Here is a 72,089-nt window from a genome sequence, read left to right as displayed (position 1 = left end):
GAAGTCTACTGTAATTCTTATTCTTGTTTCTCTATAGGTTAAATGATTTTTCTTCTGGTTTCTTCAAGATTTTCTTCTTGTTTTCGGTTTTGCTGCTTCATTATTATATGCCTTTCTTTGTCATTGTGGTGATTATTGTTTTAAAATATTTATTTTGCTGATGTTTCCTGAGCTTACTGGATATATGGATTGATGTCTCTCATCAGCTTTGGAAATATATCAGCAATTATTACTACAAATATTTTTCTGCTCTTTCCTCATTTCATTTTCCAGGTAATCCAATTACACCTATGTTACACCTTTTGAAATTATCCCACATTCTAAAGTGTTCTTTCCCCCACCCCTTTTCTTTCTTTGCATTTTAGTTTAGGACATGTATATTGATCTATTTTCAGGACCACTGATTCTTTCCATGGCTGTGTCTACTCATCAGTCTACTGATGAGCTCAAGAAAGATAAACTTAATTTTCATTACAACTTTATTGATATCTAGCATTTCCTTTTGATTCTATCTTTACGTTTCCATGCCTTTGCTTACATAACTCATACGTGTAACACACGTATCTACTTTTTCCATTAAAGTCCTTAACATATTAATCATCTTTACTTTAAATTCTACTTATGATCATTTCTGTATCTGTGTTATATCTGAGCTTGGTTCTGATGATTATTTTGTTTCTCAAGACAGCATTTTCTTGCTTTTTTATTTATCTTTCCCCGCCCCCCCCCCCCCCCCCCCCCAGTAGTAAGAAGAGTCTATGGCTCCAGGAACTTCTTTCCATTTAGGTAGATATCGGCTGTGAGTCTACGTACACACCTACCTCTTCAGGTTTCAGTTGACAAATTGACCTACTACTTCATTCTCTGATAGATCCAAGAAAAGCCACTGATTTTTAGTTTATTCTGCTTTCTCTTGTTTTGAGGACAGGATAGACAACTTCCATACTCTTTACACAATAGACCTGAAACTGGAAATCTCCTCAAATCCTTTTTAAATACAAATCTCATTAATATGTTTATAATACAAAACAATGTAAGTTCAATATAAACAATTTTGAGACTTCCTGAACAAAGATAAAACAAATAAAAATAACTATGACCCATCACATAAATCCAATCAATTTTACTATTTTCTATGTTTCATGTGCATTTTTACATCTTTCTTATTGTCCAGCATGTATTTTAGGTAGCCATTTCTATGTTGGCCATTTACGTTGGTTTTTAATATTTCACAGTATAAACAATGTGGTGAATGTTTTACACTGAATTGTGGATTTTTAGTCCGTACTTTCTGAAGTGAAATTACCTAGCCAGAACAACTTTTGATACATATTTCTTTTTTCTAGTCTTCATTTTCTTCTTTTTCTCTTCATTATCAAAGTTCTATGTTTTTCTCTTCTTATAGTATTTTTCTGTTTGTTTTCTCATTTTCATTTACACAGCAATCATCTTATTCAGACAATCATACCTCAAATTTGCGATAGTTCCATGACTAGTTTCTCTTTCTCTATGCTTCAATTAATCATAGAAAGTGATCCTAGATTAAATATCAGCATTCGAATAGTGTGACTTCACTGATTACATTTTCAAAGAATTTTTCTTGTTTGCTAAATAAAAATATCACTTGGACTTTTTTTTGTCTAATCCCAAATTTGCTTTTCACTTTATTTTCTTCCATAAGCTTTTATTATCTCATATTAGAACCAAATTAGACATATACCATTCACAGAGAACAATCTGTATTTTCTCTATTATATGGTTTGTACCATTCTCTTCATCTAGAATACCCTGTCTTAAATATGTATTTGCTTAATTTCCATCCATCCTTTAAAGCCGAGCTCAAATGTTATCTTATTTAAAATAGTATGCCCCCATCTTCTTAGCTGGCGCTCATATATCTGTATTCTGAATTTTTACAGTTTTATATATATATATATATTTTTTTTTCACTAAAAGTCAATTTTATTCTCAAGAAATAATTTTAATTTCTCAATTATAAGTATTTACTTGTAACTCGAGAAAACAATTATTGGGAGAAACAACATGAAGTGGTGAATGAATATACACAATATTGGAGAATATAATCTTGATACATTGCTTTCTGTTCCTCTGACAATCAGTGGCAAAATTGGATGGCATAAAATATATATTTAACATGTATATTACATAATCTTCCTCGAATATTAAAAGTAGTTAGTGAGTACTTGACAGGGCCCATATAGAATTTCATTCTTAACTAAAATGAAAAGCATCTATAATTTAGATTCTTATTTTATTATTAAGTTCTTATTTTCCCTCTATACCAATTCCTGGCCTGTGTTGTGATAGATTGTAGGTTTGGGAAAGTTCCACTTTTGCTATAATATTGTTATTTACTTATGGTCATTTTTAAGGTACCCTGGATAAAATTAATTATTTAACTGAATTTATGGATTTTCTGAAACAAAACATGAACCCTATATGTTTAAAATGTTTTATTTAATTTTCTTTAACCTGAAAAATACTGCTTTATCAACCAGAATCCTTGCTTTAACATCAATGAGTATAGACAACAGTTACCATGGGCTTATTGACATATTCTGAAAAATGCATTTAAAATGAACATTATTTAGAGAAAATGCTGAGAAAAGAAAAAAGTTAACTGCCCACATAGTGAAAAGTAGCTGATATGATACTCTACAAAACATACCTATGAGTTATTTTCCTCATAGAAAGGAAAACTAAACTATGTCTGAGTACTAATCTTACATTTTTTTTTTTTTGAGACAGGGTCTTGCTATGTTGCCCAGGCTGGTCTCAAACTCCTGGGCTCAAAGAGTCTTCTCATCTCGGCCTCTCCAGTAGCTGAGCTTACAGGCTTGCACCACTGCACATGGCTTAATTTTGTTTTTGATAGTATTTTATTTTTATAATATTCCTGAGGCTATTTTTCCTTGCCAAAAGAACATATATATTGAATATATATAGCAAAAATAATATATATAGAATATATATATTGAATATATATATTCAAGAACATATGTGTGTATATATATGTTCTTGCCTTCAGCAAATGCAGAACAAATGCAGGGACACTTCAAACATAGAGTGAAAACAGGTGTTAATACCTTCACAATGGTTCATCAACCTTCTGGAACCCTGAAAGATTTATTTCTCTAGATACTTCATTGATTAAACTGATTAAACCTTTTTAAATCTGTTAAATTTAATTGTCGCTTGAGTGCCTTTGTAAGATGTTTGAAATATTCTTTTTTTATTATTTTTATTTTTGAGATGGAGTCTCACTCTGTTGCCCAGACTGGAGTGCAATGGCACGATCTCAGATCACCGCAACTTCCGCCTCCCAGGTTCAAGCGATTCTCCTGCCTCAGCTGCCCGACTAGCTGGGATTACAGGCACTTGCCACCACGCCCTGTTAATTTTTGTATTTTTAGTAGACACAGGGTTTCATCATGCTGGCCAGGCTGGTTTCGAACTCCTGACCTTAGGCAATCCATCTGCCTCGGCCTCCCAAAGTGCTGGGATTACAGGCGTGAGCCACTGCGCCTGGCCAGATGCTTGAAATATTATTTGATTGCATTTTAAAACTGTATTTGAAGAATAAAGAAAAACAAGCTAGTAAAGAATGAAAATGAATCATCCTGCTTTGAGGACAAGTTAAAAACTAGAGCAGCATGATAACAACAAAACTCCATTGACTGAAAGGATTAAAAGCACAATTGCAGGTCAGGAAATAATTATTTTGTTATTGCAATGGTTTAAGGGTCTTCAATGATTACTAGCAAAGTAAAAAACATATCAACAAATCAAACAATGCAATATAAAAAGGTTCAATAACCCATTAGTGAAAGATTTATGTATGCACACACACACACACACACATACCTTTGCACACAGACACATGCACAATGGGTCAGAAATTATGACCAGTTCAGAGTCTAATGAGAACAATATCTGTTGAGAAAGTATCCTTAATTCTTTGGAATTCATTCAGAAAAAATCTTAGGTGTGCAAAACAGCAATATTTATTGGACTGAATTTTATCTTCAGCGTGAAGCAGGTGTTTTAAGTTGATTATTGTCTGCTTTTTTGTGTGTGTGAGACAGACAAATGAATGAAAATAGCTCTTCAGGGAAATCCATTTCCAAACTGCATTCATTAGGACTTTACTGAAGTGCAAGGAAAGAAGATGAAATGACAAGTCAACTTGAGTATAATATGCGTTTAAAAATTTTTTTCCACCTTGAGTAATTATTAGCTCAATTTACCAATGCTCAATCCATTATTATGCCTAGAAAACTCCTGATTACATATTAAAATAAAATGAGAATATTTTTAGAAGCAAAAATTTTGAAGTCTCTATTTTGAATTGAAGAACTTAAGAATATTCACGCTCAAAACGAAACTCTGCTATATGTCAAGAAAAAGAGAAAAGGAAAGAACATATTTACTCATCACTGTAATCAAGCAAAAAAATGTGCTTCAAACTCTGTCTTTATAAAAAATCAGTTAAGTTGTATTTGGAAATTTGTTTAACCTTATCAACCTTTTATCCAAATACGTAAAAATGGATTATTAATGCTTAATTTGTAGAGTTGATGTGATAACTAAATTAAATAAGTGCAGAGCAGTAGCACTTACCTAAAAATAGATTCTCATTAAATGCCATTACTATTCTTACTCCTTTTGAGAACCTATAAACTTAATTACAGGATTTCTTCTGCTTCTACTACTCACTAATAAAAACATACCCTATTTTCAAACAAATAATCTGTTATCAAACAAAATACCTCAACCAGTATAATTCTCAAAAATAGTAACTTCCCTTTCCAAGCACAAAAGTTTGTCCTTTCTCTCTGTGTCTTTTATAACCATTGAAATTGTCCTTTGGGTTATGGTTTATTAAAATCATACTCTGCAAAATACTATCAGACTTCAAACAGTAAGTCTCAAGAATTGGAAAAAATATGAAAAGGAAGAATAACACAACTCAGTGCTTCAATTAAACATAAGCACACATAAACACAACTTTGCACAAACACACAGGCACAATGGGTCAAAAATTATGACCAGTTTAGAGTCTAATGAGAAAAATATCCGTTGAGAAAGTGTCCTTAATTTGGATACTTAATTTGGATATTTTTTAAAAATCCCAAATGTGCAAAATTAAATATGTTATAAGGAGAATATAATATAAAAATATGGGTGTCTATCTATCTCCTCAATTTATCTATTTCCTCAATTTTCAACCCACCAAAATGGCTAGTAATGTACATACAATGAAATCCAATCAATTTTCTAGCACCAAAAATGATTCATGTTCAGCCTTCCAGAACACTCATTCTTCAATCTCATTGAAATATGTACTTTTTCTACCTCTCTTTATTTTTCTACTTACATATCTCACCCCCAATTATTTTATTCCTTTTGGACATTCACTTTATAGAAACTTGAATTAGAAACTTTAACCTTCTTGTCCTTCTGGGTGAGCCTTGTAGTTCATGATGGTTAATATTTATACCATGCTCCAATGGGTCTAATTTACTTTCCAGGCATTATATGGTCATTTAAAGAATACTTATTTAAAGTTTATAATAAACAAAACATTTCAGGTGGTAAAGTTATACAGTTAAACAATGCAGGATATTTTACTACTTACCTTGAACTTATTACTTAACCTGACTAAAATTCATTTTGTCAATTTGAAAATGGAACTAACAATACTTATATTGCTTAGTTTTCATGAAGATAAAAGAGACTATGTATGTGAAAAACATCTGACATATAAGATGTGATATTTTAATTATTTCTGCTATTATTAATATTAATCTAGGTATTTGAATCATAGGGGCAGCAAATTCATGCTGAAATATACGTACTATGCAGTAAACAAAATAATGTCATATTTCCTCTTTATTTTTAATGTTTTTTTAACAGCTCACTCACTTTGTTTCTCATCTGTGAATAAGTCATTACAGTTATATCTATGTGTAGTCTAATCACATAATACTATTTTACCTTTTCCAGAAGAATAATTTATAGGAAGAGAACGTAAACTTTCAGGAATACTAATGTTCTTGGGGATTGGCATTACTCCCAGAAGTGCTACAAACAAACACCTGAACACTGTCTCTTTCAAAACCAGTAGGTTTAAATAGAATTCTGTTTAGGTTTTTGGATTGTGACATATGTTAATCCCATTAAGAGTCTCTGTATGAAAGTGATGTTAGCAGAATTTTAGCATGGTATTATCAGGTAACTTGCCACTTTGCAATAAATATTCTGTAAATATTCTAACCCTGGGGAGTTTAAAACCAATAGGAAACTATTAAACAAACTATAGTTTGACTATTTGACTTCAACCAGTATGCATTATGGAAACAGTAACACCTAACCTGTGTCCACAATTTATAGTCACATGTAATACAATATTATATATAGTATTATTGATATAATGTTTTATTGATATAATGTTTTATATTAAAATATTTACCATTCTTTTTATCTGCAAGTTGATCAAACAATAAAATTTATTTGCAAATAAATGTGGTTTAAAATACATTTAAAATTTTAACTAATAATAAATTTTTCTGTATTCTTGTCAATTGTTTATAATTGGTTTTGATGTTTGTTAAAATACATTTTTAAAATAGAGTGATATCGAGATTTTTCTATAAAAGTTCATGTCTTAAAGCTTTAATGTTCAGTAATCATACCCATAACTTCAATATACAGGACCATAATCAACAAGAAAGACTAAAACTTTGTCCATGCCTCAATGCATAGGACAAAGGTGGCTTAGGCTCACTGATCCATGCTCATACTAAGGTACCTATTTCATAAAAAAGAAGGAAAATATAGTAAGTAAAGAGAAATACTGAGGAAGGAGGGAAGGAAGGAAGGGATTGAGGGAAGTGGAAAAAGGAGAAGAGGAAAACAAAATTTGGGGGAAAAAAACCTAGTCAATTCCCCAGAGTACATTTTCTTTTCCTAGCCATATTTTCAAGGAAGCAGCCACAGTTACAAATACTGATTCTACAAAGGCAAATGATTACCTTTCATGCTCAAGACACTGTGTTTGGTAATTGGTAATAGTAACATTCTTTCTTTCTTAGTGGGAGAGCTCCTGATTTGTGCTATGATGGAGGAAAATCTGCTAAAGGGTATGTATGGTGCCTTTTCCCTCTCCGTGCATCTATGAGAGACATTCCATATCCCATTGCTTTATGGGATGGTTCCAGCCAGCCTACTATAGTGTTAATTTAAATGACTTCCTGATATTCCTTCAAAATAACTATTGGAACACATCTAAACTCAAAAAATACAAAAATAATAATTGTTTAATTTGTGTGGATTCCATGTTGTTGGGGGGAAAGGGAGATTAACACACAGTAGAGAAACATTGATGTGTGTCAATTTGAACAAATATAATTACAAGTTTTAACTGATTCCTCTTTGCAAAGCAAATTACCTTCAAGGAAAGTGCTTGCAAGTCAGGCACCACTGGTGACAGCAACATGGGTAGCATATAACTTATTCTTGAGCTTACGATATTCCTCAATGAAAATATGTTTCAAATCAAGTAAAACAGAAAGGAACAAGGTTTTCACTGGGTGAGGTGGCTCGCACTTGTAATATCAGCACTCTGGGAGGCTGAGGCGAGCAGACCACTTGAAGTCAGGAGTTCAAAATCAGCCTGGCCAACATGATGAAATTCGACAGCTACTCAAAAAAAAAAAAAAAAAAAAAAAAAAAGTACAAAATAGTGATGCGTGCCTAAAATCCCAGGTACTTAGAATGCTGAAGCAGGAGAATCACTTGAGCCTGGGAGGCAGATGTGGTGGTGAGCTGACATCGCGCCACTGTACTCCAGTCTGGAAGACAAAGTAAGATAGGGTAAAAACAAAACAAAACCAAAAAACATACAATGAACAAACAAACAAAAAGAAACAAGATTTCCATGAAGTGGGAGTGACAGAAGACACTGTTCCAAAATGTGATGTCCTTTAGCCTCACAACAAAGCTAGGAATTACATACAAATATTTCCTCCACTACTTTTGTAGCAATCAACACACAGGTAAATATGTCTATAAGGGAAATTAAACTTGCCTGCTGAAATTATAAAAATTCCTCTAATTAGGGCCGGGCGCGGTGGCTCAAGCCTGTAATCCCAGCACTTTGGGAGGCCGAGATGGGCGGATCACGAGGTCAGAAGATCGAGACCATTCTGGCTAACACGGTGAAACACCGTCTCTGCTAAAAAAAATACAAAAAACTAGCCGGGCGAGGTGGCGGGCGCCTGTAGTCCCAGCTACTCCGGAGGCTGAGGCAGGAGAATGGCGTAAACCCGGGAGGCGGAGCTTGCAGTGAGCTGAGATCGCGCCACTGCACTCCATCCTGGGCGACAGAGCGAGACTCCGTCTCAAAAAAAATAAAAAAATAAAATAAAATAAATAAAAAAAATTCCTCCAATAGAATAGACTCACTGACTTTGAGTTAAGATGTAGAAAACACAAGATTTCTCTAAACCTGAGTCATGCACAATACAAGGTAAAGTATGAACACCCATCTATATATATTTATGACATATATCCACACATATGTTTACATGTGTTTTTCAAATATCCCCAAAGTATCTCACATTTAAAGTACCGCTATTTATTTTAGTATCTAAATAGTAAAGTATCTGAGCCAAACCCCATTCTACCTAATTCAGCAGGGGTGAACATACTCATGGTACACTTTTTTCAACTCCAGCCTTTGCACCACCATTATCAGGGTGTATGGGGCATCACAGATTTCTGTGTTCTTCCAGAAAGAAGCAGCTTCCCCCTTTCCTTCAACCTGGCCCTGAGAAGATTGAATGAAAAATCACTAGATAGGCTACCACTTTACACTCCAACTTTCTGCTTGGCTACACCACTGTATTTTTTTTCTTTTTATAAAACATTTATTTCTCTGTAAATACAAATTCCAAACTCCTTTAGAATATATGTATGCATATATTACCATTGTATTTTTTAAAACTGTTGACTCAGAAGCAATTTACTATTAAACAAAGAGTATAAATAGCAAAAAAGCAAAAACAAAGTAAAACATGTTAATTATTTTTTTATAAGAGCAATTTTTTTCTTATTTATTTTTATTTCCTTGACTAACTGTTCTCCTTACGCTTTAGAACTTAGGTTTCTTTTTCAGTATGCTACCCACAAATGGTGGACTGGAGGTCATCTTCTAAATATTAAATCCAACCTTTCTCCAGATCTCTTAATCTTTCTGAAATTTTTGACCTTACAACTATACCTCTGAAATTTTCTCCTCTCTGGACATCTATTGCACAGGATTATCCTATTTCTAATGAATTGTCCCTTTTTATCCTCTCACTTAGGGCTCTGATTGATTTTATTGATTTTACCAAATCTCTGTCCATACTAATTCATTCAATACAATTACATCCAGCCCTGAACTCTTTCTGAAAGGTCAGTCACAAGCTGAACATTCCAACTGGCTTCTGGAGTCAATATGCAAATATGGTAGAGTAATTTCACTCTACTATTAACACAATTTTTTAAAGTCATTTTATGGAATGTGTGTGTGTGTGTGTGTGCAGGGGTATAAAAAACTGGTGAATTTGGGCAAAGGGTATATTGGAGTTCCTTGTACTATTGAAACTTTTGTATGAGTTTGAAATTATATCAATCTAAAAATTTACTGAAGCAAAGAGATATCAATGGAATTTGCCCTCATTTCTCTCATGTATCTTTACATTGTTTACTATCCTTCTCAAAATCTGGATTTGAGATTATGCTTGTTAAAAATCAAGGGTCTAACATTACATTTTTGGTTTCAGACCTGGTTGTTTCATTACAGGGAGTATGACCTTTGCTTATATATGAAATCTCTCAAATTATATTCTTTCTTGGAAATAGGCACAATCATAGTACTTGTTTTACAGTGTTGTAAAGATTAAGGGAGATAGCCCTCATAAAATGGTTAGCATAGTGCCTAGTTTATAGTAAAAAATGAGGATCAGAGTATAGAATTATTGACATTGTTGTTATTTCTCCTGTACCATCACATCTAATCAATTGCCAAGTTTATAAATCTCAACTATGTAATGCCTTTATTCTTTCCCTGGTATATTCACATTATATGGCTCTACTCTGTGGGTGTTATTCCAAAGATTTTGTTACTCCCTGCTTCCAAACCATATTTTTCATAGCTGTTAAATTAATGGGCTTATACTACAATTCAAATTGTGTATTTCTTTGCTTGTGAGCTTATTTCCTTTTATTATGTTCAAAATTAAGTCAAAGGCTTCAGCTTATCCTTGAAGTCTTCCAAAATATGACCCCAATATACTTGAAACTATTACTATCTTTCATTATTCACTACAGCTGTCTAATAGTACAGTCAGACTACCTGGAACTCTAAACATATGTCTTTGGCTTTGTTGCTGTTGCTTCTTTCTCATGCTGTACTACATACCATTTAGTTCTAATTCCCTTCCCCACTAAGGTTTTCTTCTGTCCAAGTCCCCTCTGCAGCTATTACATAAGATCACATTAAGGTAAATATTGTGCAAGATAAATTCCTGACATTTCACTGGCTTAGCACAGCAGTTCACTTATTGCTCATGGGATGCCTCAAACAGGTATCCCTGCATGGTAAGGCAACTCTCCTATACAAGGCAATTCAAGGACCCAGTCTCCTTCAATCATGTGGTTCTGCCATTTTCAATTCATGACTTACAAGATTACCAAGCTCATCTGCATCAGGTCAGTTAAGAGAAAATAAACATGGGGCGGTGGGGGCGGGAGGTTATGTCCTCGCCCTGGTACTGCTGCACATATCATTTTTGCTCTCATTCCATTGCTTAAAACTGAGTCACGTATTTACAGTTGACTTCAATGGAGTCTAACAATATAAACTGGCTCTGTGTCCAAGGAGAAGAAGAAACATATCTCTTAAATACTCTCTGCCACACCACATTTCTTTTCCATGAAACCCTTCATTTGCCTTCCAGACAAATGTCATATATGATATGCAATAAGTAGATGGAAGCACAAAAACAAATTTGCATTTCTAAATTTGCAGTTAGTTATTATAAGATGTTACTATGAAAATTTTGTGTTAAGAATGTTATTAAAGTAGATTGTAAAATGAGATTATGTGTTCTCTTTATGGAAAGAGGGTGAATTCTCGTCTGTATAGAACAGCGTATGTATTCATACCAGATGGCAAAAGGATGAGTTAATTAATCTCTCAAGGTCCCTTATGACTTTCTAATTCTAATGATTTAAATGCTTTCGAAAAGGTATCTCTATTTTATTTTCTATTGTAACAATGCACAAAACTTGAGTTGGGTTCTTAAGATTTCTGAATGTCAATGCAAATGGTATTTTCATAGAGTAGATTTGTAAAAACTACTATTTAAATTATTTTACAGAATTAAAGAGAGCTAAATAAAATTACAGAGGATACTCTCCCTGCATCTTATTATGGAGAAGTTAAATCCTATTGAAATTTAATAATTAAAGTTTTGTTGCCTAGATTTTGAAATTATGCTATGAAAACAGGCTGCATTGCAAACCTATCCAGAAAATATAAAATATAATGGGCCCTTAACAGACAATGCTGTACTTGGCGTTTTCACTAGCTGCATAGATAGCTTTCTCCAGATGTTGCCAGGCAACAACAGCTCATATGAAGAGATTTTTTGTTCATAAACTAAACCTTGCTGGTAATACAATGAAGCTTAAGATTTTTACCACCTGTTCAGGTAGAATTAAAAGCAAAATAACTATAGTCATAATAATAAATAAAAAATCAGTTTGTATGTTTTTAATTAAAAAAAATGACAGTGACCTTGTAGAGAGATCTATAGTTGGAATAATAGGTCTCGAACTAGTCGTATGAGTGTTTTCTACAATTTTTAACAATTTACCGTGAATATTGTGTACTTGTATCTTCAAAATTGTCTGGCTTGCTTAAGCACTTTACAGATATATTATTCAGATGTCAGCTTGTTTTTATCTTGGATTTTATCTTTTCATGTGTGCATAATTTTAAGTGAAATCATCTTCACCCCATGTTTACCTATAAACTTATTATTCTCTGTTACAAGCAGTTCTCTGTTATCTGGATTGGCTGGGACCATTATGTTCTCATTATTCAAATATTCTAGTTCTAATATACATCATATATGGATTACTAATGTCAAAGTACAGTTCTATGAAAATTACCCTAGTGTTGACATTACAATGGCTGAAATTGCTACTTTTATATGTATACAGCATTACGGTTTCACTTATTTTAATCATCATTTATACAAAAACTTAGAATATACATGGCAATAATTTAGTGTGTTTCAAATAACTATCTTTTTCCTCAGGAAGCATATAATGTTTGGTTTTACATAATATGATTCAAAACAGAGTGAAAACTGAGAAGATAATATGTATATACAATGTAGAAAAATATTCATTCTCCAAAGAGATGTATCACAATGACATCCTTTACATTATTGTAGAGTCAAATCATGTTATCAGTTTTTGATGTATAAAGATCTATTATATTTTATGACATTCTTTGTGTTGTATAGTTTTTTCTCAGTTTTGTTTCCACCACCTTACAAATAATTTTTTTACATCAACGACTAGGTAGAAATTTTTCATTTTGCTGAGGAACGTGCTTTAATTTCTCAAACTCTGAGATAGGAGAGTCACTTTCCCGGTGAATGCAACCGTAAAATGAATGTCTCAACATTTATATCTCTATAATATATGGCACTTATAGTTTCATACTTGTCATGGCTAATTGTAGGTGTCAACTTGCCTGGATTAAAGAACATCTAGAGAAGTGATAAAGTATTATTTGTGGGTATGCCTGTGATGGTGTTTCTGGAGGAGATTGGCATGTGAGTCCAAGTGAACTAAGTCTGGAAGATCTACCATCGTTATAGGCAAACAACATCTAATTGGCTGGGTGTCAAGATAGAGCAAAAACAGAGCAAAAGGGAACTGGTCTCTCTCCCTCTTACAGCTGATTTACACTTTTTTTTTTTTTTTTTTTTTGCCGCTGGGCTTTAGAACTCCAGATTCTCTAGCCTTTGGGCTCCAGGACTCACACCAGTAGCCCCCATAGGTTCTCAGGCCTTCATATTTGAACTGAATTACACTAACTGCATACCAGGGTCTCCAGGTAGCAGACAATCTGTCATGGGACTTCTCAGCCTCTATAATTGCATGAGCCAGTTCTTCTAGTGAATATCCTTTCATATTTCTTATTTGTTCTCTCTCTTGAGAAAACCCTGACTAATACAATACTCAAATCCATATAATCCACAGGGTCACCTATTAAGGAATTTATTATTATCTTCATTTTGTAACTGAATAAGATGAGGAGACTTACATTGCAAAGATTATAGAATTCATAATTTGTAACTATTATGAGTCTATTTCAAACCTCTACTTCCAGTATGATGAAATAGCTGATATTTTACTAACATTTCACTGATTGTAACTAAATATCTGAATACAGAAACATAGCGGGGAGAGAGAGAGAGGAAGAAGAGCAAGAACTGAAGGGACAGAATCCTGGAAAGAGTGTGTATTTATTTTCTTGTGCTGCTGTAACAAATTATGACAAATGAATGGCTTAAAACAACACGAAGTTACTACATTATAGATCGGGGCCTTAAGAAGTTAAAATCAAAGGGTTGACAGAGCCGCTTTCTTTCTGAAAGCTCTAGGGGACAGTTTATTTCCTTACCTTTTCAAGCTTCTAGAGGTTTCCCACATTCTTTGGCCAGGTATCACCTTTAGCAATCACATCACTTCAAACTCTGCTTCTGCCTTCGTTTCTCCTTCTTAGTCTTTGACACCTCTTACGTCCTCTTAGGACATCCTGTGTGATTACATTGAGCCCTTCCAGAAGGGCAGTCTCCCCATCTCAAGATCCTTCATTTATTCATATCTGCAAGTATTTTTTGCCATGTAAAGAAACACATTCATGGGTTTCAGGAATTAAGGAATGGATATCTTGGGGATCCAGTATTATGCCTCCCACAGAAGAAAAATGGCTTGAGATGAGGCTGCACACACCACTCCTTTTGTCTTGACATTTGACATTATGCAGCATGAACCACAGTCAGAATCTGAAGAGTCACACCTGGTTGCATAGAGGATGAACAGAATAGAGCAGCCTACAACCTTTGGCTGGGTAGACAAATCTGATTTCTGCACTACCAAGGTAGCCAGAATCAAGGTACCAATGTCATAGAGAAAAGAGACTCTATAGAAACAACCTCAATATTCTGCATACAATTTCCTCTCGAGATATAAAATAGCCTCTTGTCTGTGTCTGTGTAGATTTAGAAACCAATTAATCAGACAAAAGCCAAACAGAATGAAAATGACAAAAGTTAAAAACTATTACAGATGGACCCTAAGGTTGCCTCTCATCCATGATTCCAAGGTTTGGTCCTGATCTTGTAAAATTCTTCCTTCTTCCCTTGAATGTGGGTGAGACCTATGACTTCCTGTACATAATAGAATCTGATGAAGGTGATATGATATCACTGTCATAGTTATTTTACATTAGGCTTTGTCTTGTTAGAATAATCACTTTAGAGACTCCCTTGCTGGCTTAATGAAGTAAGTGGTCATGTAGAGTTTCCAAAACGATAAGCAACTATGACCAGCTTTTAAGAACTATAGGCTGATATTAGGAGCTGAGAGTTCACCAAGCAACAGGCACCAAGAATCTGAGCTCCAAGTTATACAGCCACAAGGAAATGAATTCTGTTAATAACATACATGAGCACATAGGAAACTATTTTGTGAATTTTCAGTAATGTCCTTTCTCCTCTCCCCCCCCCCCCCCTTCCCTTCCCTTCTCTTTTCTTTTTTAACGGAGTCTTGCTTTGTCACCCAGGATGGAGTACAGTGGCATGATCTCAGCTCCCAGCAACCTCTGCCTCCCGGGTTCAAGCGATTCTGTCTGAGTAGCTGGGATTACAGGCACGCGTCACCACACCCGGCTAATTTTTATATTTTTAGTAGAGACAGCTTTCACCATGTTGGCCAGGCTGGTCTCGAACTCCTGACCTCATGGTGTCTGCCCACGTTGGCCTCCCAAAGTGCTGGGATTACAGGCGTGAGCCACCATCCCTGGCCTTAATGTCCATTTTCTACATGAGAAATTTGGTTTGTCTGTAGACTAACCCTACGAAATAATCCTTATCATCTTAATTTCACCAGGAAGAAATATGAGACCCACAAATTTTAGATAAATTTCCCATTAACCACACAACTATTAATCAAGAGCTAAGATTCTAACGCAACTCTTTTAGATTACTAAGGCTATGCTGAACGATTAAAGTTATATAATCTTATGTCCCTGTTGGAGATAACAGAAAACAAATTACCCCTTTATCCCAAAAAGTAAAGTTGCTCAGCACAGTGGCACATGCCTATGTTTCCAGCTATGCAGGAGGTTGAGGTAGGATGATTGCTCGAACCCTGGAGTTTGAGGCCAGCCAGGCAACATAGTGGGACCCTAACTCTACAATAAATAAACAAATAAAAAGAAAAATTACACCAAGAGAGAGCTGCAATACTTTTTATGATCTATCCTTAAAAGTCTCAGGAAGTTGTTTCTAGGGCATTCTATTGGTGAAACAAGCCACTAACACCAGTGCAGATTCAAAAGAATGGCAGGGATGGACTCCACCTGTTGATGGAGTAATTAAAAGAAAAAAGGTAAACAGCTTAATGACATTCATCATGAAGGCAGGCTACCACATGCTCTATCTTCTGGTTGACTGCAATCAATGGAAAGCAAAGACTAGGAACCTGAAAAGAGAGTAAAATCTTCCTATTAAAGTGATCATTATCCGTTTGATCATAGGTTGCCAGTCTGTTTCCTTCTGACTTTTATTAGCAATGGATATATCACCTGTTAGATACCTCCTCTACATAAGCTACAAGTCTTCCTGGGGTCTTTGAATCTCTCCATCTCCTTGACCCTTTTTTCCTAAATGGTGCTAAAATGTTTCCACTATTGCTAAACCCTGGGTCTTGTAGTGGTTGGAAGAATCACTAGCTTTGTTACTTGTCTTAACCACATCTATAGATTTCTGAAATTGCACACATTTATATCCATGCATTGTAGATAGCATATTTTTTATATTATCTAATCATCCTTTTTCAAAGTGCCACTTGTTTACAACATGCCTGAAGCAATACACAGGGAAACCTCAGTAGAAATTAAATTGATAAATAAAGCAGGAACATATTATAATTTTATATTATAATTATAATTTGTATTCAAAATTATTGTAATTTGTTCTGGAGGTTATATTATTTTTATTGGGGCACAATTTACATGTAATAAAATATACCAACCTTAAGTGTACAACTAAAATATTTTTGAAATTTTATACGCCTGTGTAACCACCACCCTAATCAAGGTATAGAACTTTCGTATCAGTCAAAACAAAATCTCATGACCCTTTCCAGTCAACCTGACCTACTTTTGTACTTTCTAAAGAAAATTTATAGTTGTACAATATAATGCATTAAACATTCATGTAGGAACACCTTGTCAGGGTCTTTGTCATTTAAAAGAGACTATTTTAAAATATGAAAAAGGGCTTATATTGGTATGGCAAGAAACAGCAAAATTATAATTCAGAGAAAAATTGCAATTAATTGTGGAACCGCTATATGTAGAGAATAAGGATAAAATTTTAATTAGATAAGACACACTTCTGAAGTTATATGTCACTAACCAAAAAATAAGCTTTGATTCACCTCATCTAAATATGGATTCGGCATGAGGACAGTTGAATGTTTTTATCAAAAGTGAGCTCTGTCAATTTTAGAAAGAGAACAGTCTGCAAATTTTCTTATAAAATAAGGGTTTCTATTGGGTGCATCACCTTATACAGTAGGAATCAGATGGAGAAAAAGTAACTGGAACAACTTGAGTTAAAGACAAATTTTATCCACAGAGATATAAAAGCTGTTAGAACATGCCACTTATTTAGATTACTATTGTGGCAAAACAAATCACCTCAAAATTTAGCAGCTGAAAACAACTACTTTATCTTGCTCACTGTTTGGTGAGTGAGGAATCCTGGATTGGATTGACTGGGTGGTTCTTAGTTGGACTTTCATGTTTCAGATGTTGGATGAGGCTACAGTTATCTGAAAGTTCAAGTGGGCTGGCCTCCAAGATGGCCCACTCAAGTGGCTGGCAGCTGAGGCTAGATGACAGCTGGGAACTCAATTGGAGCTATTTAACAGATCATCTACACATGGCCTCTCCAGCTTGGTGATCTCATGGTAGTCGGCATTCTTAGATAGCTGATAGCATTTCCTAGAAAGAACATCACAAGAGAATCAATCAGGTAGAAGCTACATGACCTTGCAACATTAGCCTTGAAAGTCATAAAGTCTTAGTTCAACCATATTCTATTTGTGTAATATTTTCAAGGGTACCCAGAATCAATAAGCCTAGAATCAATGCAGCCCCCTGTAAAAGGAAGAATGTCAAAACACAGAACTGCTCTGAGCAAAAGGGGCAAGGCCAAGGGTTGTATGTGTTTAGATCATTCATTATTGGAATGTACTCCTTGAAAAAGGTCACGGACAATCAAAGCCATGAAAGGATACACATGTGAAGATTTGGGTTTCAGAAAGTCACTGTACATAGCTTAGTTTTAAGAGGCCATATTTTAATTGAGTGATAGTGTCAAGCTACTGCCTTTAGAAAAATGTCTTTTGAATTTTAAAAACAAATACCTTACCTTTTAAATTTACATATTAGTTACTATGGCAAGGTAAAAAAAAAAAAAATGACTCTAAACTTAATTGTTCAAACAATACTACTTAGTATGTCTGTTTCTGTGGTCAGGAATCTGGGTGCAGTTTAGTTAAGGTTTACGGCTCAGGATCTTTCACAAGTTGTCATCCTGTCCTGAGGTAATTTCAAGGCTTTCTTGGGGGGAATCCACTTCCAAACTTGCTTATGGGGCTGCCAGCAGAATTCAGTATCTTTAAGCCTTTGGACTGGGTGTCCTTTACTGGCTTTTGGCTTTTGGCTTTTGGCTACGCTCACATTCCTGCCTCATGGGTATCTCCGTAGGGCAACATGCAACACTGGAACTTGCTTCCTCAGTGTTACCAAGCCAGAAGAGCCAGAAAGAGAGAGAAAGGAGTGCCAGCAAGACAGATGTCTTTTATAGCTTGATTTTGAAGTGACATCCCATTCCTTCTGCCATATTTTTTTATTTTTCATGAGAGGCAAGTCAGTAGGTCTAGTCCACACTCTACAGGAAGAAATTGCACAAGGGCATGAGTCCCTGGAGATGGAGAACACTGGGAGTCAGCTTAGAAGCTGCTATCAGAGTTTACATTGCATTTCATTTTAATAATATTTCCATGTTTTATTTGTATGCTCTTTGCTGTTGGTTCTAACTGAAAGTTATATTTTAATTATTCTTACCTTCTTTTGTTTCGTTTCTCTTTTATAGCACTTTCTTTTTGTTTTTGTATTTTTCTTTTCTTGCTAATAATTTAAAATTATCACATTTCTGTTAACATTTTAATTAACTTGTTTTAATTTTTTCATTACTTTATTGTTAATTTCATCTTTTTTTACTGAAAATTTGTTACATTTTCCCTGATATTTTCTTCTGTTAACTTTTGAAAAAGCCAGGCAAGATGGTATAGCTACTTTGGAAAACAATGTGGCAGTTTCTTTTATAACAAAACCTATTCCTGCCATATCATCTAGTAATCATGCTTCTTGGTATTTACACAATGGAGTTGACAACTTATGTGCATACAAAACTTGCACATGGGTGTTATATAGGCTTTAAAATAATTGCTAAAACTTGGAGGCAACCAAGACATCCCTCAGTAAGTGAATGGGATAAATAACTATGAGACATCAAATAAATGGAATATTATTCAGCAATCAAAAGAAATGAACTATCAAGCATCTAAAAATAGTCTTTTAAAAAAAGTCAGGCAGCAAGCACAGTGATGGATATGTGTGAGCAGTTTCCCTAACTTTAAAGTGGGCATTTAAAAAATGGGCATATAAGGGGATATGTTAGTTCTACAGCAGTCCTTTTATATTCCCTTATTTTGATTTCTTTCACATCTTCCAAATATATCTACCCCTCTTTTTAAAGTTGTTGAATAAGCTTTTATTAAAATTTGAATCCATGAGTACTTCTGAATGCTACCAAAAATGTTGAGTTTTCTTAAATCAATTAATCTTTTCTATGTTACTTATTTTAAAATATTCATTTAAAACATAATGGATTATTCTATCATTTCACGAGAAGTTAAGTCCCAGAAACTCTTGATATTTTCTCTATAGGATTGCTAAACATGGGGCAAGACATATCAAATTGCTCCACATCAGAAGAGATAACGTAGGTAGAAGAAGAAGAGTAGGTAGTCTGATTTAGGCAAACACCCTAGTCACAATCACCAATGTTTTGTTGTAATAAAAATCCTGATTTTATATCCGTATTGGTACCATCTTCTCCAAAGTTGTCTTTCTACGTTCATTCCTGTAATCTTACAAAAATGCAAACCTATCGTGTCAACTCTTCTTACCATTAAATATTTACGTAGTTTCTTATTGCTTTTAAGAAAATGACTACATTCCTTGGCATACTTTTACAACCTAGCATAATATAGCCCAATGTCTTTTAATCCACTTACACCTCATTCCAGAACATCAATCCAATTATATTTCACTTATCTAGTCACGTGCATACAATGTATACCTCTTTTTAAGTGCTTAAAATTGTTTTCAAATAACCACATTCATAGCTAATTATTTAATATCTATTTCTCAATAAACTCTAACTTCTCTGAGACAGAACCATTATCTGCTCAGTTTACTGCTATGAAATAATGTCAGGAATAATGTTTTGTAAGCAGTTGACATTCAATAATTACCTGTTGTATTAATAAAAAAATAAAGAACCTAAAAGAAAAATGTAATGATTCTAGATTTCTGGATATTTTTTCTCATTTAACAAATGAAAAAAAAATCAAGATTAATTGGCTAATTGACACAGAGACAATTGCTGAACCAGAATGCTGGATAACAGGTATAATCCCCACATATGTCACACTCTCTTCCCCTATTATTACCACCTTGCACAAGGATGAATGATATATTTTTCACAATTAATGAACAGATATCAATACATTATCATTACTAAAGTCAATACCTCATCAGATTTCCTTAGTTTTTAACCTAATGTATTTTTTCTATTATCAGATTACATCCAGGCTATTACATACAATTCGGTCATCATGTCTCCTTAGGCCCTTTCTGTCTGTGACAGTTTCTCAAACTTATCTTGTCTTTAATTACCTTGACAGTTTTGAGGAGTACTGTTTAGATATTTTGCAGAATATCCTCATATTGGGATTTACATGGTTTCATTTTCCATGATTACACCGTGGTTATAGGTTTGGGAAAGGAAGATCATAGATGTGAGATTTCCTTCACATCATATGAAGGATATATATTATGAACATTCTTTATCACTGTTGATGTTGACCAGATTCCCTCACTGAGTTCTCATGTTTCTACACAGTAAAGTTACTCTTTTTAATGTTGTCCTCTTTGGAGGGAAGTCAGATGTAACGAAGAAGGAGTTATGCTCCTCCCATTTGAGGTATCTCTAGAAATCAATTTTACTCTTCACAGAAAATCTGTTAATCCTTCTCCACTTTTGTTCAATAATGTATTTATATTATGAGAACTCATGAATATTTATTTAATATTTTATGTAATATTAAGAAATATAATAAAATAAAATACTATATTTTGTTGCACAAATTATTTCAGCTTTGGTCATTATGAGCTTTTTCATTTGACTCCTATATCCCTTTGATATTTCCCCATGATTGTGTTTTTGTGGTTTGTTTTATTTTGGTTTTTTTTTTTTTTTTTTGAGTATTTATTTTCTTGCATTTATTTTACTTAAAGATCCTCCAGACTTATCCTGTATATTTTCTGCCCCAATCTTGGAATCAGCCATTTTTAATAAAAGTTGATTCCTTTTATTGCAAATAGCATTAGACACCAATGTCTGGGAATTAGATGTTTTCATTGCTCTTGTGGTGGTGTTTCTAGGCCCTTTCAGCTGACTGAACCATGAAATATATCCATGCATACTAACTTATATATAGACACATCTATGAACATTTCTCTATAAAACCATCTGTATCTACATTAAGCTAAAATGAGTTCATAGGAACCTCTCCAACTACAATCCATTATCACATAGGTCATTTTTGCCTCCTCCACTTGCTTATCTGTAACTCCTACTCAAAGAGTAAGACAATTGGTTCCCACCATCTGCAATCTGTTTAACTTATTGTTCATTTCCAGAAAAAAATGTGTACAATTATCAAAATTGTTAACCCATATTCCAGTGGGATGTAACTTTATCAATTAGAGTACAGTGTTGTGTACAGTTTCTTTGATCTTTAGTTCTACAAATGCCACTCATTTCTAAAGTTACTTAAGTCAGCACTTTTCTCCCACCACTTTTTTTTTTTTTTTTAGTGAGATGGTTTACACATTCATAATACTGCAGATTGTTTTCTGCATTCTGAGTTTCATCATTGGATTCCATTGACTCCCTAAATGGTTGTTGTAAATATAGGCATACATTATGTTTCACTGTGTTATAAAGTTCAATGGGTTCTGACAAATGTGAGGTGTCATGTATCTACTATTGTAGGATATTAAGAGATTGTTTCACCATCCTCAAATTTCCCTTCTGCTTCACCTGTTCAACCTTTTTTCCCTTCTGCTGAAGTTCTGACAATAACTAATATTTTCATTGTCTATGCAGTTTGCCTTTTGTTAAGATTGTCAACAATAAGTATTTTTATTCATTGAGTATGTAGCCTTTAGAAACTGACTTTAACTTAGCATTATGTATTTAGCTCATTCATGTCTTTCTAGGGCTTGTACATAATTTCTTTACATCACTATATGAGAGTCTATTGTGTGGTTATATCATACAATATATCTATTGATCCAATCACCTATTGAAAGATGATTTGTTTTTTTCTAGGTTTTGATCATTATAAATACAGCTCTTATACGTGTTTGTGTGCAGGTTTTTGTGTGGACATAAATCATCAGATCAGTTCAGTAAACATTTAGGAACATGATTTCTGGATCATATCATAATACCTTCGTTGTTGTATGAAACTGTCAGAACTATCTTCCAAAATGACTGTATAATTTTGCATTCTGACCACCACTGGATGATATTTTCTTGTGCTACATCTTCGCCAGCAGGATGCATTGTAACAGTTTTGAATTAAAACCATTCCAATAGGTGTGTAATAGTATCTCATTGTTGATTTAACATGTATTTCTTTAATGATGTACAATATTCAGCATTCTTTTGCATGCTATTTGCCATTTGCATCTCCTCCAAGGTAACCTGCCAGTTCTGGTCTTCTGTACAATTTTATAAATTTGAGGTTTGTGTTCTTATTCCTGAGTTTTAATAGTTATTTTTTAATTTGGGATGTGAATCCTTTATCAGATATATGTTTTGAAATATTTTATACCTCTTTGTGGTTTGTCTCGATTTTTTCATCAGTATCTCATAGAGCAGTTTTCAATTTTAATAAAGTCCAGCTTCTCAATGTTTTTGTCCATTCTTGATATTTTGCCTTTCCATATAGACTTTATAAATATTTTGCTAATATCTAGATACACAACAGTTTGCTAGGATTTGGAGGAGGATTGTGTTAAGTCTATTGGTCAAGTTTGGAAGAATTGGCATCTTAACAATATTGGGTGTTCTAGTCCACGAATATGAAATATATCTCCATTTATTTAGACCTACTTTGGTTATTTTACTAGAGTTCTCAAGTTTCCCCCATATACACTGTGGACGTATTTTATTAGATTTTGTGTGTGTATGTGTGTGCGTATTATACATGGCATATAAAAATTTTCAAAATGCCATTGTTCATTGCTGTTCTGTGGCCCCGTCCGCTGTGTTTAAAACCAGCGGTGAAACATTCAAATTTCTCTCCTGCTCTGTAATTTCTGCTTCTATCATCATGCTGCCATCTCATATGGCAACATGATGCCTCCTCATATCGACCTTTGTGACTACATTGTTCCCAGTCAGATAAACCAATATAATTTTCCTGTCTCAAAATTGTTAAATGCATAACATCTTCAATGTCCCTTTTGTCATGTAAGATAATATAACAGGTTTCAGGGATTAGGACATATGCATCACTGGGCAACCATTATTATGTCTATCAAATCTTGCATCCTGTGACCTTGCTTCATTCCCTTGTAGGTTGTAGAAGAGTTTTGCTCTTGTCAATCCTTTGGGATTTTATACATAGATATCATATTATCTGTGAAAAATAGTTTTATTTTCTTCCTTCCCAACCTGTATACTTTTGTATTATCTACTGTACTAGCCAGTAATAACAAGACAATGCTAAACAAAAGTGACTAGAGAGAATATCCTACCTTGTTCAAATCTTCGTTGAAAAGTATCCAGTGTCGTACTAGTAAGTACGATATTAGCTGTAGGTTTCTTTGTGGCTGTTCTTTATCAAATTAAGGGAGTTCCCTTGTATTACAAATTTGCTGGAGAGGAGAAAACTCTGCTACCATGCTAGCTTTGGAGATGAAGGGAGTGGACCTAAGCCAAGGAATGCAGGCTGCTTTTGAAAATTGAAAAACGCAAAAAAACAGGATCTCCCCTGCAGTGTGCCCTCTAAACTCAAGAAAGAAGGCAGCGTTGAAGAATCATTTTAAACTTCTGACACCTACAATGGTAAGGGAACAAATTTATGTTACTTTATGCCACTAATTTTCTGGAAACATTACAGCAGGAATAGAAAAGTAATCATTATTATTATTTATTTTTTATCTTCAGCAAATTCAAAGCTATTGGATTATCTCCTTTTTAAGTTTTGATACTTTGTGTCTTTCATGGAATTCAACCATTTAACCTGTTTTCAATTTTGTAGAAATGAAGGCATCCATTTTACTCTTTTATTATCCTTTTAGTATCTATGGAATTACTAATGATGATAACTCTTTTATTTCTGATATTGGTAATTTATGTGTTCTCTCTTTTTTCTTGGTTAACCTGGCTTGAAGTATATCAATTGTATTAATCTTTACAAGAACCCATTTTGGGTTTTATTGATTTTCTCTAATTTTGTTCCCAACTTTATTAATTCCCATTCCATTTTTAAATTTCTTTTCTTCTGCTTGCTTTAGGCTTAAATTGCCCTTCTTTTTCTAGTCTCCTGTCATGGAAGTTCAGGTTATTGTTATTAAATATGGAGGGGAGAGGGGAGGATAGGGACAACGGATGAATAACTAACTATTGGGTACTATGATCAAGACCTGGCTGACAGAATTATTCATACTCAAAACCTCAGCTTCACACAATTTATGCAGGTAACATACCTGCACATGTACCTACTGAATTTAAAATAAAAGTTGACTAAACAAACACATCTTTCTTCTCTGATAATACATGCTTTTTATGCTATAAATTTCCCACCAGGCACTATTTTCTCTGTATCCAAACATTTTGAAAAGTTGAATTTTTAATTTTCATTTAGTTCTAATTTTCTTAAAAAATTTATCTTAAGATTCATTTGATTTATATGCTATTTAAAAATATGTTAGGATATCCATCTATCTTCATGTTATTGATCTCTAGTGTAATTCCACTGTGTTGAAGAACATACTTTGTATGCTATCTGTTATGTTAAGTTTGTTAAGGTGTGCTCTATAGCCCAGACTGCAGTCTGTCTTGGTGAATGTTCCACGAGAGCTTTGAGAAAACGGTTTATTCTGCTGTTGTTTGAAGTATTCTACAAAATGTTTCAATTAGATCAAGTTGGTTGGTAGTGCTGTTAAGATGAACTATATTCTTACTGATTTTCTATCTGCTTAATTTATCACTTACTGAAAGAGGGTTGTTGAAGTCTCCACCTATAATGGAATCATATATTTCTTTTTGCAGTTTTATCAGTTTTTGCCTCACATATTTTGACATTCAATTATTTGATGCAAACACATTAAGGATTATTATGCCATCTTAGAGTACTGACAATTTTACCATTTTATAATGCCCCTCTTTATCCTTGATAATTTTCCTTGTTTTGAATTCTGCTTTGTTAAAAATTAATATAGTTGCTTTGTCTAGTTTGAATGTGGTATCTCATTCCAGATGCATTTTATTTAAGCTATCTAGGTCTCTATACTTAAAATGAGATTTTGTAGAAAACATGTAGTTGCCTTAACTTATACTCACTCTAACAGTCTCTGTTCTGTAATTGATATATTTAGACCTTTCACATAGAAAGCAACTATGGGCATAGTTGGATAATATCCACAACACATACAACTGTTTTTACTCATTGCACTTTTAAAATTTTTCTCTTTTTAATAATTATCTTATTTTAAGTGAACATTTTATATACTTCTTTTTCATTTCATTTCTTAGCACTTAAATTATACTTTTTATGTTTAAGTGTTTGTGCTAGAGTTTGTAGTACACATTTCTAACTAACCTAACCCTGTCTTCAAATAACACTGTGACATTTCACATGTAGTGCAGATAACTTATAAGAGTATTCCAAATTCCTCACTCCTGTTCCTTATGAGATTACTGCCATTCATTTTACTTACCCACGTGCTTTGGCACTGAATACATTGTTAATAGTATAATTTTAAACAGTTTCCATGCAGAATTTTAAAATAAGGAGAAAACCTGTATTTTTCTGTATTTCTTCACTTACAGACTTTCTTTCTTTAGATCCAAGTTTCTCACATACATCATTTTTATTCTACCAGAGGGCTTTAAATATTTCTTGTGTGGCAGGTCTAATGAGAATGAGTTGTCTCATTCTTTTTTTTTAATTTGAGAACAGTTTTATTTCTTTCATTTTGAAGAGTAAATTCATTAGATATAAAATTCTCAAGGTTGTTATTATTTTTTCTTTCAAGGCTTTAAATATTGTACTCCACTTTCTTCTTAATAGCATGACCTCTCAGAAAAAGTCTAGGGTAATTTTTACCTTTTTATTCATTAGGTATGGCGTCTCACACCCCCAATCAGAAAAAAAAACCTTTAAAGATGTTTTTTCCTTGTCTTTAGTTTTCTGCGGTTTGAAAATGGTGAGTTACTACAGACTAAAATTGTATCTCTCTAAAATTTGTTTGTTGAATTCCTAAGTCCCAGTGTGATGGTATTTGGAGAGGGAGCTTTTGAGAGATAATTAGGTTTAGATGAGGTCATGAAGGCGGGACCCTTACGATGGGATTATTGCCCTTCCTAGAAAAAACAAGAGAAAACTTGTTGTGTTTCACTCTACCTTGGGAGGACACAGCAAGAAGGTAACCAAATTCTGCCAGCCGGGAAGACAGCTCTCACCAGAATTTCACCTCACTGGAACCCTGAACTTGGAGTTCCAACCTCTTAAACTGTGAGAAACAAATTTCTGTTCTTTAAACCACCCGATCTTTGGGATTTTATTATAGTAGTCTGAGAAGATTAAGACATGTGAATAGGTGTAGGATATTCTTAAAATGTATCCTGCATGACTTTCTGTAAAATTCCTGATTCGTTGGTCTCGTCTCTGATGTCAATTTTGAATAATTCCCAGCCATTTTTACTTACTATGATAAAACTCTTGAACTTGCCCCACACATCTTGGATGTTCTTTCTGGAATTTTTTATTTGTTTGTTTTTGTTTTTTGAGACAGAGTCTTATTCTGTCACCAAAGCTGGAGTGCAGTGCTGCGATCTCAGCTCACTGCAACCCCCGCCTCCCAGGTTCAAGCGATTCTCCTGCCTCAGATGCCTGAGTAGCTGGGATTACAGGCATGTACGACCACGCCCAGCTAATTTTTGTATTTTTAATAGTGACGGGATTTCACCGTGTTGGTCAGGCTGATCTCCAACTCCTGACATTGTGATCTGCCCAGCTCGGCCTCCCAAAATATGAGGATTACAGTCATGAGCCACCGTGCCTGGCCTCTGGGTTTTAATATTGGTTTGTTTGTTTGTTTGTTTTATCTTTGCATTTCAGTTTGGCAAGTTCACTACTTTTTTCATTGGCTTTGTTCAGTCTAATATTGGCCTATCAATACTGTTTTCAATAGTTTATGTCCTTGTCTCTTTTACAGTGTTTTTGATTTCTAGAAGTTATTTTTGAATTATCTTAGACTTACCATCTCTCAATTTATATTGCCCATGTTGTTGCATTTTGCCTTTCCATTAGAACCCTTTACGTGTTAAATCATAGTTATTTTAAATTTCTATCTGGTAAGTCCAACATTTCTGACATATGTGAATCTGCTTCTGATCATTGCATTTTCTCTTCAAACTATATTTTGCCTTTTGTATGCCTTGGAACCTTTGTTAAAACCTGAGCACTGTGTATTGAGAAACAGACAAATAAAGGGAACAGACTTTTACTACAAAGTTTCACTTTAACTTGGCTAAGAGTTAGGCTATATTTAATGTTTGCTATATGCAGAGAGGCTTCAATTTCCTCATGTGTCACTGTTTTTGTTTCCCTTGTTCTTTTAGTTTTCTCTAATAACTCCCACATAAGTCTGCTTCTTGTAGCTCTTTCTCTTGAAATCTCCTGTAATTACGCTGAGACCCTGTTAAGGTAGTGTTAAAGTGTAGGGTAGGAAAACCTCAGTCTTTACATGGACTTATGACCCTGGGTTATCACCCATATAATAGTTTCTTACATTTTATCATCTTTAGATGAGGCAGGCAGGCGAGGAAGTATGGACAGAACAAAGACAGATTCATGCTTATAAGGAAACCAGATATTTAATAAATGTAGATAAACATAAATAAAGGGTAAAGTTTTCAACAATTATGTTGGGTGCTTTTTAGTTATTAGCTTCCTATCGCTGCAGTAAGAAATTACCATAAATGTGTTCACTTGAAACAACAGAAATTTATTCTCTCATTCTGGAGGACGGAAGGTGCTAGCAAGACCACACTCCCTCCAAAGATGTTACTGGAAGGGGGTCTGATCCACACCCCAAGACAGGGTTCTTGGATCTTGTGCAAGAAAGAATTCAGGATGAGTCCACAGAGTAAAGTGAAAGAAAGTTTATTAAGAAAGTAAAGGAAAGAAAGAGGGGCTACTCCGTAGCCAGAGCAATAACATGGGCTGCTTAACTGAATATACTTATAGTTATTTCTTGATTATATGCTTAGCAAGGTGTGGCTTATTCATGAGTGTTCTGGGAAAGGAGTGGGGATTTACCTGAACTAAGGGTTCCTCTCTCCTTAGACCATATAAGGTAACTTCTAGAAATTGCCATGGCATTTGTAAACTGTCATGGTGCTGGTGGGAGTGTCTTTTAGCATGCCAATGTATTATAATTAGTGTATAATGAGCAGTGAAGACAGCCAGAGGTCACTTTCATCACCATATTGGTTTTTACAAATTTGGGCTGACTTCTTTACCACATCCTGTTTTATCAGCAGACTTTGTGACCTGTATCTTGTGCCAACCTCCTATCTCATCCTGTGACTGAGAATGCCTAACATCCTGGGAAAGCAGCCCAGTTAGTCTCAGCTTTACTTTACTCAGCTCTTATTCAGGATGAATTCAGTCTGGCTCAAACATCTCTGACAAAGGGTCTATGGGAGAATATTTCTGTGCCTCCTCTAGTTTCTGATGGCTCCAGGTGTTGTCTGGGTCAGGTAGCATCGCTGTAATTTCTGCCTCCATCTTCACATAACATTCCCCTCTGTATGTCCTCTCCTCTTCTCTTTTCTTATAGAGATACTTGCTATTGAATTTAATCTTGATCCTTAATTACATGTGTAAATACCTTTTCTCCAATAAAGTCATACTCACAAGTTCTAGGGATTAGGATTTGCACATATCTTTTTTGGGGAGCCACAATTCCATACACTATAACACCAACATAGAAAACCAAATTATTTTTCATTTCACACTGTATTTCAGATTGATTAGTTACCTAAGTGCAAAAAGGAGAGTGTAAACATTGAATTATGTTGTAAGATAATATATTTAAGATATCAGATTATGAAAGAATTTACTAAATAATATTCATAAGGAAAAATATATAAGCATAATTTTGATAAATTTGAGTATATTATAATTAAAAGTTTTGTTTATTAAAGAATACTAAGAAAAGTGAAAAAATGGAGTCTATGTCCTTAATACATGGGAAAGTATAACACTTAAGTAAGAAAATTATAAGCGACTAAATATAATAGCATGTTATACTTAGGAATAGATTTCTGACAGAAGAGGAATTACAAATGGCCTATAAACATATAAAATATTGTCAAATTCATTAGTAGCAGAAAAGCTCACTTGAAAACTGCAACGTAGTATCACTGCACAACTATTAGATTTGCAAAATAAAAGCTCTGAAAATGCTGAGAGTGCCTTGATATGCAGCTACATAAATTTTCATGGAGTGTTAGTATGAGTAGAAATTCATGTAATCTCTTTGGAACACCTTTTGGCGTCACCTACAAATATAATTAAGTACCCTTTTATTTACTTTTCCTTTTCATATCTAGTGGTAGTAAAAAAAAAAAAAAAAAAAAAAAAATGCCATAAAGCAGAAACAGCTAAAAAGAAGAACCTACAATAGGACTTACTCATCTATTGGAAAAAAAAAATTGAAACATATTTCTACACATTGAACTATAGAGGTGGTTCAACACTCAAGGATATCCCACTTGGGGAATTCTATTTATACACGAACTAGGTGATCTGAATCCAGTTAAGGGATATGCAACACCTCAAAGGAGAGCACATAACTAAATTTTATTTAAAATATTGTATATGTTAATTACTAAATTTTGTTCCTTTCTCTCTCCAAGTCCTTTCATTCACTTCCATATTTATCATTAGGTCAGGTTACAAAAAAGTGAATATGTGTATAAATTTAGTCTTCATCTCTACACTGAACAGAAAAGAAAAACTGATTATTTTCAGTGAAAATAATATCAAATTCTCCATATTACATCAGAGTAAATGTACTGTCAACACAAGGCCATCAAAGAATTTACAAAGTTAAAAGAATGAGGATACATGCAACCGATGTGTCAAAGGCAAAGTTCAAAACCTAGAAAAAATATATCTTATGGAATAAAAAGAAATTTGTAATAATTTTTGTATCTTAGAATATATTAATAAATATTAAATGTAATATAACAAGAGTTATAGAAAATAAAAGTAGAAATTAAAGACCTAATAATGAAATAGACAAAAATTTATTTTGGATTAATAAAACAGAAGTTTTAAAACAGAAGTGAACTGAATAGGTACCACTAAAAATCAAGTTATTACCAACAAAAGATGACTTAGAGTAATCATAACATGCTGAATAAAGTTGTGTTAAAAGCAATTAGAGACTGAAACACATAAATAAAAAGCCATATAATGTATGCCTCTAAATGTGAGAATAATAAAAAAATCAATTCATAACATTGAAAATATATAAAGTCAATGCTATAATTCTATAATTTTTTCCTAGCTGAAAAAGTAATTGAATTTCACACAAGATCGATTTTATAGAAAATATTTATTTAAAAAATGTTCAAAAGAGTTATGTAACTTCATTAATTTATTGCACTTTCTAATCATGAAAACAATTCTTCAATCATCAGAACAGAAAGGGCATAGCTTTACTGGGAAAAAATAAGTAACACTGATCCCCAAATTACCTACAGCAAGGTTTAATGCCAGAAGATGGCAGAACAATCTATACAGTTTTCAGTGAAACCCTGAACCACGTACACTACAACAAGCCACAGTTGTTGACAAGTAAAAAGATGACAGGTAGACATTCCAAAACATGAATGAACTGGTGGAATAAAAAAATAAGGTGTTTTGTAAGTATTAATTTCAAAATCTATGCAATTATCTGATTACTAAAAATAATAAATTGAGGAACAGGAAAGCCGGAAAGCCGTGCTAACAGGCCAGTAGTGAACACTAACTCATTTAAAAAATAGAATTAGTAATAGATACCTATAAGAATCATAGAGGACAGAACACAAATGTTAAAAACAGTGCATAAATAATAACCTATATAAGTGAATAATTGAGGAAAAAGTTATAGGTCATAATTAAAGCTCTCAGATTTCATAGTTGGAGTTTCTTGATTATTTCTCAAGCTATTTACTCCATGTCAATGTTACCTATATGTTTTATATGCAGTTCATCTATTCATATCTCCATCTTTCTATTCCTCCATGCATTCTATAATGTGTGTATTCTATCTATGAAGATAAATATTTCTGCAAACACTCTAGGCCAATATTAATGATGCTTATCTATGAATGGCAGGATTTGTATTTTTTATATACTTTTTTGAGTTATATGAAAACTACATTATTTAAGTGTGTCATTTTTTACACAAAGGGCTTTTGTTAAAATGTAAAGATTGAAGGCAAAGATATTCAAATATATTGACGATGGCTAAGCCTGTCTAGTGAAGATGGATGATTATTTTTTTCTTTGTTTTCTCCCTGAATTTATATATCTGCATGCATATGTATTTATGAATAATGATAATACAATGATTTAAAAGAAAAACTGAACAGTAGTGTGTTTTCTATTCTTTCAATACTCTGTTCCTTGCAAATCTGAAGTATTTTATATTACAATCCATACCCACTTTTCATATAAGACATATACATTTTAAGAGGAATTAGGAAATGACTTTATTCAGTGGCAGTGAAGCAGTCCAGTGAGGCTGTCCTCTGAGACCCGGCATATCTGCTTGTAACCTTGCATCAGATCACAAAGGCAACTACTACATCTAAACGTAAAGATGGGGTTTATCTCTAATGTGATACATGAGCACAATTTTTAGTAAGAAATAAAGCAATCTTCTGTGATAAGTATTTATATATTTCCTTCCTTTATAACGTTCCCAGGAGTCAGTTTTGTTTTTATTTTATACCTTAAAATGGTGATACATTTATCTAACAACTATTTTCAATTCTTATGGTCACATCAAGTCAAACAATCTAATTCAAAGAAAAACGCTCACTAACATCCTATTTAATTAATTAATTAATTATTGGAGGTTTTACTGCAAATAAGGGCACAATACAGGGTATAAAACATCAGGAATGGAATTTTTCCATGACATCGATGAAATTCATTACGAATTAGAACTTTAGAAAGATTTAAAATATATTTTAAATAGTGAGCACTGACATTCAGAGCTATTTCATTCCTTTTTAATCCAATTCTTAACAGCCTGTAGCAGCATTTCAGAGGCACTACAATTCCTGCCAATAACCTTTCTACGAAAAATAATTTCAGTCAGCATTATCACTCAATGTAACCAACAGAAACCAGAATCCACTTCAAATGTCCTTCAAATAGCTAGAAGATGAATTCAAGGGGATACAAAACGTAAAACTCAGAAGATGAGGCCTGACTTTGACACTTAGTTGGTCTGATAGAGTAATTTTGTCTCTATATAGATCTCACTGTATAAGAAAAAGGAGGGGGAAAGGAAGCTGTAATGTGTCACCTTATCTAAATAAGGTACCTGTCATTTCTGGGATTATGTTTAAACTATGATAGATGTTCTTATTCAACAAAAGAATCCCTTTTCTCCCTAGAAAACAGATTTTTAAAGGAGAAAGTAGTGTAAATAAACTGTATTTTCTCACTGTGGATGCTATGAACAATGGACACTTAAGCCATGATTAAAGAGAGCTCAGAATTTAGAGGGAGAGATTCAAATCCCCCACAGCACCAAGCAACGGAACGGTTTCCTTTAATGTGTCCTGGTTTTTTCCCCCCTACATGTTGTATTACCTTTAAATTGTTCACAATATATTTTTAAAATTAATTTGATCATTTGTTTGCTTTTATGATAGAAATTGGATCTCTTATTTCTTTTTACAGAACAAAAATGTACGCTAAGTTGTAAAAGTATAATTAATTATTTAATTCTCTGGTCAGAGATAGGAAGAAATGAAGCCATTCTTGTTTAACAAGTGAATGGTAAATAGTATGGGGAGATCATTATTTTATGTTGTTTCCTTTTATTTCTAGTAACAGCATCTGGTTGAAAGTGTGAATTAATTAGAGTTCCCTTTGCTTAACCACATTTTCTTTAACAGTGATGATCAATGGACAAGTGACTCACAGTTTGCCAACCTTAATTCCTCATTTTCTTGCTTCTATAGTGGTTGAAGTTTCATATATAACACAAGCCAAGTCACATAGTTACCTCCTCGAATTTTCAAAATTGAAACACAGACCAGGGGTAGGGGAGTTGGTAAGGAATGTGATCCCATAGGTTTTGGTAGGCATGATTGTATTGAAGTCTCTACTTTGCCTAAGCAAGTTTGAAACAGATTTCTGCTGCTCTCAACTAGATGCCTGAAGACTAACACAGATTTCTGCTGCTTATAACTAGATGTCTCAAGACTAACACATGTATTTCTGAATGCATATCATTTTTGCAACATCATAAAGTCAAAAAATCATGAGTGATACCATTCTAACTCGGGGACTGTGTGTTGAAAACACAATTAACAAAAAGGCCAATATTATATATAGCTATACACTAAAAATATGGATTCTGCTGTGATTTTGATCTTAGCATTTTAATGCCCTCATGTCAGCTAAAAATTTTAATCTACACATATCACTTAATATGGCAAAGAAAACATATATGTAAAAATGTTTCTTCCATGAAATCTCACAATTTCACTGTATTGCAGATTAGTTGTGATTGCTCTTACTCTCTTTTACTTCAAACTATGTATACAGGTTACCCTTACCTATAAACACATTATGTTCACAGCGTCTTAGAGAGATGCAAGAATGCAATCTCAGTTCTATTTCTGCTGTAACCAGCCTGATTATATTATTCTTTCTTTCTACTCTGATGTCTTCTTTTATCTCTTAACTACTTTACCTATGCTGTTTCCTCATCTCCTTTCTTCCTCTTCCTCTTATCCTTCTCTTCCTGCTACTCCTTCTCCTCCTCCTTCTTCTCCATTTTTTATCTCTCTCCCTCTCTCCTCTCCTTCCATTCTCCTCCAATTCCTTTCTATGTATCCTCTTGTCTTTTTCATACACTTTCATACAATTAAATAGAAGATAATATGAGCTTCTGAAACAACAAATAACAAGCAAAAATGTAGTAGCTTTACATAATTCACCCACACATTCTGTGCAGTTCTTTCTTCTCCTATTCTCTCTCTTTCTGTCTTACACACACACATATACATATACTCATGCATTTTAGCAGAAATCTATACTTTACATACATGAACTTAAACTACTAGCCTAAAATAAGATAAAATAAAAATATGAGAACAGAACTCAATGCATAGGAATATAAAAGTGTCTACCAATCAACAGTCTAAAATTCAAAATATCTGCCATATAGTAAAAATTGTCAATCATACAAAGAGGCAGAAAAATAAGAACAATAATAAAAAGAAAAACAAATGAAGAGTGATGGTATATGTTTTAGATGTTTGAAATAATATGTTAACAGTGGATGAGAATAACAAGAAGTTAAGATTTACAGGAAAAAATGATTAGTGAACTTAAAGATATAACCATAGAAACAATTCAAAATTAAATACAAAAGAAAAAAAAAAAGACTGAAAAAAAAGAACAAAGCCTGAGGGGGCCATGAGCATCTTTAAGTAACCTAATATAAATAACAGTTGGCTCCTTGAATGAAGGAAAGAGGTGTGCAGAAAAAAATTTTGAAGAAATAATGCTCCAAATTTTGTAAATTTTGGTGAAAACTATAAAGTCACATTTCCAAGGAAAGAACAAACTCCAAACCCAAGAAATATGTATATATTTTAAAAAACTACTCCAAGGAATTATAACTAATTACTTAAGCCCAGGGAAGAAAAGAATTTTAAAAGTAGCCACAGGAAGCACACATGCACACACCCACACAGAGAAAATTCTTTCAGACCTACATTACTGAAAAACTTGCCCTATAAAAATTGTAAAAAGAAGTTCTTCAGGCAGAAGCAATACCAGATCAAAATCAGGATCTATACAAATGAATAAAGAAAATGAGATTTAACTATTGAGGTAAATATAAAAGACATTATTTAGATCTCTTAAAGAAAATTGTTTAAAACAGAAACAATGTAGTCTGAGTTTCATAACATGTGAAAATGTAAAATCTATCAAAATTTCACCAAGTCTAGCAAGAGAAAATTAAACTATACTCTTGTAAGGCTGTTATAAAATACGAGAGTGGCATATTAGTTGAATGCATATGGTAATAAGGTAAATGCACACAAAATAAACCCAAATCATATGGGGTGGGGCAGGGAAGTGCTGGGTAGAGAAGGGCGGGTTACCTGGTGAGGACTCCACTCTCGGATCTGTGCCCACGGACCTAAGTGAGGACAGACACTCCTGTTTTCATGCCCAAATGTTGCATTTTCCAAGACCACTCTGGCCCACCATGCCCTCCATCCTGTGCCTATAAAAATCCCAAGACCTTAGTGGGCACACACACAAACGCTGAATATTGAAAGGAACACACCAGCAGAACACACCTACAGATGCCCGCAGGCCATTGAGGGCAGAATGACACAGAATGACGTGGACCCCAATTTTGGGAAGCTGAGGCATGCAGATCATCTGAGGTCAGGAGTTCGAAACCAACCTGGTCAACATGGTGAAACCCCATCTCTACTAAAAAAAAAAAAAAACCACAAAAATTAGCCTGGCGTGGTGGCACACACCTGTGATCCCAGCTACTTGGGAGGCTGAGGCAGGAGAATCGCTTGAACCCAGAAGGCGGAGGTTGCAGTGAGCTAATATTGTGCCAGTGTACTCCAGCCTGGGTGACAGAGTGACTGACTCCATTTAAAAACAAACAAACAAAACAAAAAAACGACGTGGACCCTGAGAGAGGAATTCCACTGAGGCCAGTTGGAAGAGAGCCTGGCCGCTGAGTTGCCCAACTTTAGGGGAAGACCACCTTTCCACTCCATCCCTCTTCTGGTTCCCCATTGATCTTCTGAGAGCTATTTCCATCACTCAATAAAACCTTGCACACATTCTCCAAGCCCACCTGTGATCCAGTATTTCCAGTACACCAAGACAAGAACACTTCAGTACAGAAAGTTCTATGTCCTTGCGAAAAGGCGGAGGGTCTAATTGAGCTGATTAACACAAGCCACCTGCAGACACAAAACTGGAAGAACATACTGTAACACACCCATTCTGGGACTTCCGGAGCTGTAAAAGATCAACCCTAAATGCTATGGTGGCTTGGAGTCCAAAGATGCTCCCCAGAACCTGCCCATCTGGATGCTCCCCCTAGGGGTTTGAGCAGCTGGGCAGGAGAGAAAGGAGCCACACCCCTGATACACACCCTGCAAGGGAGATAAAGGAAGACTCCTCCCGTGTCACTAACATAACCACTAAGCAAAAGAAAATAAAATTAAGAGTTATAGCCAATAAGTCAATAAAGGAGATGAAATGATCAGATAATGAAAATTACTCAATACAAAAGAAGGCAGAAAAAGAAGAAAGTGAAAACAAACAAACAAAAATCAGATATATGGAAAACAAATAGCAGGATAATACATTTCCATCCAACCCTATCAATAATCTCATTAAATGTAAATGATCTAAACATACCAATTAAAAGTCAGAGAAATGTTGATTGAATAAAAATGCCCATACCTAATAGATTACCTGAGCAATCCAAATTGAATTTTTAATGCTTTAATTTCAGATTTCTTTCTACAAAGAAAACTACTGCCCCGATGGCTTCTCTGGTGAATTCTTCAAGCTATTAAAAAAAAAAAAAAAGCCAATTCTACAAAAATTCCGTTAGACTTTGTAGAAATAATAATATATTTTATTAACCAAATATTTCTAAAACACTTTTATCTTGACATATGCAGGCTGGGCGTGGTGGCTCACACCTATAATCCTAGCACTTTGGCAGGCAGAGGTGCGTGGATCACCTAAGGTTGGGAGTTCAAGACCAGCCTGACCAACATGGAGAAACCCTGTCTCTATTAAAAATACAAAATTAACTGGATGTGGTGGCACATGCCCGTAACCCCAGCTACTCAGGAGGCTGAGGCAGGAGAATTGTTTGAACCCAGGAGGCAGAGGTTTCAGTGAGCCAAGATCACACCATTGCACTCCAGCCTGCGCAACAGGAGCAAAACCCTGTCTCAAAAAATAAAAATAAAAAATAAAAAATTAAGGATTCTTTTTGTGTGTGTGGCTATAATATTGTTCAGCAGACATCTAAATATTTTCTATATATTAATTCATGAATATATTTCTAGTAAAAGTCATTTTAAGTGAAAAACTCACAAATCCACATATTATATTTAAATAGCTACATGTTGAGAGGCAGTATAGATTAATGGCTAAGAACCCATTGTCTCAAGCTAGATCGCCTGGTTTCTAACCCACCTTCGGAGTTTAGTAGCTGATGCCCCTTGGCCTCGATTTTCTTTCTGTAAAATCAAGATCAATAACAGTACCTAATTCATAGACCACAGTGTACATTAAACAAGTTAAATATATAAGCCACAAGACTAATATTTGTCTCATAATAAGCTTATATTAGTATACATTATTATATTTATCCATTAATACAAAGTATTTCTTCCCTGAGGACTCGTATTAACAAAAACAACAACACTAACCAGAAAAGCCCTCAGAAACTAATTTAAAAACAAAAGACAGTAATTGCTTCTTCAAATTTTCTGTATAAGTAAAAGAAAGTTGAAACACAGAGTGTATTATACATATTTTTTATATATCCTTAATTTTTTCTATTCCTCCAAACCATTTCCAAACAAAATCTGCCTATACATTTCTAGATTTTTTTCGTTTTCTCATTCTTTCCTAGAAAGTTTTTTTAAAAAGGTTGCATGAATAGTTTGTTATTTCCATCTTACCCAGTACAGAAAATTCTAACGGAACAGGTCCTTAAAATTTCAAAGAATAATTTGGCCAAATCTTGTTTGAACTTTTTGGCTCCAGGAAAGAATGGCACTGTCAATCCTATAGGAAGTTTATTAACCACTTTCTGTGCTAGACTACAACATAGCTTACATTTGTGTGTGATGACATGGCTTGTATTATTTCAAAGCCCAGGCTTTGTATATTTTAAAATACATTTAAATGCTTTTTGTGCTATCAAACAGAAGAGATGGATAGGAGCCGGAAAAATTTTTTTCTTATCTCTGTTGTTGACATTTTAAGTGTTCTCAGTTTGGTGGATTTTAGAATATGACATTATGTGGTTCATTTAGCTATTTGAAATGGTAATTAGGAAATAGGAAGTTGTACCAAATCATGTTATTTAACTTTAATTATAATTCTCACTGTCTCAACTGATAAGTTATTAGACTAAAATATTCCTTGAAATACAAAATGGAAAATACTTATTACTCTAATCTGCTCTTCATATTCCCAACTTGTCATTTTGGGGGAGGTGAAATTTTTGTAAGAGCGTCAACTGAGTTAGGGATGTAAAAGACTGGAAAATTAAAATTGGGGCACATGACAGCTAAGACGAGCAGTCCCAGAAAAAAATTCATTTCAAATATTACTTCTTGCAAAGTAAGGAAAACATTGAATCTCAACAAAGAGATTAATTTTACACTCAGTTGTAATTCAGGTTCACTCTAAAATATAAGGGCAATTGCCACCAATCAGGATAAAGATTAGAGAATAAAAGATTCAGGCCAGAGGCAGCGACTCACGCCTGTACTCCCAGCACTTTGGGAGGCTGAGGCAGGTGGATCGCCTGAGGTCAAGAGATCCATACCATCCTGGCCAACATGATGAAACCCCGTCTCTACTAAAAATATAAAAATTAGCTGGGCGTGGTGGCGCGTCTGTAGTCCCAGCTACTTGGGAGGCTGAGGCAGGAGAATCGCTGGAACCTGGCAGGCAGAGGTTGCAGTGCGCGGATAGTGCGCCACTGCACTCCAGCCTGGGCGACACAGCAAGAATACATTCCCCCCTCCACCCCCAAAAAAGGAAGGATCAGAGAGTGGTGTTAATAGTTACTACAGAAATGAATTATGACTTCAAAAAGTCATAATTTTAAAACTTTAAAACTTTCATAACTTTACAAAGGCAGAGTTTCTGGAAAAACAGAGGAAGATAAGAAGTTACTATGTGAAAATTTCACTGGCCTGTCTCTTTTATCTCTCCCTCAGCACCAAAGAATAATCTACTCTATACAATTTCAGATTATATTTAAGCAGCAATGAATGATAGATTGGTAAATGCCAGTTCATAGTTGGAAAACAAATCTATTTCATAATTGAATAAAACCAGCCATTTATTTATTTAATCTCTAGAGGAGGTATCACAAACAAAGTTTTCAAAAATTAAATTAAGAAATTAATAGTTGGTGGGATCCGGAATATTGTCTACTATTTGTTATATATGAAGTGTCAAAAATTAGTACAAACCAATGAGAAAAAAACAACAGGAAAACTGCTGGTTTGAGGAATAAATGAAAAGAAAATTATATTTTCATATCTATACAATTTTATATAGTCATTGTAATTCTTTTAAGAGTCATGCACCCATTTTGATTGTCTCCTCAGAAAAATTCAATTTGTGCATCCAAATATTTGCATGAAACTTTAGGGATCTTTGCATATTAATAAACTCTAGGTTAGAAAGTTCTTGTTTTATTTAAATGAGATGAAGGTGTGTTTCTACCTTCGTCAGGGACAATAAATTAGCCCAATTGTCTGAAGACAGAATGTCATGACTGTATAAAACTAAATTCATTGCAATCTGCACTTTGTGATATTTCTGTTGATATATAATAGATCAGCCTTTTAGACTGATCTGTACATTATTTTACCCTAATTCACTTGCATAAAACGACCTGGAATATTATTGTGAGGGCAATGTTATTACTAGAGTAAGGTCAGCTGCCCAGAAAGTTTATAAAGTTTTATGGAGAGCCACATGGTTCTCTTTTCTTCATATTAAAGTATGATGTGGCAGTCTGAGAATTTGTGTTAATAGATCATAGTACATTTTCCTGGGTCTTCTATAGCAATCAGAAATTGGATTACATCTAGTAAAAAGCAAAGTTTTAAAAATTAGTTACAATTTTAAATACAGCCCATTTTAGACACTTTAATATGATGTAGATTTTCTCCTCTGGACTCCGGAATCCAGTCACATAATACTGTTTGTTATGTGCTTTGCAGTCAAAATATAATCCTGGTAAAACTGCAGCAGTGACACCTGTGATACCTACAGCATCGGATCAGAGCTAAGCAGTATAAATTTTAGTTTATCCTTGGCACTCTCTTGTTTTTGCCTAACTTTTGCAGCATTTTTTCTTCCTATGTGTTGCTCTATGTGACCCATTTTTTTCAAAAATAAAGCATAAAATATTTATAAAAACAGCTCATGAAACCTTTTAATTTTTGGACAGTTTTATCAAGCTAAAATTACTTTTTGACCTATCCATTGACAACATTCAAAATGGATGATTTGAGAAATGAGAAAAAAACAATTTGCAAAAAGTATAACCTAGGAGAAAGTAAAGAGAATAAAACATGTTTAACATATTGCATTAGGTTTGCAGAACAAAATGTTTAAAGAAGAAAATGACAGGAAACAATATAAAAGTATTGAAATATATAATAATTTATAAATTTTACACCATTGTAACTGTAGCCCACTATTATGCTCACCGGCCCTGCCAATACAAAGGTTGCTTTTCCAAATGTACATTATTCTTTGTTTCAGTTCAACAAAAGTACTGGTTGTTCCAAATAGTTCTAGAAAATATAGATGTACTGGTAACATATAAAAAAGTAGGTAAAATTAGTTACTATCTGTAAACACAAATTAAAATATATCAACACACCATATAAATGATCTAACATTTTTAGTGAAATGTTAAATATAAAACTTCAATTAAATGCCTGAGTATTTTGAATCTGTCAAGGTATTAAACCCTGCAACTGTATGTTGTAGACTGCATTGTTTATTTCAGATTTCACTATAATGAGGATAATGATGTGAAAACATTAAAGAAAGTTACTTTGAAATAGAAAACGTATACAGTAGCTTTATGTTTACCTATGAAATCTCATTTCTAACACCCTTTTTCAGTAACTCTGCAAAATAGAAAAGGCAACAGCTCATGAGGCACATTTTCCATCATCCTGAAATGCCCTTTACCCTAGTAATTTACTTTCGAGCTCTGCATGCATTTTAAACAACTACTTTGCTAAAACGTGAAAGATGTTAAAAAGTAAAATGAACATATCATGAACTAAAGAAGAATGTGGAGGGAAATTGAGGTCATTTAAATTATTGGTAAGAGGCTTATAACTCATAATGGTGATCATGACAATGAAAAGATGGCAAGGAAACTGGCAGGCAATCATGGACAAGGTGATTGTATAGGAATGATGTCATTTCCCTGATTGGGCAACATAAACCCTGAGGAAGCCCTTGTCATTACTATAAGTTATATTTTCCAATGTCAAGTCAAAACACAAACCAATTATAAATTATCATAACAAGTGGTCGGTAATAGCAAATTAAAATAATAAGACTTTAATTGTTCAAAGATTTTTTCTAAATTAATCCTTTTGATGTCAAAGTACACAAGTTACATTTTCAGAGAATTTGAATTGCCTAAATTCAACACTTCAGATGAAATTTAACTTATCATCTCCATTCTAAATTATAGCAGAATTTTTACTTCTTCCTTTCAAAGACTACTATTTTTACTTCCGCCCCAGTAGACTTACATGGTTTAATATTTATCACAGTGGTGTTTGAGCTTAAGAGTGCTCTATGCTGTAACTGTGGAAAATAAATAATAAAAATGATTGTAGGACACACTGCAAAAAAGGATATTTTATTAACTTGGATTAAACCAGTTTCTCACTGGAGTTCAAGCCACAGTATCAAATAACCACCCCAAAATACCTGCCTGAGTAGAATAATTCCAATAAATGTTATTGTAGAGGCCACTTAAAATTGAGACAGGGTATGTTAAGCAGTTTTCTTAAGGTGTTAGAATGAAATTTCAATAATATCAGAAACAGAAATGTAGAAGATGCATAAGGAACTTACTGGATTTTATGGTTTCATTATTATGTTTTTTGTACTTCTGATAAATAGGCTTGCTTCATCTGAATGCAAAGTACTCTATAACCTGGCATTTTTAAAGTTTTTTTTTTTTTTTTTTTTTGGCATGGGAGTATCACAGGAAATTCAAAGTTAAATTTAATCACACTAATTATATTAACTAAAATTTTTGATGCATCATGTTTTGATAGAGTATTTTCATATTTATTTGTTTTTCATTTGTATGTGTGTTATAGAATACAATTATGAATCTTTTGGAAAATAAATGGAAGAAATAAATCCAATAGCATTGTTTACACAACTTTTTGCTGCTATAATCTGGAATAAATATTAGGCAATTGTTATCATCACTGCCTACCATAAGTTTAGAATTCTAAACACATAATCTTTCTGTCCATTATTAAAGAACAGTTACTATATTTCATTAAATTTTCCTTTATATGTAATATATGTTTTTGTGTATGGATAATAATTTCTTAATTTTAAATATAATATACGTTCAAATTTCAAAGACTTCTGAGTGCTGAAATGAATCTGAAAACATTTTTAAAAAGTATTTATATGTATATCACGGATTTGGAGACTGCTGTCCTATTTTCAGCCACTTACATTTATCCAAGCTCTCTTCATTTATATTCTTTAATCCTTTTGTAGTGAATTTGTACCTCCATTCCTTAATCATATTTAAAATCTTTTCATAATTCCCTCCAATTTGTCTGTTCCTGAATCTGCATTTGCAATCAACATCAAAATCAAGTATAACAAATTTCTTATATCACAAACCCAGCACAAGTTTTTCATTTATTGGATTGGTTTTTATCATTGCCTTTGAAAAGTCTCTCCAAAATACTGTCCACTCTGGTTACTTAGGCTTCTTTCAATATTTTTACTTATCAAGTATTTCCATTTACTGCCTATCTTTGCTTCCAAAAAGATGGTTTTTATTTCAGCCTTAAGACTAATCATTTTAACTGCGCTTTATATATTTATACTGTTATCTAACTATTTATTAGTTTAGTAGTATTGCAGATTTTTGCTCTGATTATTTCTCCTACTCTCTCCTTCTAAAGTGGAAGACAACTTTTAAAATCCTATACACATTACTTTTTTAATCAGTTGAAAAATATTTTTTCTCAGCGTTACTGATATCACATCCAATTTTTTTCTAGGATTCTCTAAGTTACAGTGCTAAGAAACCTGTTTCAAACTTGTCCAGGCATGGCTGTGAGTTAAGGAATTCCTTCAGGCAAGGCAAAATACTGGCTGACTTAGATGACTGTAGTTTTCCTGATCTTACTGTTTAATTCAAAGCAGATAAGAGAAAAATAAAGACACTGACTATCTCCATCTATATCATTTAGTTTTAACTGCATAGGAAACAACTGCAAAACCAGTGGCAAAAAACAATAAAGAATTATTAGGTAATGATGTGGGTTGGAAATTTGTCCTGGGATCTGCTGGACCTTGCTTTGCTGCTGTTGCCTTGGCTCACTTGTGCAGCGCCACTCTGCTTGGAACTTCCCGATAAGTTAGCAGACGGCTTGGGCATTCAGGAAACTGAGGCATGAGTATCCAATAGCAATGAGAAAGGACATCTACCAATGAGCAAGCACTGCCAACGCCTCTTGCTGTCACATTTAGAAATCTCTTATTATATAAGCCAAAACAAGTTACATGGTTGAGATTTGAGATGGGGAGCTAAACTCCATTTCTTGCTGGGAAGAGTGAAAAAGTCATGTTACAGAGGGCTAAATCCTAATGAATAGTAAATAATAATTTATTAAATTTTCTTTGCCTCTAACTTTTTTTAACGTTTCTTTATTAGTCACCATTAATTTAGAGGGTGGTATCTTTCTTTAGTAATTCAGTGGAATTATTTCTGAGACTTCTCTTTGAACATACAATATTTTCTAAATTTACAAGCAGTTAAAAGAATTCCTTAATTGGGAATATACCCATTAAGAAATTCTTAACATACACCAAAAATGCTCTCTATGCAAAAATTGTTTGAAATTATAGCCCTGACAATGTTATAAATGTATTTAATTCATGTTATCCCTATAGGATTACCAAGTCAGAACACTGCTTTCTATTTTCATCACAAAAAGAATAAAATGAATAATAATTTGTATCATTGAAATGTTTTTATTGACATATATCAGTTTTGTGAATGGGAATTTTATGTAACTCAAAACTGCATACTAGAAAATTTCCTACTTACATTTTAAAAAGATATTGTGACTGCCTTTAAAATTATGGGGATGAATAAGGGAGGATCAGCACCTATGTATCTAGAGGTTGTTTTTTGGCAGGAGCTTCAATCGGTAACAAATATTGAAAGAAATAGCATCAGGTTCTCTCTAATTATCATGCTATCACAATTAGAAAACTTATGAAGTGTCATCAGCCCTTACAATATGTCTGATTTTTTTTTTGACCCCAAACACAACAGTGTAAAGTCAGTTAAGTTATTAGATAAGTGATTTATGATACAAACCCCTTGCATCCGCAGGAAACATTTTGAAGTGAATTGAAAAAAGAAACTACTGTTTATATGCTAAATGTTCAAAAATGTAATGTACGTTTAGTAATCCATCTCACTGACTTAATAACTGGTTTATATTTGGAAATGCTTCATCTAGTATCTTTATGTCATAATTGTACATGAGGTATACCTTCATGCATAATTGAACAACAATAAAGCAAAGAGTTTTATTTCTTTTATCTTTCTAAAATTCAAAATTTGACAGTATGTGAATGAGAAGATTCAACAAATATATGCATACCTTTTGTTGAATATATATACTTTTTCATATATATCATGTTGAATATAATATATATGATAGATTTATGATAAATTAAAGGTAATAATACCGTCCATGTTGAAAATTGTGATTTTTTTATTGACCCCATTTGTAATTGATATAGGAAAAGTTGGCCATGTATTATTTTCCTCTGAATGTACATATATAATTATTTTTTGATTTAGAGTGAACATAAAGTAACAGCTAACTTTATGAAATTGGTTGCTCTAAATTTACTTTATTTTTAAGAAAAAGTCAAACATGTAGCATAAAATACATACATGAGTATGTGTTAGAGAAATAATGAGTAAGCAGAATACCTAAAGGATAGAATATACTTAGCATAAGTGCAATTCTCTTGCTATTTTTCATAAGCGCATGCCATCTTTCTTAGAGACCAAACACAGATGAAGCTAGAATTTGTGTTCTTAACTCTTTGAATATGCTAGTTTTATCTCCCTTTTCCCTTCTTACAAAACATGTGCAACTACTATGAAAAGAAATGATTATCTAGATCAAGAAAGGTAGTTCATGGTCTTTTCAGAAGCCAATGGATATAATTTTTTAACTCCTCACATTAGAGTTTATGTTAAAGTAGATACTTTTTCTTAATATTTTATACAAAATGAAAAATTTTATATCTCAGAGAGAATATAATTTTCTAAACTTACAGATGTAACTAAAAAATAAATAATAAAATACCATTATACAAGAAATAAAAATTGGAAATTATTCAAATAAACAAAAATATCAATAGCTTTCAATATGCCAATATGTGAGAGTTCTCAGACTAATAATTTCTTATTGTAATGGAACATTTCTGGTGAGCCTAGATTATCATTATCTCTGTTGTCAACCTTTTTTTCTTCCTGCAAGTTCATGTCATTTTCCTTGACAATACAAATAAAATTCTAACATGAATAACTAGAATTCACATGCTCTGAAATAAACTCTGGTGTGATTAGTAATAAGTTTTAATCATAACATAACATAAACATCCTCTGGGTTTTAAGTTATAACTCAAAATTTATTTCAAAAGTTCTGTAATCAGACATGATTAAAACAGCTGTTTAGAATTTCATGTACTTTTAACTTTCACAGTTGTGATATTATTCCTATATGTCTGGTTAATTGAGATCATTGACAATTATGATACATGAAAATCCCACTTGAAATAATAATGTGGTTTCATTTTTTTTTTTTTTTTTTTTTGAGATGGAGTCTCACTGTGTTGCCCAGGCTGGAGTGCAGTGGTGTGATCTCGGCTCACTGCAAACTCTGCTTCCTGGGTTCAAGCGATTCTCCTGCCTCAGCCTCCTGATAAACTGGGATTACAGGCGCCTGCCACCACGCTTGTCTAAGTTTGTGTGTTTTTAGTAGAGGCGGGGGTTTCACTATGTTGGCCAGGCTGATCTCGAACACCTGACCTCGTGATCCACCTGCCTCGGCCTCCCAAAGTGCTGAGATTACAGGCATGAGCCACTGGACCTGGCCTTGAAATTTGTTTCAAATGTAGTTTTTTTCTTAGAGAAGTAACTACGTGGAATGCTTTTATCATGTGTTTTAAATGTGATTTAAACAAACATATAAGAAAAAAACTAAAGATAAATAGTGAAAGCATTATTAGACCTAGACTGCGACAATTTTAATTATCTAGAGAAAAGTGAAAATTGTCTCATTGACTTGTTACAACAAATACACAGCAGGTTTATCTAAAGGAGTTTAAAATGTATGGAGACAAAATAACCTACGCACTATAGACAATGATGACAGCTATTGAAATAATCTTTTGAAAGATCATTCATATTCTTCTATTGCCTGAAGTTTACATTCTCTACCATTTAATATCAACTCAAGAAACTGGTTTTTAAAAATGTGTTTCTAACTTTACCTCTTGGCCATATTTACCTTTTCAAAGACCTCTTGGTAGGAATCCAAGGAGTGGGATATGCTATACAATTATTCATTTAACATGGTTTCCAGTTCTATGCTGGTGTCAGTTCCAAAAAAAACCTATTTCCAATATTATGTAATGGAAGTTATTTCTCCAAAATAGTTGGTCATAACAATACAAATAAAGAGTATAAATAGTATTATAGTTATCTATTGGTATACACTTGGGGTTGGTTCAAAGATCCCCCACACATACTCAAATCTGCACATGTATACTCATCCCCCATGTATACCTAACTTTGCACATACTCAAATTCTGCATCAGCCTTAGGAGACTGCATGGAGGAAAGGTGGCCCTCTGTAAATGTAGGTTTGCATCCCACAAATACTGTATTTGGGGATGGCTTTTGGCTAAAAAACCATGACTGTGTAAGTGGACCGGCACAGTTCAAACCATTATTGTTCGGGGTCAACTATATCTGGTTAATTGAGACCAATGACATTTGCCCTATGATATGAAGAAATTTTGTACTACTATGGGTGTAAAACATTTATGTTAAAATTATATAGTGACTTTAATGTTACTTTTATCTCTATAATTTAGTGAATATATTATTCTAATATCTTTATGAAAAATAGAACCAAGAATGCCCATTTTCTTGATGTTTTAAACCGTATTTCCTAATCTAAATATTTTGAACAATATGTTTATAGTTCAGAATGCCAACAGGATAACTGGAATAATTGCATGACGTCCTTAGTCACTGGACAAGTTGTAAATTTTTTTTGTGAAATGTGTCAATAATGTGCTTCTAAAAATTTGTATAATTATACATTCCTAAGTATGTAAAGGCAACCTGTATATATACCTTATACATTAAAATGGATCCATGCATTTAAAAGAGAACTATATATCAATAATAAACCATGAAACAAAAGAAGTTTCCCATTATTCTTGGAATACCAAAAACCCCAAATTCAGAAAGCCACAATAGTGGAAGTATAACTCTTACATCAAAAGTGAATAACAGGATTAAGTTTGATGTGACATATACTTTACAAGGGATTCAAAATGATGTTTACCATGGAGTCTTTATATCCTTAAGTACTCCCATCCCTCTATGTTACTCCTTAAAAATGTATTTCATATAACCAGAAGCAATTTTAAATAACCTCACAAGGCTAAGGTTGTGAGGTTCACTGGCATGATTTTAATTGCTTTAATTCAGAGATAAGTCCTATTTCCTAGGAGGGTACTTGTTTCTATTACTTGATAAAAATGATAAATCTCTTCTATTAATTTGTATCATTGCAAGTAGCTATTTTATCAGATAATGTATCAACGTATTATATGCTGTGCAACACAATCCTGGAGGCAAAACAGAGTGAAAACCTTTATTTAGCAAATTTTGTTCTTGCTCTGACTTTCACAGCAATATGTGACTTAAATAATCTTGTTCATCATCAAAACCCTTTGGCAAAACAGTAACTAAATCTCAATACCTTCAGAAACAGGATTTTCTATTCATCATATTTAAAGAAAATAAGAATGAAATCAGAGAAATATATTTAAAACATAGAACCCTTGGCAGTAAAAGAAAATGCTTAGGAACCTAAGTTTCTGATATTGTTAAAGCTACATGTGAAATCATAAGACTCTGGAAAAAATCCATGATAATTTTTGGAATCTTGTCTACAGAATAAAAATAGAAGTTCAAAAAATGGTAATAATATAAGTAAACCTAGAAAATTTCAAGAAAAGTGGTAGGCAGTCTATCTAAAAAGAAAAAAGCAGTAGAATATGGGAAAAATGTGATGGAAAGATATTCTATTTTCTAGAGTCTTTGGTGACATCCTAAAACTTTCCAAGATAATGGCCATACCTCAAATGCCTAAAGGGTCAGAGAAAATACATAAATGAATGAATCCATCCAGATGTAAGAGAGAACCATGGTATTTATCTCTTGGTCTCAGAATCAACCCCGTCGATAGTTGTGAGAAGAAACTGGAAAAATAACTTCTTTTCTCAAGGGAAGCAGTTGTTACATTGCAAAAACATGCACCCATTGTAGTCATGTTTTCTGATTTGCCAATGGAATTTTGAAATATGGATTTTCATGTTGAATATTTTGATTTTCAATGCGAATAAAGTTTACTGTGTATAGAAATATACCTTAAGATGGACAGTTCTTAACTTTTGGTTTACACACTAAAAGTGGTCTGGGAAGGATTACATGGGTTACTATGAGATTTCCAAGAATTTCTTCTCATAAATTTTGTGTAACATACTATAACATACTATCTGAAAGTTACTCAACTCTTTGGCTAGGAGAAGATGTTTTGGTTCAATTAAAGTAGAAATGTTGGATTCTTTAGGTTTTCCAAAATAAAGTTTAGTTAGTGACTTTGTGTGTGTGTGTGTGTGTGTGTGTGTGTGTGTGTGTGTGTGTGTGTGTCTAGAGAAGAGAGAGAAATCAGTATTGATATGATACATATTTCTTTTATAAGTGTTTATCTGATGAATTATGGTGATATACATAAGATTCTAGTTCTTTTTCTCTCTAGAAGATAGGCAACAATAGATATGAAATAGTAATTCCTGGGAAATGTCAATAAGCAATACAATAATACCTGTTCTCATAAAACAGGGCAAAATTGCATTTAAAACAAATGACTGAAGACAAGTTGATGATGCTATCTTTTTCTGTCTTGGGATTAATATTCTAGAACACTTATTCTATTTGAAAATAACAAAATTAAATTTCCTAAGAAAAAGTCTACTATGTTCTCTATAATCTATTAAACTTACATAACTGGAATTCCACTGTAAGTCATTATTCAGAAGTTTGTCCTATGCCAAGTCAATATTTGAATGAAGACATTTGCACAAAGGGTTGGGTCATGTGTTACATGGTATTCACTAAAATTAAAGCTCCACTGAAGCAGAGATCCTATTTCCTGAGAGAATTATAGGATCCTGTTGTAATGAAACCTCAATGATGCCTCTTAATAGAATTAAAATAATACTAACTAGTGAGATCGCAGTACTATATTTAGCAGGAATTAATATATAGTTTTTAATGTCTGTGCTACTCACACAAGAGGATAGAAAGCTCTTGCCAACAGAACAGAGTATATGTTTTATTCATGTTTCATTGTAGTAGTGTCTACCCAGCACAGAGTGTCCACCAGGTTGTGTGTGTTCAGATATGTGCAAATGGAACAAAGACATGAACCTGAGTGAAAAATTGAGTCTGCAGATTACAGGACAACCCAATGCTAACTTGATGGGTGCATATTGATAGAAAGTAAAACTACATTTCGATGTATTTTCTCAAGATTATTTATGAATTATCTTGAGTTATACAAAATTTTTAAATATTTAAATTCAATAATAATATATTGAATATTAACTATATGCTAATTACTGTGCAAGACAGTTTGGTAAAGAATACAAAATCAAAAGACAGGAAAAATCGTTGCTATTTCTGACTCCACCAACTTTTTGGCTGTTGAAGTCCTAAAAGTTAAATTATGTAAACCTGAACTTAATCAGATATAGAATGTGGGTTCTAAGCTCTCTCTCAGAAAAGTGTACAGTTGATTTTGAAATAGAAATGTTGTTTCTGTAATCTTACAAACGTGTTCAGATATATGTACTAATCCTTATTACACAAAATAAAATTTATCCTTTTAAGTTTTCATTCTCAAAATAAATATTTTAAACAATAAAAGGCTTTTGGCATACAAAACTTCTTACCTATTGAGTAGGAATCAGAAATTCCTGGAGGAAGGAATTAACTTCATCTTTAAAGATTATTAGATTTCAGTGAGAGCACACGTGAGGAAAGGCATTATACAAGGAAGAAATAATGTGAGAATGAGTACAGGGAACATAACATTACTTGGCATATTTGCAAGTCTATAAAAAGGAATTCAAAAGTCCTAAGCATTAAACATATTACATTGTCTCCCATTAAACATACGTGAAAGAAAATAATAACCTTAAAATAAGTCTAAACATGTCCAAAAATTTCGATAATAAACCTAATATTCGTCAGATGTAAATTATCAGCTGCTATGATGATGTCCTAAATATATGCTTATGTTTGACTATTTGATACTCCAGAACTGCATATTTGTGGTGGACTAATCACAGAGTTGAAACTGCTGGATGAGTTTTATAAGTATACACTGTGGATCTTTTATAAATAAGACCCTAGTTATTACCACAAGGAAAGGGACCAGAAGTCTCAGGGGGAAGAAACAGATTTACAGAATTGGAAATGGATGTCCAAAGCATGCATTACATCAGAAGCGTTCCACTACCAGAGCTATTGATTTATTTTTTCAAACTTCTAGTAGATGAAAAGTATCTCTGTCCCTGTATTCATCAATTTCACATTTAAGTGTGAAAATGTACAACTTGAACTAGAGTAAAAACTGTAAGATATATGTATACCACCAAAATATGACCCTAATGATGGCAAATACATTATACATTACTAAAACAGAAATTCTAATCATGACTAAAGCTAATCAATTCACTTTTTCTTACTGGAATGCTAATGTTTTGTTAAATGTGAACTTACTAATTTAGTTATACTTGATTATAATACTGCTGCAGTTGGCTTATATACATACAGGCTACTCTCCTTCAGTTCATTCAAACTTCTTTCTCCCTTAACAAACAACAATGGTTCGTGTAGCTCTGGGTTTTCTACAAATCCATGAGGGATTCCTTACTTTAAAGACATTCCTTATGATCTGAATTAGAAACATAGGATGCACTTGTAAGAAAGCCTTCATTCCTTACACACATGGAGTAACTGCAATTATTTGTTGATAACTTCAATGAGCATTTTTAAAACTTTATTTTTAATTGACAATAATTATGTAGGTATGGAGCATAATGTAATGTTTTGATCTATGTATACATCATGGAAAGACAGACTTGTTAACATATTAGTCAACTCATGATTTTCCTTTTTTGTGAGGAAAACAATAAAAATGTATTATTTTAGTAATTTTGAAAAATACAATAAAGTATTTATTCACAATCACCAAGATAAGAAAGCAAACTAAGTGTCCATCAATGAATGAATGGATAAAGAAAATGTCATACATATGCATAATGGGATACTATCAGCCTTAAAAAAGAAAAAAATTCTGTCATTTACGACATGAATGGTATTGGAGGACATTATGCTAAGTGAAATAAGCCAGGTAAAGAAAGACAAATACTGTATGATCTCACTTGTATGAGGAATCAAAAAAAGTTGATCTCATAGAAACCGTGGAAAGGTGGTTACAGTTACACATAGCCTTGATGAAATTTTTCTTTAGGAAATATTATTTTAATCAACACCTGATGGATGAATAAAAACTAACTTGATGAAAATTCAGAGGAGATAAACATTCTAAATACAGGAAAGGGCATATGCAAAGACATCGTGGTAGAGAAGGAGCACAGCTCACTACAATAACTGAAAAAAAAAATGCCTGTTTGGCAACAGTATAGACAGAAAACGGCAGAAAAAGAGAAATTGACTGGGCTGGTAGATTCACTGCAATTGTACAAGTATAGAGAGTACCATTTACTACATTGAACATGATAATATGATTGTTGCACTCTGGATATGGTACATGCATTCTCCTGCATAGCTGCAATTCAGGAGATGTATACCTTCCTGAGATTTCTCCATGTTGTTGTTTTGTTTTGTTTGCTCCCCATCACCAACAAATACATTCCAGAAGATTGGATTTACAAACATGAGAAAAGTTTCCAGGATATCAAGAAGTTATTGGTTCTATCACTTATCATTGCTTCTGGACACTGAGGGCTTGTCGTTGGATATAGGAATTGTGTTTAACTCAAAATGCCGCTTTTCCTTAAGGACTATTGCTTACTTGCAGAACAGGACTGCCAAGCAGTGACAGGCATTTTTTTCAGCATGAGTCAAAAATTTCACAAAAAATCTATAACTATATATATATTTATTTTTATGGTGGACAAACTTCAAAGATTAGATCTAGATATTTCCCAACTGTGTTCTTATCCCCACAATCTTTAGCTCCAGGCAAAACCTTCGCAAGTCAGCGTTGAATGCTTCAGCTTTACATCATCCAAAAGGTTAGAATTCACCCTGTATAATAGTTTAAATATAAACTTCACATAACATATAGTGAATTTTTTTTCTGAAATATATCAAAACCTCTGTTAAGTTTCTATGTTGATTCAGAAGTATTCCCAAGAAAGCTACCATCATTTCCAATTATATATTTTTTTCAAATTCATTTCCAGCTCAAACTGTGTTACAGTAGAGGTTGTGTAGAAATTACCTACTTTTTTTATATCACCTTTATCTAGCTCTGGTATTGATACCGGATACTACATAATTCAAACAAAACTTGTTGAGTAGCTGAATACATGAAAGAATGAATAATACTATTATTATTATTTGAATAGATATTATGACCATGGCATTATACTGGGTTTTGATTATGTAAATGTGACTCACCTGATTTCTTCTTCTGAGATGCTTACAGTTTATTGGTAGGGACAGAAACATTAGCAACCATTTTCAGTACAATTTGATGAGTATAATAAACCACTTGATATGGGTGCCTGGATATACTTAGTTCCACCTAGAAGAAGGACAAGCAGACTGACAATAAATACATACAAGGAAATAACAGTGACTAGGATGAATCTTGAAAGAGAAGTGGAATTTGGAAGGATAAAGTAAAGAAAACATTAAGTAAAGAGCAGGAAGAAAGGCAGGTCAGTAATATATATTAATAGAGAGAGCAAACAATGTACTCATATGCAAGCTTAAGGAAAGAGGAGAGACTGTCAGGAGAATATAAAGTTCCATGTTTTACCCAACTCTAATGTTTTTAATAATGGGCAGCTTTCTTTTCAGTTGAGTTTAAGGAAATTATAAAATGTAAGAGTATAGGTGAAAGTATTTTTTGATCACTTATGATCCCAACATGAAAAAATAATGTCTTTTAATGTTTTAAAATATTTTCAGTTTTTTGTGAGGAATATGTTCACATTACAAGGGTATCTCTGGATGTACCTATAAATGTATATATAGAGATATTTTACCCATATTGAATTATACTATATATAATTATACTATGTATAATTCAATATCCTTCTTATTCTAATTTCATTTCATTAAATATTATTCAAAATACACTTTTAATACCATGACCTTCTATTATATGAAATGTTGTCATTTACTTAATTTAACTCATATTTAACCAACAAAATGTATGTATTTTAAAAGTTACAAAATATGGCAGTAACAATTCTCCTTAGAAGTTTGTGAGAACTCAACAATAACACCTTCTGGCTTCCTGACCTACAATCTTCTTTGAGGCCTTTGATATGAAGCAAAGCATGAAGTGAATATCACAGAGCTGTTGTGATAATGACCAAGACAGAAGGTAAGGAGGGGTTGTACTCCCGTATTGTACGATCGCCGGCATCATTTATTTCAGAAAACACTGGGAATTCTCCAAGGCCAGAAAATGAATAAAACAAAAATGATTCTTTGATTTCTGTTTCTGCTAAAGTGGACTAACCTGGTATTTTTAAGCCTTCTGGTATGATTTGGAGACTTAATCTTTAAAATGTGTATCCTTGCTTGTGAAAGATTATGCTAAGTAATTAGCAAGGAATGCTATGTGCATCAGAGTGCAGAGTTTAATATTAATTTTGTTTTGTTTGTTTTGATTGTCTTGAGTTCTTATAGCTGTTGACTGAAATCTTTTAGAAGTCGTATAATAAAAAGAAGGATTATCTTCTGAAACCATGCTTATTCCCTGATCCGATAACCTATCATATTTTATTTTACTAAATGCTCAACCAAGTACAAGGCAAAACACTAATATATGAAATATTTGTGTTTTTTTGCTAGTTTTTTAAGAATGGAAAATTATTTTCATTCTGCAAATACAATTTTGACTGCAAACAACTTAGTTTAATTTTTTTTTTTTTTTTTGCACAGTCTCACTCTGTTGCCCAGGCTGAAGTGCAGTGGCATGATCTCGGCTCACTTCACTGCAACTTCTGCCTCCCAGATTCAAGCAATTTTCCTGCCTCAGCCCCCCAAGTAGCTGGGACTACAGGCATACACCACACGCATGACTAATTTTATTTTTTTTTATTTTCTTGTAGAAGCAGATTGTCACTATGCTGCCCAGTCTGGTCTCGAACTCTTGAGCTCAAGTGACTGCTTGGCTCGGCCTCCCAAAGTGCCAGGATTACAGGTGTGAGCCACCACACCTGGCTTTAGTTTAATATTAAACCCAGTTAAGCAAAACCTTTTTAGAGAAGGAATCTGGTAAGTCCTAAACACCCTCACTATCATTTTATCTGTTAGCATTTGCTGCATTAAAAATCACTACTAAAACTTAGTAGCCTAGAAAACCAGCCATTCATTACATTCCTTACAACCAGCTCATGATGTTGTGGGTCAACTGGACAGTTACCTTATGGTCCAAGTTCAACCGGTTTCAACTAGAATTGCTCATGAATATGTTTTCAACTGTGAATCAGTTTGCTGATTTTGGCTGGACTCTCCCATCTCTAAGGCTTGGCTGAGACAAAATGCTTACTCTGCTTTTCTCCATAAAAATATCTCAACCTGCAACAAACTAACCTTGGCTTGATGTTTAAATGGAACTGAGAAAGGTCTCAAGAGAACAGGCTATTCACAAACTGAGCCAAACTTCCAGAGAGAGAAAAATAAACTCCATTTCTTGATGGGTGAAGCTGCAGGTACCACTGCAAAGTGCATGAATACAGAGGGCATGTTTGCTATCTGCCTGCAGCACTGAATCATATTTATATTTTACCTAAATATCCCTGATAATTCTTAAAGACAATGATGATTTTAATATTCTATTTCATCCAATTATCATGAGCAATGCCCTGCATATAGGAGGACAATATAATAAATTGTATAGTTAATATTATTTCCCTTTTGAAAAAAAGAGTGGAATCATTTAGTCCAATTTTTCATAACCAGCAGCACATTTCTCCTACTTCTTTTGTACAATGCACTAGAAAAGATCACAGATATGACTAATACATTGTTTTACATCTCAGTGTAGGGTCAGTCTTAAAGACATTTTCCATAACGAAGATATACAACTACCATATCACCAGAGTCTATTGTTTTATGCATTAAACTTGGTTAGTTCCACCAATAGCAATCACCTTTACAATGTGCCAGAAGATTTTTTTTTAATACTTTAAGTTCTGGGATACATGTGCAGAACGTGCAGGTTTGTTACATAGATATGCACGTGTCATTGTGGTTCACTGCACCCATCAACCCGTCATTTACATTAGATATTTCTCCTAATGTTATCCCTCCCCTAGCCCCCAACTCCCCAACAGGCCCCATTGTGTGATGTTGCCCTCCCTGTGTCCATGTGTTCTCACTGTTCAACTCGCACTTACAAGTGAGAACATGCGGTGTTTGGTTTTCTGTTCCTGCATTAGCTTGCTGAGAATGATGATTTCCAACTTCATCCATGTCCCTGCCAAGGACATGAAATCATGCTTTTTATGGCTGCATAGTATTCCATGGTGTATATGTGCCACATTTTATTTATCCAGTTTGTCATCGATGGGCATTTGGGTTAGTTCCAAGTCTTTCCTATTGTGCTGCAATAAATATACATGTGATGGGTCTTTATAGTAGAATGATTTATAAACCTTAGGGTATGTACCCAGTAATAAGATTGCTGGCAAATAGTATTTCTGGTTCTAGATCCGTGAGGAATCGCCACACTGTCTTCCACAATGGTTGAACTAATTTACACTCCCACCAACAGTGTAAAAGCATTCCTATTTCTCCACATCCTCTCCAGCATCTGTTGTTTCCTGACGTTTTTAATGATCGCCATTCTAACTGGCATGAGATGGTATCTCATTGTGGTTTTGATTTGCATTTCTCTAATGACCAGTGATGTTGAGCTTTTTTTCATATGTTTGTTGGCTCCATAAATGTCTTCTTTTGAGAAGTGTCTGCTTATATCCCTTGCCCACTTTTTGATGGGGTTGTTTGTTTTTTTCTTGTAAATTTGTTTAAGTTCCTTTTAGATTCTGGATATTAGCCCTTTGTCAGATGGATAGACTGCAAAACTTTTCTCCCATTCTGTAGGTTGCCTGATCACTCTGATGATAGTTTCCTTTGCTGTGCAGAAGCTCTTTGGTTTAATTAGATCCCATTTGTCAATTTTGGCTTTTGTTGCCATTGCTTTTGGAGTTTTAGTCATGAAGTCTTTGCCTATGCTTATGTCCTGAATAGTATTGCCTAGGTTTTCTTCTAGAGTTTTTATGGCTTTAGGTCTTACGTGTAAGTCTTTAATCAATCCTGAGTAAATTTTTGCATAAGGTGTAAGGAAGGGGTTCTGTTTCAGTTTTCTGCATATGGCTAGCTAGCTTTCCCAACACCATTTGTTAAATAGAGAATCTTTTCCCCATCACTTGTTTTTGTCAGGTTTGTCAAAGATCAAATGGTTGTAGATGTGTAGCATTATTTCTGAGGCCTCTGTTCTGTTCCATTGGTCTATATATCTGTTTTGGTACCAGTACCATGCTGTTTTGGTTACTGTAGCCTTGTAGTATAGTTTGAAGTCAAGTAGCATGATGCCTCCAGCTTTGTTCTTTTTGCTTAGGTTTGTATTGGCTATACAGGCTCCTTTTTTGGTTCCATATAAAATTTAAAGGAGTTTTTTTCTAATTCTGTGAAGAAAGTCAATGGTAGCTTGATGGGGATAGCACTGAATCTATAAATTACCTTGGGCAGTATGGCCATTTTCATGATATTGATTCTTCCTATCCATGAGAATGGAATGTTTTTTCCTTTGTTTGTGTCCTCTCTTAGTTCCTTAAGCAGTGGTTTGTAGTTCTCCTAGAAGAGATCCTTCACATTCCTTGTAAGTTGGATTCCTAGGTATTTTATCTCTTTGTAGCAATTGTGAATGGGAGTTCACTCATGATTTGGCTCTCTGTTTGTCTATTATTGGTGTATAGGAATGCTTGTAATTTTTGCACATTGATTTTATGTCCTGAGACTTTGCTGAAGTTGTTTATCAGTTTAAGGAGATTTTGGGCTGAGACAATGGGGTTTTCTATGTATACAGTCATGTCATCTGAAAACAGAGACAGTTTGACTTCCTCTCTTTCTATTTGAATACCCTTTATTTCTTTCTCTTGCCTGATTGCCCTGGCCAGAACTTCCAATACTATGTTGAACAGAAGTGGTGAGAGAGGGCATCCTTTTCTTGTGTCGGAATCAGTCCCAAAATGCATTGCACTTGGAGGCCTGAATCATCCAAAGTGGTTGTCCACCCTGATCAGATAAACAGCCAGTGGCCACAGCCAGAGACTAGCATGGCACCTGGCACATGGTAGATGATGCCTTATAACTGGGTGTAGAATAAAGCTGGGGTGTGCCCATCCTGCTGAGGTATCCAGCCTGAAGGAGGAACCTCAGGGCACAGTGAAGTCTTGGAGATTCAGTGGAGGGGGCTGCAGGCTCACAGAGGGCACCAGTTAGGGTTGACCCAGGTATTTGTTTACACAGCTGGGACAAGAGAAACTGAGCTGACCCAGGTCTTTCTCATGAAAATTCAATAAGGGCAAAGCTGCCCCTGAAAATACCAACATTTTGCATTGTTAAGAACCACATCACAAATGCCTCAACTAGCTTTAGATGAAGGGATCTAAGGGAATGCTTCAAGCTTTTGTCCATTCAGTATGATATTGGCTGTGGGTTTGTCATAAATAGCTCTTACTATTTTGGGATACATTCCATCAATACCTAGTTTCTTGAGAGTTTTTACCATGAAGGGGTGTTATATTTTGCGGAAGGCCTTTCCTGCATCTGTTGAGATAATCATGTGGTTTTTGTCATTGGTTCTGTTTATGTGATGGATTATATTTATTGTTTTGTCTATGTTGAACCAGTCTTGCATTGCAGGGATGAAGTCAACTTGATCGTGGTGGATGAGCCTTTTGATGTGCTGCTGGATTCAGTTTGCCAGTATTTTTTTGAGGATTTTCCCATCGATGTTCATCGGAGACATTGGCCTGAAATTTTCTTTTTTTGCTGTGTCTCTGCCAGGTTTTGCTATCAGGATAACGCTAACCTCAAAAAATGAATTAGGTAGGAGTCCCTCTTTTTCTATTGTTTGGAATACTTTTAGAAGGAATGGTACCAGCTCCTCTTTGTACCTCTCATAGAATTCAGCTCTGAATCCACCTGGTCCTGGGCTTTTTTTGGTTGCTAAGCTATTAATTACTGCCTCAAATTCAGAATTTGTTATTGGTCTATTCAGGGATTCGACTTCTTCCTGGTTTAGTCTTGGGAGGGTGTATGTGTCCAGAAATTTATCCATGTCTTTTAGATTTTCCAGTTTATTTGCATAGAGGTATTTACAGTATTCTCTGATGGCAGTTTATATTTCTGAGGAATCAGTGGTGATATCCCCTTTATCATTTTTTATTGTGTCTATCTGATTCTTCCATCTTTTCTTCTTTATTAGTCTGGTTATCAGTCTATCTATTTTGTTAATCTTTTTTTAAAAAACAGCTCCTGGATTCACTGATTTTTTGAAGGCGTTTTCATACCTCTGTCTCCTTCAGTTCTGCTCTGATCTTAGTTATTTCTTGTCTTCTGCCAACTTTTGAATTTGTTTGCTCTTGTTCTTTTAATTGTGATGTTACTTTGGGCTGTATGGTTATTTTCATCTTAGATCGTTTACATCTTTCCCTCTTTCTCCTGTGGACATTTAGTGCTATAAATTTACCTCTAAACACTGCTTTAGCTCTGTCCCAGAGATTCTGGTATGTTGTGTCTTTGTTCTCATTGGCTTTAAAGAACTTATTTATTCCTACCTTAATTTCATTATTTACCCAGTAGTCATTCAGGAGCAGTTTGTTCAGTTTCCATGTAGTTGTGCAGTTTTGAAGGAGTTTCTTAATCTTGAGTTTTAATTTGATTGCACTTTGGTCTGAGAGAATGTTTGTTATGATTTCCATTATTTTGTATTTGCTGAGGAGTGTTTTACCTCCAATTATGTGGTCAATTTGAGAATAAGTGTGATGTGGTCCTGAGAAGAATCTATATTCTGTTGATTTGGGGTGGAGAGTTCTGTAGATGTCTAGTAGGTCCACTTGGTCCAAAGCTGAGTTGGAGTCCTGAATAACCTTGTTAATTTTCTGTTTTGTTGATCTGTCTAATATTGACAGTGAGGTGTTAAAGTCTCCACTATTATTGTGTAGTAGTCTAAGTCTCTTTGTAGTCTCTAAAAACTTGCTTGATGAATCTGGGTGCTCCTGTAGTGGGTGCATATACATTTAGGATAGTTAGTTCTTCCTGTTGAATTGATCCCTTTACCATTATGTAATGCCTTATTTGTCTCTTTTGATCTTTGTTGGTTTAAAGTCCGTTTTATCAGAGACTAGGATTTCAAACCCCGCTTTTTTTTTTTTTTTTTTTTTTCCTGTCCGTTTGCTTGGTAAATATTCCTCCATCCCTTTATTTTGAGCCTATGTTTGTCTTTGCATGTGAGATGGGTCTCCTGAATACAGCATATCAATGAGTCTTGACTCTTTATCCAATTTGTAATCTGTGTATTTTAGTTGGGGCATTTAGCCCATTTACATTTAAGGTTAATATTGTTGTATGTGAATTTGATCCTGTCATCATTAGGTTAGCTAGTTATTTTGCACATTAGTTGAAGCAATTTCTTCATAGTATTATTGGTCTTTATATTTTGGTGTGCTTTTGCTGTGGCTGGTATCGGTTTTTCTTATCTATATTTATTGCTGCCTTCAGGAGTTCTTGTAAGACAGACCTGGTGGTGACAAAATCCCTCAGTGTTTGCTTGTCTGGAAAGGATTTTATTTCTCCTCCTCTTAAGAAGCTTAGTTTGGCTGGATATGAAATTCTGGGTTGAAAATTCTTTTCTTTAGGAATGGTGAATGTTGGCCCCCACTCTCTTCTGGCTTATAGGGTTTCTGCAGAGAGATCTGCTTTTAGTCTAAAGGGTTTCTCATGGTAGTAACTTGATGTTTCTCTCTGCCTGCCCTTAACATTTTTTCCTTTGTTTCCACCTTGGAGCATCTGATGATTATGTGTATTGGGGTTGCTCTTCTTAAGGAGTATCTTAGTGGTGTTCTCTGTACTTCCTGAATCTGAACGTTGGCCTGTCTTGCTAGGTTGGAGAAGTTCTCCTGGATAATATCTTGAAGTGTCTTTTCAAACTTGGTTCCATTCTCCCCATCACTTTCAGGTACAGCAATCAATCGTAGGTTTGGTCTTTTCACATAGTCCCACATTGCTTGGAGGCTTTGTTCATTCCTTTTCATTCTTTTTTCTCTGATCTTGTCTTCATACCTCATTTGAGTAAGTTGATCTTCAATCTCTGATATACTTTCTTCTGCTTGATCGATTCAGCTTTTGATACTTGTGTATGCTTCACAAAGTTCTCATACTGTGTTTTTCAGCTCCATCGGGTCAATTATGTTCTTATCTTAACTGATTATCTAGTTAGCAATTCCTCTAACCTTTTTTTCAAGGTTCTTAGCTTCCTTGCGTTGGGTTAGAACATGCTCCTTTAGCTCAGAGAAGTTTGTTATTACCCACCTTCTGAAGCCTACTTTTGTTAATTCATCAAACTTATTCTTTGTCCAGTTTTGTTCCCTTGCTGGTGAGGAGTTATGATATTTTGGAGGAGAAATGGCATTCGGGATTTTGGAATTTTTAGGCTTTTTGCACTGGTTTTTCCTCATCTTTGTGGATTTATATACCTTTGGTCTTTGATGTTGGTGACCTTTGGATGGGGTTTCTGTGTGGATGTCCTTTTTGTTGATGTTGATGCTATTCTTTTCTGTTTGTTAATTTTCCTTCTAACAGTCAGCTCCCTCTGCTGCAGGTCTGCTGGCGTTTGCTGGAGGTCCACTCCAGACCCTGTTTGCCTGGGTACCACCAGGGGAGGCTGCAGAAGAGAAAAGATTGCTTTCTGTTCCTTCCTCTGGAAGCTTCATCCCAGAGGGGCACCCGCAGGATGCCAGCCGGAGCTCTCCCGTATGAGTTGTCTGTCGACCCCTGCTGGGAGGTGTCTCCCCGCAGGAGGCACAGGGGTCAGGGACCCACCCAAGGAGGCAGTCTGTCCCTTAGCAGAGCTATAGCACCATGCTGGGATATCTACTGCTTTTCAGAACTGGCAGGCAGTAACATTTAAGTCTGCTGAAGCAGCACACACAGCCACTACTTCCCCCAGGTGCTCTGTCTCAGAGAGATGGCAGTTTTCTCTTTAAGCCCCTGACTGGGGCTGCTGTCTTTCTTTCAGAGATGCCCTGCCCAGAGAGGAGGAATCTAGAGAGGCAGTCTGGCTACAATGGCTTTGCAGAGCTGTGGTGGGCTCTGCCCAGTTTGAACTTCCTGGAGGCTTTGTTTACAGCGTGAGGGGAAAACAGCTTACTCAAGCCTCAGTAATGGTGGACGCCCCTCCCCCAACCAAGCTCCAGCATCCCAGGTCCACTTCAGCCTGCTGTGCTGGCAGCGAGAATTTCAAGCCAGTGGATCTTAGCTTGCTGGGCTCTGTAGGGCTCAGATCCACTGAGCTAGACCACTTGGCTCCCTGCTTCAGCTGCCTTTCCAGGGGAGTGAACGATTCTGTCTTGCTGGGGTTCCAGGCACCACTGGGGTATGAAAAAAACAAAACAAAACAAAACAAAACAAGAACTCCTGCAGCTAGCTCGGTGCCCAAGTTTTGTGCTTAAAACCCAGGACCCTGGTGGTGTAGGCACCCAAGGGAATTCCCTCGTCTGAGGGTTGCAAAGATCTTGAGAAATCATAGCATCTGGGCCAGAATGCACCATTCCTCATGGCACAGTCCCTCAAGGCTTCCCTTGGCTAGAGGAGAGTTCCCTGACCCCTTGTGCTTCCCAGTGGAGGTGAAACCCCACCCTGCTTCGGCTCACCCTCCATGGGCTGCACCCACGGTCTAACCAGTCCCAATGAGATGAGCCAGGTACCTCAGTTGGAAATGCAGAGATCACCTGACTTCTGCATTGATCTGCAGACAGAAGCTGTTCCTATTTGGCCATCTTGCAAGCCACTCCATCCAGAAGATACTTTTAGATGACTTCCATTTTTCCTCTTTTCTAATTCTTACCCATTCGCTTGTAGATAAATGTAACTACTTCCTTCTCTGTAATATTGTTTTTTATCCCTGTTTTTTATTTGATTCTATCATTCCTTTTATTTCCTTTATTAATTTTATTTATATTTACTTACATCATTGTATTAAGTCACCACTAATTACTTTACAAATAAAAAGTGAAACACTTTCAAGAAGATAAAGCAAAAGATATATGTTTGGTAATTAAACTATATACATTAAAACAGATGACATAAACCTCTACAGCTCTTGCCAATATCCATGTATAGAAGCTCCAGGGAGTATCCATCTAACTTTTCATTTTTCTACAATGAAGCTTGCTTTCACTCAGGCAGAAAATCACAGCCAATTAACATTTATACTTCAATTTCTCTTAAATGCATACAAGTATTTTAGTGTATTATTCCATATTACTTAGGGATTAAATATGAATTTTGAAAAACTGAGATAAACTATTATTTATAACACTGTTTCTGAATGATTCATGTATTAATGGTTCCAGTCATGGTACAGTACTCACAGGTGACCATTTAATCTACAATTGAGTTTTTAATTTGGGAGTTACCACAGTAAATACATTTTTCATTCTAAATATTATTAAATGTTTCTTGGTATTACAATCTAGTGCATTCAAAGGTTAAATAATCATTGGCAAGGGACATTGGACAAATGAGATGGTGAAAATCTTTTTCCCTGACATTTAGCAATGACAAGCAAAACTCAGTTTCAATAATCATGATTCATTTAATACCATATTTAGAAGATTGGTACTTAGTGGTTTGTCAACTGGCATTTGCAAACAGACCAATTTTCCATCTTTTTTAATGGTACAACTTGAAGTAATCAAATTTAATTAAGATAAAATGATGAGAATACAAAATAAAAAAAAAACTTACTGATAATTGAGGAAAATATGTCTTTCCAAGGAATAATTTGGACATTTTTCCACTCAAATTGTTAATACATATAATCAGTTGAACTTATTGGTAAAAATTTTATTGCTACAACATATATGATATCTAATTATTATAGAAATTCTTAATTGTAGAAATCCTTGATAATTTCTACACAAAATATTATAATAGTTTACTTGGTGTAATACTTACCATTAATTTTAATTTTATTGTTGGTAGTCTGTTGAATAGAACAAGATGAAAGAATAATAGTAAAAATATAAATACTAGTTCTGATTCCAACATCAAATAACTATGTGCTTTTAGATAATATTTTAGAAAAATTCTTATCATATAATAATACCGTATCACAGTCTCACACAAATGATATGTGGCTAAATTCTCAGTGTTCATCATTGTCAATTAGTTCTCATGTTTTCTGTGACTTTGTTCTGCCTTTAATCTTGGCCAATTGCCTCATATATGTGCCATTGGCAATTACAGGGACAAAACAAGAAATGGGTTTAAGGAAATCCATCAGCATTTTAGGAGAAATAGAAAGGGAAAAACATATAAGGATTGCACATTAATGAGTTGTTATGTATAGTCACTATATGTTTTTCTCTTTCTGTACATGACTTGTATTACTTTTACAATGATAAATCTTAGTGTTATATCATTCCTGATGGAATTAAATCCCTCTGCTCCCTGGATAAATTTTTGGACTTCTTTGATCTGATGACAAATTTGACAACTGAAGAAAGTATTACCCTGATTGTTACGATTTCTTAGTCATAAAAATCTTTCTAAAATATTTCTACAAAATGGTCAGAATACCATATCTATTTTCTCATATTACTTCCCAGTTTTTCACAGTTGTCTCACAGAGTGAGAACTTCTCACTCTGGCAAAGACTGATGGGGTCATCCACTAAATATAAAGGATTTGAAATTCTCTGAAAGAAAATTGGAATTTTTTTTTTTTTTTTTTTTTTTGGTATTCAACTGCAGACTTGAATTTTGAAACAGAAAAAAAAAAGTCTGTTTATTTATCATTGCCAGTTGATAAGAAAACTAGATCCCCAAAATATAGTTTTCAATCTGATAGCCACTGAACATAACAAATGCAATAAAATCACTCACTATCAAAAGAATTTTATCCATAAAAATGTATACATAAAGGATGTGTAATGACATTAAGACTGGGAGCCAGTTAGAGCAATATAAGGCTGCCTACTGACTAACTTGTGATTCGTAATAATATTTGGAATTTCTTATATTTTATGATTAAATTATATTGAATCTCCTTTCTTGGGATTTCAGGGAGATCCAAGCAAGGAGAAATGAAAACAGAAGTTCTGATCTATGATCTTTTTTTACTTAGAGTGTTGCCTTATGTATTTAACTCAAGTTAGTTTAAATACATTCAATTCAGTAAACATTAATTAAGGGATTATGAATTTCTAGGAACTGATTTGGGGATTCAAAACTACAAAATTATTTTGCCACTACTCTTAAAAAACCTCCCACTACTTCAGCATTGCCAACAAGGTAAGATAAAGACTTATAGCCACATTTGGGCTGGGTGTGGTGGCTCACACCTGTAATTCCACCATTTTGGGAGGTCAAGGCAAATGGATCACTTGAGGCCAATTCAAGACCAGCCTGACCAATGTGGCGCAACCCCATCTCTACTAAAAACACACAAAAATTAGCCAGGCTTGATGGCACATGCCTGTACTTGGGAGGCTGAGGCCGGAGAATCGCTTGAACCTTGAAGTGGGAGGTTGCAATGAGCCGAGATCGCACCACTGTGCTCCAGCCTGGGTAACAAAACGAGACTTTGTCTCAACAACAACAAGAAAAAGAACTATAGTCACATTTGAATTAAGTGGTTCTATCACAGGAAGTATATTTCACATCAAGAAAATAGCATAAACAAAGGCACACAGGTGTGAAATTCCAAGACATGCTGAGAGAATAGTAAATATTCTGGGAGGCCGAATTGTTTCAGAAAATTGGCAGAAGAAATATAATCCTAAATATGTGTTGTTTTCCTACCTTTGTTCTAGAGTAAGAAAGGTTAAAAACATCTTTTAAATTAGTGGATTAGATTTGTCATCAATATGATTGTTGAAGTGCCCATACTGTACAAAGTAATTTAGGGAGACTGGAAGCCAGGTGCTAAAATAGGCAGCGAATATGGATTAATAAAACACAGGAATGCAAAGAGAATGTCAAAACCATATTTAACAGTTTCAACAGAGGAAAAACCGAAAAGAGAAGTAATGAAGTGGAACCAGAAGTAAGCCACTTCTGGCAAGGAGTGCGTGAGATTTAAAAGACAGTGTCTTACTTCTTTTGGCCAGGTTTCCAGGAATCAAGGCAAGAAGGTAAAGGAATCATTCTCTGCTTATGTAATTCATTGTGAGTGCTAAAAATGCAATGGAGTGAGTTTAGAATAGAGGTTAGCAAAAGGGGGAAAAGTACTGTGAGGAGTGATGACTCCCTAAAATTAAATAAAATAATCCAAAGCACAGCTAAAAGTGAGATTGCTCTTTTTGTGGGAGATTAAGAATCCTGAGGTAGTGGAGTAGAGAATTGAGAGACAAACAGGAAAGTGAGAGGAAATTGAGAGACAGCAGTGCATAGAAAACAGTAGTCTCAAATAATATTTTGGTTATCATTTCTCTTGAAGAAATACGTTAACATTAGATGCCACTCAATTTGTCAGTCCTGGGTGAGTAATCTCAGCAAGATTCTGGAAAGTGTATACTATTAGATTTTAGTAGAGAAATGATAGTTTCTGTAAATGACACAATAATCTAGGCAGGGCAAACCCAAAGGTAATTTAGAAATTGTACGTATCTAAACTCATTCAATTAAAGGAGTATTAATATTTTTAAGGGTTGGCACTGAGCATCTGCATTGCACTGACAAGATGTTACAGTGGGAAACCAACTGACTAAACTGCTTATGAAGGGGTTACATCTCAAAATAAAATAATGCATTATGTAATTCATGAATGGAAGTTTAATGGGATGACACTCATTTATTATTATATACAGTTTTGTGATTTTTATGAACATGTCACTTTTATGGTATATGCATAGCTTCTGAAATTATTTCATTTTTTAAGTTTTGCTTCCCAGACTAGGCAACTTATTAGATGTTATTCTTTGACTAAAGCTTTTAGTCACTGAAAAATAGCAACACTAAGTAACTAAGTTACTTTTTTCCTGAGAATTTAAATATCTGGCTAAGAATTACCTCAACCTTTTAAGTTGTTACAATAAATAACTAAAGACTTATAATCCCAGATAACTTTTCTGTACTTTATAGTCAGAATGAACTGCTGGCATGGAGCAAGGCTATAATCCCAAAGGAATTTTTAAAATCATCTTAGGTTTTTAATTCTTTTCTGGTGTAAATAATAAAGTGCACTTTAGTTAGCTGGTTAGTCATCTTTGGGATGCATCTAAGAATGGGCAACATGATAGCACCAAGTACATCTCTCTCTCTCTCTCTCATAGAGATAGGGTCCCATTGTGTTGTACAGGCTGGTCTCTAACTGGTGGGCTCAAATGATCCTCCTATATCATGCCTCAGCCTCCCAAAGTGCTGGGATTAGAGTGAACCACTGTGCACAGCCCCAAATAAATTTCTCACAGAGATATATAGGAGGTTATATGTATATACATGCTTGTGCTGGTGTTTCTGTTTTTACTCACATTAAAAAAAAGAATCAATGGGGCTGATATTTTAGTTTATTTCAGTTATGAAAACCAGCAATTAGCCATTGCATTTTAATATTTCCAATATAGATTAAATGGTTTTGAATTAACTAGTAAACATTCAATTCAGTTATGTTCCACAAGCAGTTAATTACAGATAAGCTTAAAAATGAATAACATAAGAAAGGGACTGCATATCTTTGCTTGCTTACACATCATCAGCTGTTCCCTTTGTTTCTTCCTTCCTTCCCTTTTTCCTTTCTTTTATTTCTTGCTTTCTTTTCAGTGTAATAATCGGTAATAAAACGAGTAGTACAGCATTCAAACAATAGTTTTTGCAGAAATCAATTATGGTTTCAGACCCACTGAAAGTAGTGAAGTATCAGAGTTTGATTTGTGTGTGTGTGTGTGTGTGTGTGTGTATGTGTGTGTGTGGCCAGGCTAGCTGGGTTGAGTTAAAGCAACTTAAGTTTGTTTAGTTTGTTTTATAAAAGTTATCCTTGCTATTAGTAGAGTTAGAAATAAAATTTACTTAAGATGTGGAAAGCTGTATTTCCAGAGACTAGAATAAAAGCTCTCTTAATACCCTGAATATTGAAACTATACACATTCATTCATATTAGAAGATTTCTACCTCCCTGCTTATTAGTGTACTAATAAGCAACTGTGATATTGAGTTTACCATAGCATTGTAAAGGTCATGTGTGTACAATAAGTATGTAAGCCTCAAATTGCTATTATATCCCCAGCCAGCTAAACAGCCAGATATAACTTCTGTTCATATTTTCTAATCCTTGTTTTGCCTATCAAAATTTACTTTTGCATTAACATTCTGGGATTTGGGGGAAAGGATACAAATAATGGTTCAAAAGCATTTCAGTTGTTTGACAGAGAAGCCTAAATCTCCAAAATATATTTAGAAACAGAAAAAAAAAAATTCTTTCAGCGCAATTTGTGATTTTATTAGGAAAAAATGCAACTTTTATGTCAATGTTTTACCTTTTTTATAATAGTAATAAACACTAAAGCAACATATTTCAATATCTTATAGTGTTCTATTGGTGGATTTTGGCATATGTTACATAACTAACAGCACATCTAAGATGCATGAATTACATAAGGAAAGAACATAGCAATAGTTCCACTGCCTGGTCAAAAGCAAAGAACAGGAGTGATCTGGAAGAGAAGAGGGGAAAAGACTGGTAACCTAAAATGAGGGAGAAAATATTGCTCATTGTTTTGTTCATTACTTCCTCCTTCTCTTTGTTCTAGTCTTTCTTTCCTCCTGTGAAATGGTTAGATATACGTCTCTGGTGGCAGAAGTGGGAATGAGTTGAGCACATTAGACTAAGATGTACTGACAAATAGCCAAGGAAACCAGAGATGACAAATGAGGAGGACAGATGCTAGACAGGCAGAAAGCAAAGCACCATAAGGAATGTTGGTACCAGTATCAAGAATAATAGGGGGAGGCAGTTGACACTAACAAGAGTCTCCCAGTTCTTTCCAATAGCTCCCATATACCCTCAACCTCTTTCCAATCACAACTTTTGCTGGAACTAAAATTTGACTCTCTCCTGAGACACTACATCCTTAGCACAGCCTTCTTCATTAGAAGCTGCTGATTCTCAAACACTCTTGATATGTCAGGATTGGGTAGTAAGTTGATGGGTTTCCTGCACACTAATCAATGTAACTTCCATTTTGAAATTCTATCTATCTCACTTTTTAGAATGAAGCAGAAAATTATTTTCCTTTTAGACTTATGCAATTTGACCCCATTAGCCTCTCCCACTTCCTGTTTCTGTTCATCACCAACCTAGTGATACTCCACATTACTTATTAATAACTTTAGCAAATGCATTTCATTCTTCTACTCCACTGAAACTTCTGTGTCATTCATGTTGCCCCTACCATCTTCATGTTTGATCCATCCTTCACCATGACTGATCAGTTGCTTGCACTTTTTATTTTCACTAATCTTTAAACTACTCTACAGCCAGACCTAGAATTTCTCACTAGTAGAAACTGCGCCATCTGTGAAATCATAATTTCCAAACGTACACCTGACCATCACTGACTTTCTTCAGGCTCACTGGCTCAATGAGTTTCATTGATGAAATTCTTTTTTCTCACTGAGGTCCTTGACCCCACCATTTTTATACCACCCATCAAGTCCTTCCTCAGATTAACTTTCCTCTTAGATCAGCCTTGATTCTGTGGTATAGGACACCTACGCTTCGCAATTTCTTTTGGCTCCTTCAACGCTCTCTCCTTGCATTTTACTTGCACTGAATGAAAATTTGTATGCAGTTCAATTCTCATACAAAAACTGTTGAAGTTTTCTGGAGACAATCATAAAACTAACATATATAATTTTATTTGTTAAAGTCAGGTATATTGAGCTACAATTAACATAATTCCCTCCTGCTCTTTTCAATTTATCATTTTCCCCCACCTCAAAGTTCTTAGCAAGTGACTGAAATATTGAATATACTAAGGGACAATAGTCAACCATATATAAAAATACCATATATAAAAATAGAACTCTGACCCACAATCCGTAGCCAAGAGTCCAGAAAGACAAACCACAAACTCTGTAGCAATTGGCCTGAAGCAGATAGAGCTCAATTGATAACCATCATTTTTCGCTAATTCCCATCTCCATTGTCACTATAGGAGCAATCAGACAGAGCCAAATATGCTCCCTTAACCAATCATATAGGATACCCACTTCTAGTTACCCCATCTCCAATTTCTACATGCCCAAAACCTCCAATCAGGGATTACCTGAAGGCTTCCCTGTGTTCCCCTGTATGCCTTTGAGTCTCTGCCAAAACCAAGTGATGATAGATGATGATCGCTGACTCTCTTGCTATGGCGAAATCTGAATAAATAGCCTTTTAAATTTTCCTTTGGGTCATCTCCATTTATTTCAAGTGTTTTCCTGGAGGTCCGATGGAGACAGCATGGTAGCAGAGCCCAGCCTTCAATCAGGTGCATACCCTCCAAGGCCCCTTGTGTCTTTCTGCTGGAGTCTGCACTGATATTGTAACTCAGCACCGGGTCTGAATTCTGCTTTCTTTGTATTGATGTACTTGACTATTTATTTTAAGTTTAGAACCTGGGTTTTGTTATTGGCTGTGATTTGTTTGGCATCCTTGGTAGAATCAGGCTACCCCTTTATACCTCATTTGCTATCTTTTGTGTTACCATTTTGTGTTGGGGTGTCCAATCATGTGTTTGTCATAATACGGGAATATTATAGGGTAGAAAGTACGTATCAGCCCATTGTTTAAGCTGGCTTCACAGATGGTTAAGTTTGGACTGGCATTCACTTGACAAACTTTTGTCTGAGTCATCAATGAAACTGGATGAGGTTCTCCTTCATTCACAGTTTTTGTCCTGAGAGCTCAGTTTTCATCAACAGATTTAGATATAGACAACCCCATGAGAACTGGCGATGGTCAATAGTAATGTAAGGCTTATGACTGCTGGGAAGTACAGATTGTTGGGTTGGGGGCCTGAGACACAAAGTGTGTAAGCCTTACGTTCCTATTGACCATCGCCAGCTCTCATGGGGTTGTCTATACCTAAATCTTTTCATCTTCCAGAAAAAAAAAAAAAAAAAAAAAAAAGCCTGCTCTTATTTGGACATTCATTACAATCCTAAATTTTGTGCTTCTCTTTCTAAATGGCATAATTCTACAAAGGATGATTTGGGCCTACACTAGCAACTCTGGGAAACACTTGATTTGAACAAAATTGCTCATTCCAGAGAATCTTTAGAAAAGAAAGGAAATAATTTGCCAGGCCCAGTAGGCAGCATTTTCTGCAGTATGTATGCTGAGGCCTCCAAATAAAATTCTGAATCAAAAATAGCTTCTGCTAAATTTTTTCTAGGCTCCACACTTGACCTCATGGTTTCTCATGCAGTGGAGATGTTGCTAGTGATTGAGAACGCACAACGCTTTTCAGCCAACTGATCACCCTTTTACAGGATGCAGTTACTCTCTCTTTAACGTTTCTATTCATCAACACAACACCCTGAGTCCTGCCCCTCTCCTGCCCCTACCAGAAGGAGAAGAACATTATGATTGTCTTACCTCAGTTACAAAACTTTCTGTACCTCATTCAGATTTATTAGAGATGCCCATTAAGAACTCTGACAATATTATCTGCCACTGGATCATAGCTCAAAGTGGACTTTAGCAATCAATGACAGAGCTGTAACTAATCTAGTTTTTCCTTAAGATATAGTCCTCTATCTGAAATAGAATTCATATACTATAGCTTTTAATTATGGCC

Source organism: Piliocolobus tephrosceles, chromosome 11 (assembly GCF_002776525.5).
Source record: "Piliocolobus tephrosceles isolate RC106 chromosome 11, ASM277652v3, whole genome shotgun sequence".
NCBI classification, from domain to species: domain Eukaryota; kingdom Metazoa; phylum Chordata; class Mammalia; order Primates; family Cercopithecidae; genus Piliocolobus; species Piliocolobus tephrosceles.
This window is presented reverse-complemented; position numbering follows the sequence as displayed.